This window comes from Panthera leo, chromosome E2 (assembly GCF_018350215.1).
Source record: "Panthera leo isolate Ple1 chromosome E2, P.leo_Ple1_pat1.1, whole genome shotgun sequence".
In the NCBI taxonomy this organism is placed as follows: domain Eukaryota; kingdom Metazoa; phylum Chordata; class Mammalia; order Carnivora; family Felidae; genus Panthera; species Panthera leo.
This window is the reverse complement of record NC_056693.1, coordinates 32,489,517-32,550,464: the sequence shown is the minus strand read 5'-3', so window position 1 is coordinate 32,550,464 and position 60,948 is coordinate 32,489,517. Positions and strand designations below refer to the sequence as shown.

At 49.2% G+C, this 60,948-nt stretch overlaps 1 protein-coding gene across 2 annotated transcripts; it reads right to left on the bottom strand.

The window, feature by feature from the left end:
• Positions 1-11,587: 11,587 nt before the first annotated feature.
• Positions 11,588-17,112, bottom strand: IRX6 (iroquois homeobox 6). 2 transcript variants are annotated; one of them, XM_042919629.1, is made up of 6 exons: positions 17,058-17,112; positions 15,839-16,096; positions 15,014-15,123; positions 14,504-14,811; positions 12,985-13,614; positions 11,588-12,049 (listed from the first exon to the last, which is right to left on the bottom strand). In XM_042919629.1, the coding sequence occupies exons 1-6, from the start codon at positions 17,100-17,102 to the stop codon at positions 12,042-12,044; spliced, it is 1,359 nt and encodes a 452-aa protein (XP_042775563.1). In that variant the 5' UTR covers positions 17,103-17,112; the 3' UTR covers positions 11,588-12,041. The 2 variants fall into 2 exon arrangements, with proteins under 2 accessions (XP_042775563.1, XP_042775564.1); XM_042919630.1 differs by having other exon boundaries at positions 11,588-12,046.
• Between the last annotated feature and the right edge of the window lie 43,836 nt (positions 17,113-60,948).

The following is a 60,948-nucleotide window of genomic DNA, read 5'->3' as shown; positions in this document are numbered from 1 at the left end:
AAAAAAGAAGAGTGCATTCATGTATCACTTGTGCAATTAGGTTTTCAAAGAAAGATGGAATGAGAGCAAATCCTATCTAAGAAGGACTTAGGATTCTATGTGAGTGACCTTGGATGCTTTTCTGGATCCCTTACGGCTTCAGGTAGAGTCCTGCCATGTACCAGCCAAAAAAAAAATCACTCTCCATTCTTGTAGAAGGTCATGAGTCAAGAAACCTGAATTCCAGTCCTAACTCTTGATTCCACCACCCGTGGGGCCTTGAGTAAATCACCTCCCTTCCTTGGGTCTCGGTTTCCTGGCCTGTAAAAAAGAGTGAACGTTTAGGGTGAGTTCCCCGAGAAGCAGACTCTGAGACTCTGAGGTTGACTGGGGAGTGTTCTTGACAGGTTGGAAGTGAAGGAAGCAGGACTGGGCAGAGGGAGAAGTTGGATTGTGATGTGGTTGGAAAAAACCTCAGTGGATTCCATGCAGAGCTGGGATGGACTGTTAGAGTTAACCCAAATTGGAGCAAAGTGGCCAAGCCTTTGTCATCATCTCTAATGTGGGTACCAGAATCCCAGGGAAAAATGAAACCACACAACATTAAGTCCAGAGAGGTGCCAACAGAGGCGGGTCCAAATCAACTTCATCTAGTAACTTTTCTGTGCGTATCCATGTAGTAATGACGAATGATTTACCAGTGATGAATGGCGAAGTTGTCGGGGCCCCTCTGATGGTCTGAAATTAACAGCGACCTGGCATCTGTCAGGAAGGTGAGAGCCGTGGTCATTTCAGGGTGGGGTTGAGGTAAATATACTCTGGATGCTCATCCATACTGTGATCCCCATCTGTCTGATTAGATTAAACCCGAAAAGTAAAACCACTGCTGTTTGAGTTTAAAGCCAAGACCGCAGTGCAGCTTTGGAGATGTGAAGACTTTAGCCAGGAAGCGGCAGGTGCTAGAAAAACGATGCCAGGAGGTTGTACATCGATACCTTCACAATGCTGTGCAGTGTTCCACAGATGTCGGATTTGACCCTGGAGTTCTTATTTCCAGCTCTTGGAACTTGGCGGCCCCCAGGGCAGAGGGGGGGCAGAGTGGGGCGCCCCATGTTGATTCTAGAGCTGGCTTTCTCCAAAAAGTACCCAGTGCTTTCCGAGGCGGGGGCGGGGGGGCAGTTGGATATGATCCTCTGGGATACCAGATGCACATGTTAGAGTTTCTGCTTACTTTCTATCTTTTTGAAATAATTTTTTTTTTATATATTCACATCGTATACACTCCTATCATAGTATGTACATGCAATTTAGGAACAAACAAATGCACCTATATTTGGGGTGCACCTCTGAAAAAATTTACCAATGGTAATATGCACCTTTTAATTTTTTTAATGTTTATTTAATTTTGAGAGAGAGAGAGACAGAGTGTGAGTGGAGAAGGGGCAGAGAGAGAGAGGGAGACAGAATCCAAAGCAGGCTCCAGGCTCTGAGCTGTCAGCACAGAACCTAACGTGGGGCTCGAACTCACAGGCCGCAAGATCATAACGTGAGATGAAGTCAGACGCTTAACTGACTGAGCCACTCAGGCACCCTCAACGAGATTATTTTTAACGGCTTTATTGAGGCATAATTGATATACAAAAACTGCACACAGTTAATGGATACAACTTGACGAGTTTAGACATATATGTGCAGGAGTGAAACCATAATCACGTTCAAGGTAATAGACATACCCATCACCTCCCAAAGTTTTCTTGTGTCCCTTTTTTTGTTGGCTTGTTTCTTTTTTGTTTTTGTGGTAAGAACCCTTCACGTGAGATTTATTCTCCCAACAAACTTTCAAGTGCACGGCACAGCATTGTTAACCATGGGCAGGTTTTTCTTAAATAGGAATAAGGCAGATAAATCACACTTCAGCATATATAACCAAAAATAAATAAGCCTATCCATAAACACTCAGGTGCCCAGGATCTTGAATCCAGGGCAGAATCTGGGGCTCATTTTTCTTCATATGGCTTTGGTTTATTGTCCAGCTTTCTGCAAAACATTCCCTTCCCTGGATCCTTTCCTCTCTTCCTTTTCTGACCTTCCTCTCTCCGTTCTCATTCATTCACTTTTCCACATTGGGTTTTCTGGGATGTCTACCTCGAACCAGTCACTGAGCTTGGGGCAGAGAGCACGGTGGACAAAACTGCCTGTTCCCAGCTGCGGCCACTTTCGGTGTCTCCTCCCAGGTCGATTTCATTCTGCCGTCTCTTTCTTTTCAGTGCCTGGTCGCTGTCACCACATCCTACCTGCAGGCATTCAGCTTTCTCTTGTAACTTACACCTCTAGAAACATCCCCGTAGGCGGGTGCCTTCTCTGCCGGTCAGTACTCCATGAATTGGCAGCTTCATGAGAGGCCTCTCTCGGCTGAATTTATGGCTTGGCAAAGCCATTTCATAAAAAATGATTAATGATAATTAACATTTTAACTTCGGGCCATTTAATGGCACCCGACAAAGGGGTCAAGTGAAACTCATGGGTGTCATATGTCAAATGTCACAGTTATGGGAGGGGGCTGAACAGGAGCTGAGGACGAGCCGTGGAGAGTGCGTGGGGAACCATGCAAGGAGCTTCCTTCCCCACCCACCCCGTGCTGCCTCCTCTGCCCACAGTCAAAGGGCCGCTGCCCCCACCCCGGATGTGAAGTATCTGTGCTTCAGTTTGAATGTGTGTCTGGGAAATCAGTTCCTAACAAATGTAATAACGCCAGATTCCCTTCGGCCCCCTGTGTTCAATGCCCAGCACGCTGTCCATTAAGGAAAGCCCACCGATGTTGAGCACTAAGAGACCAGCACCAAAAAAGTTAGCAGAAAGCGAGACCAAGAACCAATGCATTGCAGAACCGGAGGCCTTCCGCGAAATAAGGAGATGAATGACCAAGGCCCAGACAAGACGGCAGGTGCCACATACTGGATCTTTCTGTCCCCGAGATGGGAGCCTGGCGTGGAGACAACAGCCGGTAATGAAAAGGAACACATGCCGAGGTGAGGGAGGAGGTCGGTTCCCAAGGACAAGAAAAGTGGGGTAGCCAAACAAAGCTTTGGTCACAGAGCCACCCCGCACGCCAGAATTCTGTCTTCGGGAGCGGCTCTCTGCTGACAGAATTGGGACCTCGCAGTGGACGCCTGGGACTGTAGTCCGCGTCACGATCTCTGCGCGGACACGACTGGCAAGCTGAGGCTGTGTGACACTCCCCGGGAAGGTCACCCGCCCTGGAACGCGTTAACACAGGAATAGCCAACATTTATGGAGCGCGTGCACCAGCTTCTGAGCTAAATCGTTAACGTTCTTCAACGGAGTGAGTCCTCACCGACACCCCCTGACCCAAGTTCTTGTTGTGGATGTTGCTAAAGCAGGCGTCGTGCTCAGGGTGGAACCCGAGTCGGGGTTTGAACTCATGACCCTGAGATCAAGACCCGAGCTGAGATGGAGAGTCAGACGCTTAACTGACTGAGCCCCCCAGGCGCCCCAAGTTCTAGCTTGACCGCATTTTATTTACAAAAACGCCGAGGCTCAGAGAGCTTAAGGCATTTGGGTACCATCACCCGGGTACCAAGCCGTGGGGCCACCCCGTGAACTCAGTTTGCTCGGCCTGTTTCCACATTCTCAGTCGCCCCACCAAGCTGCCTCCTGAACAGCTGAGCGTGTCACAGTGACCTCACGGTAAGGGAAGGGTAGAAATAACGAGCCGATAGCAATCTGAGGCTTCCTTTCAAAAACATTTACTTAAAAACACGACAGCGAGTCTACTTAAAGAGAAGTATCAATGGAACACGATACAAGTTCGAAAACAGCCTGGATCTCGAAGGCGAAATGAAAAGTAGCAGAGGCTGGAAAGCTCCAATGTGTACGTAACAGGCCTCAGTTAATGGTGCTGGTAGCTTGTGCGTTTGAGGAGCGATCGGGCATGATGAGGAATTTTCCAATGTACTAAAAAAATCCCCACTGTCAGGCCCGCAGTAACAGTCCCCGTGGTCGGCAGCTTTCTGACCTTGCCTCGAATGTCAATGTCAATAGCTGTAGTCACCAGTCAATGGGCCTCCCTTTTGGTACTTAGAGATTCTCTTTATGCACTTAAAAGGCATCATTAGTACCAAGTGGCTATTAAAGCAGTCTTGCTGTTCAGAATGATTTTCTGAGGCAAATGCAGAGGAAACGTGTTGAGGGTTGAAGTCATTAGCTGTGACCACAGAAGGACCGACCGTGGGCAATGGTGCCATTAATCTTGATAAGGGGAAGTGTGCACAATTCATAAAATCTACTTGGTGAGGTTTCTCCCTAAATGGACACCCGGCTGAATGACCCCATGTCTTTGCTCTAGGTAAGAGGGACACGCGTGAGCTCCGACACGGACCGGGGATAACGGTCGACGCAGGCAGGGCTGCTGGGGGTGGGGACACCACAGTGATTCCAGGCCGCGTGGGGAGGCCAGGGAAGCTGGAGGGTAGTGGGGGAAGAGGAGTTGCGGTGGGCATTTTAGCTAATGATCACCAGGGACCAGGCACAATGCTAATGTTTACGTGGTAACTGCCTGATGCTCGTGACCATCCTGGGGTGGTTGTGAGACCTTGTGACTTCCACCCAGACCTCGTGGATTACTTGCTCTTGGAACCTAGCTGCCATGAAGTGAGGCTCCTCAAGCATCCCTTGGAGACAGTAGAAACCTCTGCAGGGGGCAGAGCCCCAGACCCTCCTTGGAAGTGGATCCTTGAGCTCCAGTCGAGCTGCCCCTTCTCCTACCGCACGGATCAGAGACAAACCATCCTCGCTTAACCCTACCCGAGAGGCAGATCCGTCAACAAAATCAACGACTGCCGATGTTTGGGATTTTAGTGGCCTGGGGTACATAGCCCAGGTTTTGGTATAAAAAACTGAAACACAGCAAAAGACCTTTCTAGCTTAGTTAATGAACCACAGAGGTTGAGGACTATTGCTCTAGACTCGTCACCATTATCACGGTTGGCATCAATGTTCTAGGCCACTCTCTAATGTCTTAAATAAAGCTACGTTGGCGTTTGGAGATGGTCCCAGGCAACGAGAGAAGATGTCAGTCTCTCGTGGTCTCGTAAGTAATAGTCACCCTCCACACGAATACGGATTAATTCACCAAAGAGTGGAATGGGCACCCACCAGCATACCACTAACGCTGGTCACAGCGTTAAATAATGCTGGATCTCAGAGTGACCCCAACTATCCACTTTTCAATTCTCTTTCAATCCTCTGATGACACAAAGGTGACAGATCATATATATATGGGGATAATACATCACACTATATATATGGGGATAATACATCATTCTATATTACACTATAATATAGGTATATACACTATATGTATACTATATATTACTATATATATTATACTAAATATAATATGTATACTATGTATAATATTTATTCTCTATATAATATGTATACTGTATACATTATATATAGTATAATATATAGTATGTATGTAGTATATATACTATATATATATACATGTATTATATATGTATAGTATATATATACAATATATATAGTATAATATATACAGTATACATATTATATTTACATACAATATAATACACTATATATTTCAATCCTCTGATTACACAAAGATAACAGATCATATACATATGGGATAATACACCATACTATATACACACTATAATATATACACACTATAATATAATATACTATATATATAGTAGTATAGTGTATATATATATATATATATATAGTAGTATAGTGTATATATATAGTATATTATATTATAGTGTATATAATATAGTATATATATGTATATATGTGTATATGTATATATGTATACATATGTATATGTATATGTATATATGTATGTATATGTGTATACATACACATATATGTATGTATATATGTATGTATATATTTATATATGTACATATATAATATAGTGTATATATGTACATATATATAGTATATATGTATATGTATACATATATATAGTGTGTATATATACATATATATATATATATATCTGCCCCTGGTTCCTGGCACAGAGCTCCTATTTTTATTTTTTTTTTAAACATTTATTTATTATTGAGAGACAGAGAGACAGAGAATGAGCATGGGAGGGGCAGAGAGAGGGGGAGACACAGTATCTGAAGCAGGCTCCAGGCTCTGAGCTGTCAGCACAAAGCCTGATGTGGTGCTCGAACTCACAAGCAGTGAGATCATGACCTGAGCCGAAGTCGGATGCTTAACTGACTGAGCCACCCAGGCGCCCCAAGGCACAGAGCTCCTAAAAGCCATGTAATTTCCTAAGTGATAAGAACACTAGGAATATCTTTTGTTCCAATATTTTGTCTTTGACCTCTCAGTTCCTGACACAGCGCTCCTAAATCCCTTAGAATTTCCTGGGTGATAGGAGTGTCTTTTATTTTAATGAGTTGATTCTTGGTGGGCTCCCGCTCGGGATCCTCTGTCCCCATCTCTGTGCCCTTCCCCCTGCTTGCACTGTCCCCAAAATAAATAAAAATTTAAAAAAGAAGAAGAAGAAGTTTCTGTGCTCTGGGCTCTCCCAGACCTCATCCCATTACCTCCTCATTTGGCTGTTCATCTGTACCCTTAATCATGCCCTTTAATGAACTGGTAAACGTAAATGTGACTGTGAGTTCTGTGAGCTGCTCCAGCAGATTAACTGGACCCGAAGATGGGTTTGTGGGAACCCCTGATTTGTAGCTCAGTCGCCAGATGTTGTGGGTAACTTGAGGACCCACCGCTTGTGACTGGCACCTACAAAGAGGGAGGTCTCGTGGGACTGAGCCCTTAACCTGCGGGATCTGATGCGGTCTCCACGTAGACAGTGTCAGACCTGAGGTAAACTGTGGGATAGCCAGCTGGCGTCACAGAATATCACTTGGTGTGGAGAAACGTCACACATGGCTGGTGACTAGAAGTGTCAGAAGTGAAGACAATGTGGAGGTGGTGAGAAATTAAAGGGGTTGGAAAATTTCCAACATGGCGCCACCTTGGCTTCAACGTCTCTCTAACTCGTGGCAGAAATCAGGGAGTTGGTGTGTCACCAACCAAAATTCAAGAAACACCGATCTAATAAGTCCTTGTTCCCACAACAACTAAGTGAGAGAACCAGAGAAATCATGAAAGAGCCACATGGTTTATGACCATCCCAGAAAGCTGAGTCTCCGAGACACTTGGTGACTTGTCCAAGGACTTGGGTCACTGTTTCTCCCCCATCTTCAACTTAACATTTAATGAAGAAAAATGACATCACTAGAGGGGTCCTCTGCCATATAACTGGTAAATAGCCATTAGACTCCATTTTTTTTTTCTTTAGAGAGAGTGAGAGAGAGAGCACATGAGCATGAGTAGGGGAGGGGCAGAGGAAGAGAGAGAATCTTAAGCATGCTCCGCATGGAGCCCCACATGGGGCTTGATCCCACAGACCCTGGGATTATGACCTGAGCTGAAATCAAGACTGAGACACTCAGGCACCCCCATTAGACTCCATCTTTACTCTGGTCTCAGAATAAGGGCCAAAGAAGCTCCAAATGAGATGGGGAGAGAGGAAGGGGAGGCACAGAGGGTAGGAGACAAATTTCAGAAGTTACGTGGAGAAGAAATTGGTTCAAAAAGGAAGAACTTTCTAATGCCAAGGCTGCAAATGGCTACGCCAAAAGACAGCGGCAGGCCAGCCAACCCCGCCCCCCCCCCCCATTGGCTCTTTTATTTGCCTGAGATAGAGTCTTCCATGCTTGGTGTTGGCTTTTCCCGAGTATGTAGGGATTCTAGACCACATGTTCACGTTTGGGGACAGAATTGTCTCCCGCACCGAGGTTACAAGCGACTCCTATGCTGCTTGCACCCTGAAATCCTAGCGGGTCTTCAGACAGCTGGGAGTGGCCTCTTCCCCCTCCAATCACTACACTCCTTGAGCTTCAGGATGGTGGGGGTGAGGGTATGGGTGTGGGTGACTGAATCGGATGAGGAGAATGAATGTGAATCCAGATTAAATCCGGGAGGAAATGTTGGCATCTGTTATTGGGATGTGATTTACTTGTGGCCAGCAGCAGGGACTCTAAGCACTCATGCTGAGCTTAGGGCTTGGCCAGTGCTACCCAGGTTAAAAGCCCACCAGACCACATAGGGTGCTTGTTACAAAGGCAGATCTCCCAGTGTGATTCTTTAGCCTTGGGCTGACTCTCATGGTAGAGATCCAGGGGCTACATTTTGCCAAACACTGACCTGGGGTGTCTCAGCTGCGTCCCGGGGACATGTGGACAGGGGGAAAGGTGATGGATGCTCTCAGCCAGGATATGCGGGCTGTGCCCAGGAAGCACCAAGAGTCCTTCCCCATTGGACATTCCTGAGACGGAAGGAGCTCCAGTGGCCTGAGATAATAGACGCACAGGCACTTAGAATCTCAGAAACACAGGCTCTTATTCATAATGGAATAAAAGCATCTTAAAATAATAGAGCTGCAGGGCCCGTGGATGGCTCAGTTGGTACAGCATGTGACTCTTGCCCTCAGGGTTGGGAGTTCAAGCCCCACGCTAGGCATGGAGCCTACTTAAAAATAAATAAATAAGTAAAAATAATAAAAAAAAAATAGGATGCATTAGCAGTCGATCTCAGCCGTTAAGAATAAGTTGTATTCAGAGTTTAACTTCTTTACTTCATTAGCTGAATAGCTGACACTGAGTTACTTCATCTTTCTGAGCTTCTGCTTCCTCCTTCATTAGATGGGCCTCCTAGGGAGTATAATATAATGCCCTCTTGCACGGTTCTGACATATACATGAGTCAGAGCGTTTAAAGGACATGGCGTTGAGGGTGCTACAGGGGAAGGGGTCCAGAAACTCTTATTATCGTTGCCAAGGTCATAGGATCTTAGGACCAAAGGTGATCACAGAGATTATCTAGTGAGTCCAGGGGCCATGCAGAGAGTGACTCCCATTGGAGATGAATCAATAACAGAAGAAGCCACTGTTGTGCGAGGCTCCCTTGGTCCAGCCTCTCCTCTCAACCTAGTGGTGGTGGGTGTTCTCCAGCCGAGGAAAGAAAGGAAGTTTGGAGGCCCATCTCCTGGAGACCGTCCCAACCTGACACCCACCGCCTTTCCTTGTTTCCTGACACCTGCCTTGCAGAGCTCGCACGCCTCCCGTCGGTGGGCACCAGCATCAGCCGAGGAGAGCGGGGCTGTGTCCTCCCTCCCCTTGCTCTAGTATTTAATCAAGACAGTATTCAAAATATGATTCTGGGAGATTATATTGGGAGATTTGCGGGAGGCTCTCAGTGGGGGCAGCGACGGTGGGAACAGATTGCCACTGGGGGCCCAAGGCTGGGATAATCGGAGGCTCAGGCGTGCCTTTCTCAGGCCTTCACCCGCACTCCTGGAGCCCACCCCCAGCCCTGGAGCGGCCAGCACACCGGGATGGAGAACTAGATCATTCCCCATATATTACAGCTGGGGAAACTGAGCGGGGGAAGGGGCTTGTCCACAGCCCCAGCCAAGAAGCCACGGCGTTGAGATGCTAAAGCTCTTTTCTGGGATTCCAGCCGCTCTTTTCTGCCCTTCCTACACCCACCGTCTCCAGCCAGGATCTAGGCCTGGATCCTGGGGCAACCCCTGGGCTGCCTGCTGGTGGCGCTCTGGGTCGGGGGAGGTGAGGAGAAACTAGGCCTCACAGACAGGAGCTGGGGAGACAACTTCCTGAGTTCCTGAGTGGGAAGGCAGGCAGATACCTGGGCCTCTCTTCCCAGGACTCAGGTTCCATAAAAGGCTGTATGGCTGGGAGAACTCCCTTCTCCCCCCTGGCCCTCCCCCCCCCCCCCCCGCCCTGGGGGCAGGGGGGGGCTCCTGCACTCTGGATCAGCCACACGACCTGGGGCTCAGGTGCCTCTCTGCTCTCTGGCCTTCACTTTTCCTGTCTCCAAGTGTCTCGGTATGATGCTAAGGGCCCCTCTACCCTCCACAAAATGGCTCGCCGGAGCCCCACTCACTCCCAGCCGAGGCCCTCAGAAGGCGCTTCTGCTGACTCCGCAGCCTCTGGAGGGGTCTACCTGGCCCCCCAGGAGGGGGTGGGGTCGAGAGCGCCTTGAAAGAAACCTCCAGCTAATGCTCTTTATTACAAGCGTTAATCCCGCAAAGCCGACTGGAAATAATGTTTATCTTTTCGCAGTTTAATTTCCCGGACCCTAAGCCGCGGGTCAGTGAGGGCGACCGGAGGTCCCCCAGGGAGGCTGGGGGTGGGAGCAGCTGGTGCCCAGAGCAAAGTGAAAGCAGGGAAGGTATCATCCGGCGGAAGCGAGGGAAAGGAGCATGAACCGGAAAGAGGCAATGGACCCTGAGTGGAAAGCTGGGGTCCCCTCTCCGCCACGGATTCCGTGTGACCCTGAGCCAGTCCCCTGCCCTGCCACTTGGCCTCAGTTTGCTCATCTGGGGAAGAGGTTTGTCCTTTGTAAGCCATGATCGCTAAAGCCCCTTCCGACCCAGGGTCATTCTATAAAAAAGAAGACAAGGTGGGGGGCTGGGAGGGGGTCTGCCGCCTGTTCCCCGGTTTTTCCAACCGCTTCTTCTCCGCAGCCTCCGGGAGGTCTGACAATCTCCCCGCCTCCGACCCCCCAGGATGCGATGATGCGGGCGGGGCGGGGGGGGGGGGGGGGGGAGGAGGGGGCTTCCCGCCCCCCGCTGCAGTGCCAGGCGCTGATTTAGCAGCCGCCACCTGGTCTCGGGGGCCCGGGCCGAGCCCAGCGGTGGAGACGCAGCTCCCCCAGGATCCGGTCCTTGGGCGCACACCCCGGCTGCCCTTCTCCTGACTTCCCGCCCGCATCAGCTCCCCGCAGCTCCCCTCTGGGGCCCCGTCCCGGGTTCACCTCCCCCTCTCCCCGTGGGCAGCGGCCAGCTCCCTGGCTGGCTCCAGCCGAGGCCAAGAGGCCCGGGACGCGAACTCAGGCCGGGCGCGGGCGGCTTTCCATCTCTCCGCCCCCCGCCCCTGCTGCAGACGCGGCTCCCCGCGGGGCACCGAGTCCGGTTCCCTGCCCACCGGCTCCCATTGGTCGGCCTGTACCGGAAGTGATTGCCGACACTTGGTTCCATAAAAGAATGTCACCTCTTGCCTCCCCGGGACACAGCAAGCTGTCACACTTGGCCGTTTTGTACGACGGGAGGAGCGCGGGGATCCCCGCTGCGTGCCAAGGGACGGCCAAGGTTATCCGCATCCCCAGTCCTCCCAAGAAACTAAAACCCAAGTACGAGCCCGAAAACAAATGCAGCTTCCAAATATGCTGACAGCTCCCCGACCTCCGACCTCACCATTTCCGCCCCGTTGCCCCAGTGCACAAGACCCCGCCGCCGCGCGTCACCCTGCTCGGCCAGTTAGGTACACGCAGCGTCAGGTAGACAGAGTTAGGCGCCCTCACGGCCTCGGCCTTAACCTCGCCAGCCTCTCTCCTTGCTGTGAGAGGGACTGAGGTCTGCAGCTCACGCCGCCCTGGCCCCGGATCCCTGGCCTCATTCCATCCTCCCCTCCGCCCTGGCCTCTCCCAGCGCCCCTGGCACAGACACGCCACACGGGTCGGGTTTGATGTGATTATTTTTGAGGACACAAGGAATAAGGGCGAGGAGAAGACGCAGGTGGTCCTTAGGGACCAGGTCGGCGCTGAAGTTACAAAGTGAAAGGGGGTAGGGTGGGGGTGAGCGAGAGAAGGAGTTGCTGCAGACCCTGAATCAAGAGGAGGGAGGCCGACTCGGTGTCCCGAGTGGGTGCACAGGACAGACTCGCCCGGCTGTCCCACCCGGCCCTCCCCCGGGTGCCCCGCGCCACCTCCTCCAGCGGGTCTGGCGAGATGCACGTCCGCCCGCCACTCCCAGCTCTGCGTGCAAGAAGGGCCGGGGTAAGGGTTTCTGTGTGTCTGTCTCTTAGGCGAAGTGAGAGCCCCCAGTCTCTGGCAAGGTCTCCCAGCTTCCGAGCGTGGAGGTGAGTTCCAAAAGTAGGCCGTATTTCCGAGATTCTTCCGCAAATCGCAGCCATTGCGCTAACCTGCTGAGAGAGGAAAGGTTGATTAAAACCCGAAGGCCGCTTGGCGCTGATTCCTAGGAAATGGAAGGTCGGTGGTGTCCCATCCGAAGGGAATCAAAGGTCTAGAGGCAATTTGCTTGCTAGAAGGAACATTCGGACCCCGTTATGTGCAAATTCAAATAACAGCGTAACCCAGTTTTCTAAGCCAGTAGCTAATCCTGAGAGAAATTACTACAAAGCAGAATCTGACTAATTGCCGGAAGCTGCCTGATGCTGGGGGGAATGTCACTTTGTGGGGTGCGATTCCCTTCCGCCAGGCACAGCCAGAGAACCAGCCAGGGCCAGTAGACAGTGATTGGCAGTCACACCCGGCTGGGGCTGAGCCCTTGGGGGTGAGCGCTCTCCAGGGACAGCCCCAACCCTGGCCACCCTCCCCAGGGGTTTCAGCCGGCCCAAGGCAGGGCTCCAGCTGGACGTAAGCGCTGGCCTTAAACCAAGTGCATGTATCTGGCCCGTCCTTTCAGGCTTCTTGGAAGGCCTTGGTTCCGGCCCAGCCCTAGCAAACTCTTGGTGCAAGCACAGCAGGGGCCAGCTGGCCTCCCCCGAGGGGCGGGCAGGGGGCAAGGGTGTCTCTGCCAGAAGGCCGTGATGGAGCCCACCTGGCACATTTGCCAGCACATTGGGCACCGGGGCGCAGAGGTCTAGGTTGACGACTTGCTCAGTGCCCCTAGGCAAGTTACTCTCTCACTCTGAGCCCATTACTATTAAGTTTCAAAAGGAGGCGGAATTAGTGCTTTGGTTCCTAAGCTGCTGTTTCAGGAAGCGCTGTGGGACAAGCCCGCTCCAGGTCCCAACGTGGCCGTGCCCCAGAGGCCGAGAGGCTGGACAGTGGCCGGGCAGCACCGTGGGCAGCCCTGTCCTTTGGACAGACACACCCAACGCCGTTGGGAACCCACTACCTTCTGCTCCAGACGGGTACTGGCACCGCACTGCAGGCTCCCTCCGCCGCGGGCAGGGCGCACAGTTCATCGGCGGCCCCTGCAGGGCGAACGGGTGGTTTCCAAAGGCTTTGGCTGCGCGGGAAGACTCTTCGCCCGCGGAGTCTCTGGGGACGGCGGCGGGTGGGCCGCCGGAGCCCGGAGGCGGTCCCGGAATCAGACGGCACTCGGGACTTCGTGGCCTGGGAGGGGGTGGCGCTGCCCCGTCGACAGCGCTGGCTGCCGCAGTGTGCGCCAGGGACCAGATGCGCGGTTTCTCGCGGCACGGGTAGTGCAGGGTCAACGTGGGGCCCCCAGGCTCCGCCCGGAGGAAATCCGCTTCTCCCGACCCGGGGGGCTCAATGAACGAGAAGGGGCGCGCCGCCAGGCCGCACTCCCGGCGCTCCAGCCGGGCCTCTCGAGCCGCCGCGGCGGCGTATGGTGCTGGCTGCGCCTGCGAGTCTTTATGGAACTCAGCCAGCCTGTCCGTAGCGGTGGCCACCGCCTCCTCTTCTTCGGCCTCCTCCTCTTCCTCCTCCTCCTCCTCCTCTTCCTCCAGGTCTTCCAGGTCACTCAGCCGGAGCCCTCGGGCCTCCTGGCTTGCAGAAGCATCTGCGGGAAATCAGGACCGAGTGAGAAAAGCCCCAGGCCCCAAGGGAAATCCGCGGGAGTGCCCCCCCCCCCCCCCCCCCCCCCCCCGAGAAGCTTTTAGCAAGATGGCTGTGACTGAGGGCATTCTCGGGGTTGCTCACCAGGCTGGCCAAACCGTCTCTTACGGTCGTCCCAGCGCACCGGCTTGCCCCCCCCCCCCCCCCCCCCCCCGGGGAAAGAATTTAGGCCCCAGCCCTGCCCCCACTCCTGGGAAGACTCCTCTCTGGTGCAAAGAAACTAACGCTTTTTCCTGCCTACGACCTGGATGTCAGTGTCTCCACCGTAAAGCACACAGACATACACCCAAGGGGACATTTTCCCCTCCAATTCCAACATCCACAGGTAGCTGGTGTGTATTATTTAATTCAGCAAATATTTATGGAGTGCCATCTATGGGCCAGACGTCATTTAGGCACTTGGGTATTAAGAATTTAGGGAATACAGCAGCGAGTAAGAGACACTCTCTGGTGGAGGTGATGTTCTGGCAGGGGGAGGCAGACACGGACAGGACCGCCTTCCCACAGTGATAGGTATGGCAGAGGAAATACAATAGGCCGATGTGATAGAGAATAACTGAGGGGCTAAGTGAGCTTGGGTGGCCAGGGAAGGCTTTGTCCAGCCCACACTATAGAAGTCAAGAAGAAGCCAGTTATGTAGGGAATTCCAGGCAGAGGGAACTGTACAGGCAAAGGCTCAGAGGTGTGTGTGTGGTGGGGGAGGAACACAAGTGCAAGGGTAAGTCAGGGAGCGCCTCCAAAGACGCTGTTGTCCAAGGCAGCTCGCAAAAGTGCCATCAGCCCGCTATCTAGCTGGGAAAGCCCAAAGGTGGGGTGGTGGACATTCTGGGTACCTTTGGCGTCACCATTCAGGCAGCCCAGGGACTCCTCTGCTCCACTCTCAGCCCTCCTCTCCTCCCCGCCTTTGCTCTTGGGCGCCCAAGTCATCTTGTTCTCCTTCTTGAGGCGCCGGCGCGCGTTGGCGAACCAGGTGGACACCTGGGTGAGGGTCATCTTGGTGATGATGGCCAGCATGATCTTCTCGCCCTTGGTGGGGTAGGGGTTCTTGCGGTGCTCGTTCAGCCAGGCCTTGAGCGTGCTGGTGGTCTCCCGGGTGGCGTTCTTCCGGCGGCCTGTGCCACTCAACTCCACCGCTCCATACCTGGGGGGGGAGAACCTGGCTCACAGTTCTGGGTCTGAGAACCTGGGGCTGCAGGCAGGAGACAGTCTGAGGCCGGGAAATGAGGTTCCGTGCTCCCCCCCTCCTCACACGCCCTCCTTCCCAGGCCGTTCCCAGATGGGCCCTATGGCGGGAGGCGGGGAAGGACCTGTAACGCCAGCTACCAAGGCACCCCATGCCTTACCGGTCGTACTGGTACTGCCCCAGAGTCGGCTCATAGGGGTAATAGGCTCCTGCTTGTGCCAGGCCAGGTGTAAAGTTCCCTGCGGCCTCTTTAAATTCATACTGTGGATTCTGGTGGGGGTAGGGGTGGGAAGAGAGAATTCAGGACGACGTTTGGGGAAGAGGCAGTATAGTTGCTAAGGGCATGACCTCTGGAGTCCAGTCGGGTCCTACCACTCCTACTGGCTATGCGACCTTGGGCACAGTTGTTTACTCTGTGCCTCAGTTTCCCCTTGGTAACTGGGAATAACAACAGTACCTCTAGGGTATGGAAGAAGCACCCTTGGCAGAATCCCTGGTGCAGAATAAGGAGTGGTTAAACGCGAGCTCTCCTTATTACTGTCACCACTTGTGACTACTCCCAATCCCCCCTCCCTACCAGCTGGGGACCTTCCCGGCCTCACTCTCCTTCCAGAGCTATTCTCTGACCCTCTGTATCTTCGTGGCTTTGGGCAAGGGGTTTGAGCCCCTTTTCATTTCAGTTTCCTCGTCTGTAAACTGAGGCTCCCTACCTCAGGAGTGAACAGAAGCACAGATGTTTTGTAATCAGGACGGAGTTCTGCAAAGGGTCAAACTGCCCCCCCACGCTTTATAATCCTACCCGTTTCCCTTCCTCGGAGTTTCGCCTCCTTCCTCGATGTCCCCCCCCCACCCCCCTCTCCCCCAGACGTCTTACTGGATTTCACCCGCTGCTGCCTTGTTCATGCCCCCTCCCCCCCCCCCCCGCCCCTCCCCCGGGCCGGATGGGTTTTGGCGAACAGACCCAGGCTCCACCCGGGGTACTCACCAGCGCCCCGTACAGCGCGGGCGGCTCTGGGCTGTAGGGCAGGTAGCCTGGGTAGCTCTGGGCAGCTGCGGCGGCCGCGTAGGGGGCTCCGTAGATGCCCAAGGCCGCGCCCAGCTCGGGCCGCGCACTGCCCAGCAGCCGACCGTCGTAGGGCGCGCAGCAGAGAGCGGCCGCCGGGGTGGAGCCTGAGGCCACGTCTGGGACCGAGCGCGGGGCGGATTCGCAGCAAGTGGCGCTGGAACTTGTAGACACCAGAAACTACGGGGGTGAGAGAGGCGCACCGGAGGTCAGAGATCGGCGCCTCAGGCTGGCGGGACCCAGCGGCAGAACAGCCCGATCGCTCCCTCATTCAACATGAACTAAATGCCACCCAGAGCTGAGCGAGCACTCTGCTGCGATGGAAATGATCTGAAGACGTAATTTAGCCAAACTGCCCTTACAGGTACTTCTAAAACGTTGCTCAGGCTCCAGAGTCCCGGGGGTCGAGGCGATGGCACGGTCTGAAACCCGAATTACAGAAGCCAAACTCCTCTTGTTCCCTCGCCCACCCCTCCTCCGCCCCCATCACAGGATCTTACAAAGGCAGAGCTAGAAGTTAGGCTTAGCGACCACCATCACCTCTTACTCCAGCTCCCTTTTTTATAGATCGGGCACGAGCACCAGGGAGACTTGTCCAAGATCCCAAAGCGGGTCAGAGGTCAAGAGGGAACTAGACCCCACAATCTAGGCAGAAACTGGAGAACAGCGGTGGGGGTCCCCAGGAAATCCTTGTCACTGCACAACACCCACCGTAATCTGGAAAATCCAAGGAGACGGAAGCAGAGAGCGTGGACCCGGTCAAAGAAGGGACAGGATAAGTACAGAAGTCAACAAGCAAACCACTGAACAATGGTGAGGTGGAGAGATCCGGGTCACCTCGGATATCTGTACAATAAGGAGGCCTGTCTGGAAGATCTCTGAGATCCCACCCACCTCACTTAGCGCGTGGTTAGTGCCCAAGTTGCGGGTCACACGATCTTCCGGCTTGCACTGGGGGAGTGGAAGGTTCTCGGCCAGAGGCTGGGGATGTCGGAGGGGTCTGTGGTACATTACCCTGGTCCCTGCTCTCTCTGTCTTCTCCGGAGACTCGTGCGAAAGGGGGGGCGCTCAGCTGCAGGCGCGTGCACTGGGCACCCCCTCCTCTGTGTCAGCCCCCATCCCCCATGGAGGCCCTTCTTACCTGGGAAGCGCTGCCGTAAGGGTGTCCAAAGTGCGGGAAGGACATGGTAGCTGTCCCTGGCCCTCCTCCTTCCCTTGCGAGTTCCCGCCTCAGCCCCGCGATTCTGCGCCTCCAGCCGTGCGCCGCCTCGGTCCCTTACACGGCTGCTGGTGCCCAGCGCCCGGTCCTCCGCCCGCTTGGCACGACTGGAGGCAGAGCCGAGGGCAGTCCGGCTGCCGAGCCCTGCGCTCCAGAAGGCGCCCCTCCGGCCCGCGGGGTCCGGAAGACAGAAGGGCCCATGGATGGGCAAGGAAAGGGAGAGGATGCGGGTTCCCAAAGTCGCGCGGTGGCGAGGCAAGGTGAGGCGCGGCGCCGGGCTGTGAGGCTTCAGAGGTGTCCCAGTCCAAGGTGGCCAGAGGCTCAATGTGACGTCACGGTAATCCCGGGCCGCCAGGCGGGCCCCCGGGCCCTGGGGCCCCGGGCCACCAAGCGTGCCAAGCGCAGCCAGCCCGTGCGCGCGCGCGCACTCTCACCCACGCTCACACTTGTTCCGGGAGGTTTGTGCAGCTGGTGAGGAACGTCAAAGACCCTGACCCTCTGTGTTTGGCGCTGGATCCTACCCCTTTTCGCCTTAAACTCACGCGCGCGCGCGCGCGCGCGCACACACACACACACACACACAACCTCTCCAAATTACCCGGGAGAAGTAGGAGAAACGCCTCCCTCTGTGCCGCGCAGGCCCCGGGCGCAGCGCGTTTACCTCCTCCCCTGCGGCCCGGAGGAGGAGAGAAGCAAGCCAGGCGGCGAGGGGGGAGAGAATACAAAAGAAGAGATAGGAGAAAAAAAGAGAGGAGAAAAGTGGGGGAGAAAGGCAAGAGGGAGAAGGAGGAGGGGAGAGGAGAGAGATGAGTCCAAGCGAACAGAGGCGCGCGGGGGAGGGGAGGGAACTGGGGTGGGCGAAGGCTGGGCGCAGGTTGAACACAGGCAGGTGGAGGAGAGCGGCGGCTCGGGGGACTAGCCTCCAGCCCGGCTCCCCCGCCCCTCCGCTGCAGGAAAGTTTGTTCTCGCCACAGGCCCGGCACTGGTTGGGGCCGCGGCCGGGGAGCGTCGGTGGTTCCCACTGGCCCGCCCGTCTTTGTGCTTCGGAATCTGGTTCCCCACCCCAGCCTCCCCAGGACTCTAGCTAGATTCAGGCTCTCGGGGCCCGGGTCTTTGCCAGGGTCTCGACCCAGGGGCTTCTCTGCAGCCTCTGGCCTCCGAACGGAGCGAATAGCGCCCCCTCGAGGCCAAGATTCAGTTCCGCTTGGACTCGGCCTGGAAACGCGGTAAAACTGACCCTTGGCATCCGCAGACAGCTGGCGAACACCCCTGGGCATCTCCTCCGAAGACGACGCTTGGTTGCTTCCTGCGCACAGACCAATGTGTCCACGGGGGAGCCGGGGAGCCCCACAGGAAGGTGCCGGGGCCGAGCTGCAGCCGCTGCGCTCCGCTGGGGGTGGCGCTGGCGAGCCGCGGTTCAGCTCTCAGGGACTGAGGCCCAAGCCCGGCGCTTCGCCGCGACGCCGGGTTGGGCCCAGAGATCTGACCACCTCCCTCTATCCCAGGGGTCCTCAAAGGGGCGCTGATGGGCGGAGGAGCTCGTTTGTGCCCGGGAGGGGGCTGCGTGCTCTAGGCCTGGCACGAGACCAGCGGCCGCCAGTTTGTGAGCACTGTAGATCCTGCGCACTCAAGGCTCAATTCCCCAGGCCTGGAGCATACCCACCGAGGGCCACCAAACCGCGACGTTGGGGAAGGGGGAGGGGCGGGGAGGGGGGAAGGACGGGGCGTCCAGTCTAATGGGGGAAGGTCTTCGGGGGATGCTGCCGATATCCCAGTGGAACTCAGGCTCTGGGGCTTGCAGGCCAGAAACCTCAGAAAGTCTCGCCTTTCACTCACAGGGTTACAAAACGCTCTCTCAGGTCCTCTCTGCACCTCCTCAGAGGAATCCAGGGGGTTGGTTCAAGGACCCAGTTTTATTTTCTAGTTGAAACGCAAGAACGTGTGGCTCAGATGTTAGGAATAACCCGGGACTCTGCCCTGGGATTTTGCGAGGCGAGGAGGAAGCCCAAAGACCATGCAAGGTCTAGGGCCCTGGCCCGGGATCCCTGGCAGCGGGCTTCCCCCTGGACTCTCGCAGAGGGAACTGGTAGGCCCAGAAGCCAGCTACCTGTTTGGAACAACATCGGCTCGCCCACCTCCCCAAACAGATTCTGCAGAACGCGCAAGGCACAGAAGAAGCCGCCAACCGCAGACCCCTCTGCCTGGGATGATTATTATGAGGACAAGCTCCATTCTTAATACTAACGAACCCAGCTGGGTTGCCTGGTCCGTTACCTTGGAGAAACCTTGCATTCAACCCCGGGAAACTCCCAGTTAGAAAAAGAATCATAGTCCTCGCCAGATTGATTTAGTGATAAAAATTCTCTGTAATAGATACATCCCTTGATTTTTTCAAAACGCACTTTGGAGCTATCCACACATTTGCAGCTTGGATACATCTAAGCTATCTTTTTTTTTTAAAGGGAGCATTGGAGAGAATTCATTCAATTAGTCCCTTGGGGAAGATTACTGCTAATTAATTAATTGCAAACATTTCCAGAGGGAAGGTATGTCAATTGTAAAGTAATAACATTAGATAGTTGAAATACTTACTCAGCAACTTTGATTGCCCCTTCGTTCCTAAGCAGATTTTTTTTATGACAGAAAGATGGGGATGGTGGTGAAGAAAAGCATTAGTTCTGTCCCCTGGCGATCTGGTTGCAAAGGAGAAGCTGCCATATAGAACGTATTGATTTTTTAGCTGATTTATAAGACCTCTGCGGGAGCAATGCCGTGTGCAGGGCCTCCAGGCCTATCTCTTGTCTTTGCGCTCTAGGATTAGAGAAAAGCAACAAGAGTTTTCAAGAGAAAAAAGAAAAAAGGAGGAAGAACACTGGTGAAGTACATTGGAGGCTAAGGCAATGAAGGTCCCTCAGCGCTTTTCTTCTTACGTAGAAAAGGACAAGCAAAAGAGCAGGTTTTATATTAAGGCACCTTTCTATTGTCTCCAAAGTTACTTGACAGTATCAGAGTGTCTTGGGGAGGGAGGCTGCCACTTCCAGACACGGGGGAACCTTGGTTTCGTATTTCCTTCTATTGCTATGCCTGCCAGGTACCCTTGTGATTTGACTGTGACCACCACCAGCATTAGGTGGGGCTCCCTAAAAAATAGTTCTTAGGAACTGTGTTCTCTTCCGGCGATTTTCAGAGCCTCGTAACAAAACACAGCCGGTGGGTTCAACCAACATCAACCTTTGTCTGGCAGAGACCTGGGGGGTGGGGGTGGGGGGGAAGACAAGGAAGTCTCTCTTCGAGGGCCTGAATGAGGGAAGCGGCCGTGGGATCTGCTCTCAACCTCCTGACTGTTGACAGACCCTCACTTTGGCAGCCGAGTGCTCTGGCTTCTCATTGCTTTGTTTAGCACTGATTAATTCAGTTTTGGGAAAAATGCCCGATTGTGCGTATGTGTGTGAATTTCATGTGTGTGATTGTGCGTATGTGTCTGAAGCTAGTAGACAAACCTATGCAATGCAGACCCTCCCTGTTCTATTCGAGGGGGACACTCCACCCAAAGTATTTTCTACAAGTGGGCCAGACTCTTTTGTTGTATTATGCAATATGCCCCCATATGTCCTTTAGCTGCTCATTAAAACAAATATGAAGAGTCAAAGGCCTATTTGGAGCAGGGCGAGTCCTCGTCCGCATTGTTTATTTGAAGTTCATGTTGCTTTGCTTTAAATTCGCTGAAGGTCCCGAGCAGACAGAGAGAAGGATGTGTCTTTGAGCAAGAAACAGACTCTTAACTAGAGAGAAGAAACTGATGGTTACCAGAGGGCGGGTGGGTGGGGGATGGGGGAAATAGGGGATGGGGATCAAGGAGGGCACTTGTCCTGACGAGCACGGGGTGACGTACGGAACTGTTAAATCACTGTATTGCACACCTGAAACTAACATCGCACAGTGTGTTACCTAACTGAAATTAAAACCAAAACTTTTAAAAAAAGGACGTGTCTTTGACAATAAACTGAAATGCAACATGCACACACACGAATCTTATTGCATTATTTGGGCTTAAATATCCATCATTTCCTAATATTTTATAAAGACGGAAGACTTTACAAGGGCTGGGGTGAGTAACAGCCCAGAAATGCCCAAATCAAGTTCAAATGCCTCAAATCACAGATGCAATGTGTGAGTGTATGGGCATAATAACATAGATGAAGACGGGTTAAAGTTATATTTTTTAAGTATGGATTTTTTTTTTTTTTTTTAGTGACTGTTTTTGCACTGAGAAGGATGAAATTTCCTCAAATCTATGCATGAATGAACAAGTGCATCTGGACAGATGCATCTATAATTTATACTGATCAGTCATCTCAGGTCTACCCGAGTAAAGCCGAAATGAACACTAATTGTTCTGACTCAAGTACCGTGCGTGGCATCTGATTGGGAAACACAGGGAACCCCTGCCTGGCCTGAATACACACTGTCAACAGCAACCTTGGCATCAGGAGGAAAAAAATAAAAAGGCAAGAATTCCCAGATGAGGGTGCTAATGCCGTTTGTCAAGAAGGTGGCAACTAGAATGAATTTCTGAATAAAGTAAAAAAAAAAAAAAAAAAGACACTCGATGCAGAGGTCCTGGTGTGTCCACAGACCGGGTACACCTGAGCTTAGTTACAAATCGTGGCGTGTAGATAATAAAATTCCCTTGCATTCGTAGCGTGCTTGGGAGCTATCCCAAACACCTCTGCTTTATCTCTTTTAAGGTTTAGGGTAAGGAAATTGGAGAAGGTGGGAAGCAAATCCAAGATCATGGAACCCAGGAGATGGCAGAGGGGGGGACCGGAATCCAGACCCCCAGACTTTGGGTCTTTCCACAAACCCGTATTTCAAACACACATAAAGGCAGACACAGCCAGGAGATGTGGTCTAACTCCAACTGGACCCAGAGAATTCACATGTCGTGTCCACACACAGTGTGATTTAGCAGAGACAATATCAAAAGAGGGACCAGTATGCACAAACAAATTCTCGATCTTTACCACATGCTTTTCTATCAGCCTGTATTATGAAAGCACTTACACAATATTTGGGGAGTTTTAGAAATTTGACGTGGATCATTAACTAAAATAGAGAACAGCAAGCAGCCCCAGCTGTGACTGATAAATATATGAATCAAAATAACAACAACAAAAACACTCCAGAAAATCTAGCCAAGTTCGGGTCTGTATACCTACACTGGTTTAAAAAAAAAAAAAAAAAAAAAAAAGCAATGAATGGAATTTAGTTACTGACTACTGTCAGGGTAGGATATATATACACTTTTTAAGCTTTGCTTAAATAATATATATACATTAAATAATTATATTAAATAATATATGTGTATATATATAAAATATATATATTTTTTAAGGTTTGGCCTCAGTGGGGGGGGGGTGCAGTTCGGTGCATTAACTTCTTGCTTGTAAAGCAGTTTTTGTATATAGAAAGTCTTGATGATTTTTATCCTGTGGATGGTAACATCTTCCTCATGATAAGCTTAAGGCATCTAGTGTTTTCAAGGAATTAAAATGGAAAGTAAACAACAGACGTGTGGATTAGAAAACCAGAGAACAACTTAAAAAAAATTTTTTTTTAAATGCTTTTATTTATTTGGGGGAGGGGAGGGTGGGGCAGAGAGAGACGGGCACAGAGGATCCTAAGCGGGCTCCGTGCTCATAGCGGAGAGCCCGATGCGGAGCTCGAATCCACGAACCACAAGGTCATGACCTGAGCTGGAGTCGGAAGCTTAACTCACTGAGCCGCCCAGGCGCCCCAGAGGACAGCTTCTGAAGACAAAGTCTAACGGAGAGAAACGCATGTAAGAAATAAGCACCTGAAAAGGACTGCATGTTAGGATCCGCTGGGCTAAGATGCCATGGCCTTTCCCCCTTCGTGACAGGGCCTAGGGGCGGTCCTGAGTGTGCAGTTCGGGAACAGACTCGTGGCCTGGACCGATGGGGAAGGTTGCTGCCGAAGCGCTGACTCGGACGAGAGCCAGGGACGGTGCAGAGTTGGCCTACAGCTCTCTGACTAGGACACTGTGACCAGGCAGGCGATAAGGTGGGTCCTTGGTTATCCTTCCTGCTCTAGGATTTCGTTGCCGGAGGACTTTTAAGGCTTCGGTTAAAACGTGCAGCTCCAAGCTGTAGCCATATTTGTCCCACTGGTGACATTCCCCGGTTTTCTCTGTCACCGTGGCTTCTCCTACTTGTAACGCCGAGCATTAGAACGGGCCAGGAGCCTTCTTTTTTGTGCCACCCGGGGCCCACTACTTGAGGGAAGCCGAGACCATTTGTGATGTCACGTGCTGGCCCCAGTAATTTACGGCAAATCGTCGCAAATCAATAAAAATATGGGAAGTATATCATTTTTAAAGGGGAAAAAAAAGAGAAACACATGAGACATGCCCATTAAGGGCAAAACCATTCTAATACCTGCTTGTCTGCTTGGGTCTGCAATTAAAAACATTCTGATAATAAATCTCCTTGCAGGCTCTTTCAATGCTTTTAACTTTCCTGAAGGTTCAAATTGGTATCCCAAAAATGTGCCAGGACTTTCACAAGGTATTTTATAGACTCATAAATAAATACGGCAATTAATCCGTGCTATATTTCTTTCATATCTGATGACAATTTATTATGGCGTTCACCGATTCGGTGCACAAAAACTCTAATGCACTTAAAATCGGATTTCAAACCAAACATTTTATGGGAAAATATAGTATTGATCATCCATTTAAAGATATCATGAAGATGATTCATAACCTGCCGTAAAAAAAGATCTCATGAGGGTCTTACAAATGAGTGGGGTTCTGGAACAGTCTATTCATAAAACCAGAGCTATTGAATCTGTGCCTCTTGTTTTCTTCATCTATCTTCGAGTCTTCCAGCACTGATTACTTTTGCATGTTGCTGTTTTGTAAGAAAAATCTCCTTCCGTGGCATTTTTCATAGTGACAGAAGTCGTGGAATTTGGGAGTGAATATTTTCTATTGCAGTGGTCTCTTGAAATTCTGTCCGCAGGAAGAGTTTCAAGGGCAATCGAGGTGATTCTGGTATCTTGGAGTCAAAGCTATGGTATGGCCCCCATCACACTGGGGGTTCCTGACAGATCACCGTGGTCCTGAGCAGTCTCGTGCCCCTGATAGTCCATAGTCCTAACGTACTATGAATGGTAGAATATCTTCGGTGCACACACAGGACAGGGTGCCAGTGAGGACAGAAGAAAATCCGAGGGTGCTGGCCCTTCCATTCAAGTGGCACACAGGCCTGTCTAGGAAAAGCAACATATATGATTTGCTCAACAGACACACACTGTGTGTACTGAACGTTGGGCATGATGGTTAGGAGGCAAGGGTTGAGCACTGAACTAAAGACTTTCCTGCCCTCATGCAGGCTACATTCTAAGAAGTTAAATACTTTCAAGACATCCTGAAATCATTTATCGCTAGCGAAATGTGCATTTAGTGGCAACGCCATTAAAATCTCTGAACCCACGGGGCTTAGAGTTTCGCTATAATGTCTGCCCCAAATTGGATAGCACTTGTTTCATTTTATAGAATCTAGAGCCTATGAGAGTTTACCTTGCCTAGTGTAATGGAGCTCGTACTGGACTCAAGCTGCCGGCCACAAAGTGGTGGGAGAACAACGCATTCAGATTGCCACATTGAATTGTCGAGACGATGCAGTTTCAGGAAATAACCACCTCACCCAACATGTAGCGGATCCGAGCGGCTTTGTTTCTGGTCTATTTGTGTGGGTTGGGTCCCCTTACCCTTTGATGTCTACACAATACCGCGTATCGGCATAGAAATGAAAAAAAAAAAAATCAGGGCACTCAGATAGACGTCTTGGTCTCTTCGATGCCAACACCTAGAATTCTCATCTGGTATATTTCACAGTTGAGACTAGGGTCATATTGTCTGAACAACAGGGGAATGCGTCTCAGAGATACTGGTTGATGGGGACAGGGGATGGGACACAGCTGGGTTGGAAATTTAGGACCTCAGTGACTCAGTTGGTTCAAATCTACCCACATTACCAGCTAATGTATTGTACATTCATAACTTTCTCTCTTTCACTTTCCCAACTACACGGAGGGTTAAATAGGTGCGTTTTCTTACCCTCTTTCCACAGATGAGCAGCTGAGTTTCAGAGGGATTAACCCACTGGCTCAGGTGACATAGCCGATTAGCATTTGAGACAACTCCCAAGAGCCACCGGGTCTTTGAATGGTTGTGTGGTCCACTTCCGGGCCCCAGGACCTTTTGCGAGAAAGCATCAAGTCTGACCTTGGTGCTCTATACGGGCGGGCGTTGGGAGGTACAGCCTGGCGGGTCTTCCCATCTCTGGGATGGTGACACCTTGTTCTTCCATTTTGGTTTTGTGATTGGATCTCCCCCGGCAGTTTTAAAGCCCCACGCGCCTCTGCTTTGTGGTGGTCCAGGTTGGCTCTGACCATGAGCTCAGAAGAGAAAGTTTGCCGTGTCCACAGCAATCACACAGGCCAGATGCTGAGAACGACGCACGTCATCAACAATAATAAATCCATCAACAGGACCTTGGTGTGAGTCTTCTCGCCCTCATTTCTGAAACTGTCTGTCCCAAAATGGGCTCATAAGATCTTTCAGAGGGGTGCCTAGGTTTGCTCCAGGCACAAACTGCTTTGAGTCTGTGGAGATGGGAGCACTGGACCCAGCGTCTAACTTGTGGTGGAGGGAAAATGGACTTGACAGAGACAGCATGAAATACATGAGCAGGATTAGACTGTCAGTGTAGACCAGAGAACATAAACCATTTCCTGTGCCACTCTCCAGCTCAAGGGCAGGGGCAGAGCAGAGGGGAAGCCTGCAACTATAATTACGAAATATAAATTTATACATATATAAAGGGAAAGGCTGAGGGTAGATGTTAACCACTAAAACTCCTTTTACGTTATAAACACCACAGGGATATGGAAAAGCAGCATGGGGATTAAGGACATCTTTTTGCCTTGGGACTAATTTATTACTCTAGATTATGCAGTTAACAGAGAAAGGAAAAATTGACAGGTGGCTGTTTTTCTGTAAAAGTTAAATGTGAGTAATGGGAGGGTCCTGCCCCTGGCTTTAAACACCTGATGATGGAGACTAAGGTGGCCAAGAGCTGAAGAGAGCAAGATGCTCGTTTGAGAGACAAGGCTGGGACCTAGCCTGAATCTACCACCGTTTGCCTGGGAGGCTTTGGACAAGACTCTCCCTCTGCCTCTGGGAGCCTCAGTGTACCCATCTGAAAAATGGAGAGCTTGAGCTCAGTGATCTAGGACTCCTGGGCTCACATCTTTATGGGAATCAGGTCACATTTCCTTTCCCAGGACTCTAAAATCTCCCTGATGCCTGGGAAGACTCTCTGAAAGTTCTTTTTTTTCAATCATGGATGGTGCATCGAAATCTTTGGAGCATCTTTAAAAACCCACACACCCCCAGCCTCACGCCATGAGATTCTCAGCAGGCCTGGACGTTTGTATTTCAAGAAAAACATATAATAAAAGGAGAACATGCACCTGGTAAAAAGTCAAACTACCTGTGGGAGAAATGACGGATTGTCTGATACCCATGCTGCTTCTTCCCGCCTAAGCACATCCGGATGTTGTCTGGGATGGCCATGCAGAGTCATGGCCACTTGCTGCTGGCTTTCTAGCATCTTTTACTTGGGGGGGGGGGGCGGGTGATGGGGGAGAGGAGTATACCATGTGAACCAATTTTGGTTAATAAGGCTTAGAGGAAATCTGCATGGAGGATTCTGGGAAAACATTTATTTTCAGGATAAAAGAGGTCCGAGGCAGGGCTGCCCCGCCTCGTCTTTTGAGTCCGTGAACGTGGATGTGATGACTGACGCCGCAACGTTTTTTCATTCATTGGTTCAACACACATTTATTGAGTATTTACTCTGCACCAAGTAGGATTCGGAGATGCTGGGATACAGCCCCATCCTCATCGAGCTGACGTTGTAGAGCCGAAGACGGACAGTGTGCAAGGCACGCAGGTAAAATACAGAAATGTCCGATGAGGATACAAGTAAGTAAGTCAGTAAGTAAATAGATAAATAAATAAATGAAGCAAGGGAGAGGAGTTTCCATGAGCACAGGGTCAAGACGATCGCGCAAAAGTAGCCGTCATATCAGGGAGCCAATAAACCCCTGGCTCTGGGCTTCTAGTTTGCGTCAGACAAATAAACTGGTTTTGTTTAAGTCTCTGTTAATTGAGTTTTCTATTACTTACAGCTGAATGAATTCCTAAGACAGTGTAGTGGGGGTGAAAGAGACACATAAGTCATCTGATTATTTCATCCCCACTCTCCAGCGGCGTGGACTCCTAACAGTTTCTTGGCTGCCTTCCAGAAACGTTCTATGTTAATACAAGCCATATAAACATAAGCTCTATATACAATCTCTCCCTCTGGCTCTCCCTCTGTCTCTGTCTCTCTCTCTCCGTCATATACACGTACACACCCACCCACACGTAATTCATGACAACACAGCAGGGTGGCTGAGGGCCCGTGTGCCCACAGCTCCGTAGTATAGCATGACACAGAGTCCGGCTGCATAGTGGCTCGAACCCCGTGCAACGAACACCACTGTGCTCGCTTAACCATCGACGGCACGTCTTTCAAATGCCCGGAGATGTTTCTCCTTTTTTTGACACCTGGGTAGTATTTCTCAGCGTGGAGGAGATCTGTAGCATTTTTTTTTTCCCCTCTTACTATCCATGGGACATGCCGATGAGCACCCTTGATGGAGGACCATGTTCTAAAAAGATCTGTGCGCCCTCAGAGCTGGCTCACGGCAAAAGGAGAATCTGCCGAGATTGGCCTTCTTTCCTTCTTTGTTCGCTTTCTTTCCCTTTACACAGCTTGCTGTCTCCTGCGCACTCAGCTCCCCCCACATCCGTACAGTTTCCCCTTTAGTTCTATACGGGGCCATCATGCACGCTCAGGGGGCAGCATTTATGATACATCCTACTTCAACATTTAAGAGCTAGATCTTTGTAGACTTTTCTCCCGTGAGGCTCTTTAGGAAGGACTTAAAAAAAAAAAAAGGAAACAAACCCCCAAAGTCCACTTTGTACAGAAGCAATGATAGCTAATTTGGCGGCATTCATCCTATGAACGAGGGGGTAAATACCAAGTAGTCCGATGGGGGGCACAGACGTGAAATAAACCAGATAATAATAATACAGCATGTTAAGTGCAATGAGAGAGAATAAGTGTAACGGGCAATGGGGGTAACTAATCTTAACTAATCGTGCCTTGTGGCTGTGTGCAGAAGATCAAGCCATAATCTGGCTGTGACAGACAAGCTGGGTTTTTAATGAGAGGAGGAGGGGGGGGTTCCAGGTGAGAGAGGAAATGGCACATGCAGAAACATGGAAGGAGCTATTTGGGGATCATAATACAAGCGATGGGAGGGCATGAATGGGAGGGGGCCAGAGAAAGCAGTCAGGGGCAGACTAAGAAGGAGGGTGGGTCCCACTGAGTCTGTGATTGGTGCCTCTGGGTCCTGGCAGGGTCAGGCAGAGCAATGCTGATGAGACGTAGAAACTTCTAGAGATCTAACTCTTGCCCAGGCCCGTACCCTCAGCTGCTTCTCTGTTTCACCCACCCAGCTGTACCGTTCCGTAGGGTTCCAAAAGAAAGTAGGTGAAGTTGCTGGGTTTTGGGGAGAAATACAGAAAAAATAGCTAATGGGAAGGCTGAAGAGGAGGTGCCTCTGTCTTGAGGGTGGATGGGCTAACAAGTTAGTCAAGATTCTTTTGTTATTGGAACAGATGGACACTGGCTCAGTTAAGTGGGACAGAAGGGTAAAAGGGAGGTGGGATATAGACATCTAAACTTGGGGAGACACATTCAGAGATTGAGAACAAGAGGCTGGGGGGAATTTCTTTCCAGGGGCTGCCAGTAAAGAGTCTTGGCCTCCAACACTGTCTCTTTTAGTAAGTGTCATATTTCTAAGAAAGAGAGACAGAGAAAGAGGTGCGGGGGAGGGAGAGAATTTAATTGGTCCATTTCTGGTCTAGTATCTTTGTGACCGGACCAATCAGCTCTGGGTCAGGGGGACCTATTGTGAGCCAAGCAGTCCCGCTAAAAGCTTCAATCCAAAATGGTGGATGGAAGAGCAAATCAGGGCAACCCCACAAATGAAGCAAAGCTGTGTTCCATTCCGTGCTTGGAGCGGGGCAGTTAGAGCTACCCCTCCTGGATCCAGGCCCTAAGAAACTTGGACTTCATAATTTACGAAGGCAACAGGGAGCCAACAAATCCATTCAGCGCACATGAAATATTTCAAGCGAGGCACAAGGGACCCGGAGCAGGTCTTAGAGAAGATGGATTTACATCTGGCAATAAAATCCCAACTCCAGTAACCTTTGCACTTAGGTCTGGATTTTGTCTGGATCTTAAAGCTTTTATAAGTGTTTAAGAGCATGAACTCTGCAGGGGTTGGAATTTCTCTTGCCTTCTCTCCCTCCAGGGATTGGGCTGCCAAGATGAGGCTGGGGGCCCTATCACCTTTCATTCTCGTTGGCTTGGAACTCTTTGCCTCGAGGGTGTTTCATCTCTGCCCATGGATGGAGTTGGCTCCATGGCCTCTTGAGTGATGTACTTAAACTTGCTGAGCTCTAGTGTCGTCCCCTGTTGAAATGGAGGTGTTCCTACCAACCTCGTAGGACCGTCATGAATGCAAAGTCCAGACCACATTCGAGTGGATTTTGTAAAGTAACAAATGAGTGAATGCAGCTATGTTGTGATCTTGTTGGATGGAGTTCGGTTTTGGAGGTGGAAAAACATTACTTTGGGTCCCAGCTCTGGCTTGGGAAAGTTGCCTTGCCTCTCGGAACCAGGGTTTCCTCATCTATAAACCACGTGTTGTTGTTGTGGAGGTTAAATGATAACGCGTGCAAATGGTCTTGTAAGGGTCTGAGCACAGGTCAAGGCACAGCGCATGATAATTGTCCTTGTCTCCCACAAAAGTGTTCAAGAAGCCAAAATAACATTCATGGGGGACGCAGTTCTCTCCAGGGACTAAGATGGCTTTGGAGTCCCTATTTGTGGTAGAATTTTCTCGTGCTCACCTACATACACTTCTCCTTTCCTTCCTGGGCATGCTGGCTAGAAAGAACACTTCCAAGCCTCCTTAGAGTTAGACTGGGCCACAGGGATAGGAGTCAGGTGAATCACTCGTGGGCCGAGGAAATGAGAAATCCCTATAGGAGATGCCCGGTTTTCTCTCCCTTGCCTCTGCAAACATGCAGAACTCATGCTGACGTGGGAAAGCCCCCGGGCGTCGGAGTCACCGCCTGGCGAACGGTTGGTCCCAAGATCCTCAGCCCTGCAGCAAACTTTGCAAAAGTGAAGCCTTCGAGGTTTGGGAGATGTTTGTCATTGAAGCATACCGTAACCTCTCCTAACGAATGTGCTATTATTGCTTCTCATCTATGTGGTCTTGGGCAAGTAGCGTGAGTCTTCATTGGTTTAGCTGTAACATAGAATCGTACTAGCACTGACTTCCAAGGTGGTTAAAGGAGAGGACTCATGCAAAGTGCTTAGCCCTGGCTTTGGCACACAGAAGATGTTCGACGGACAGTGGCAGTAGCGATGACGAGGGTGTAGTGGGATGATGGTGACGGCGATCGCTGCTGGCGATTCGGAAGCTGGGGGGTGGTGGCTGGATTCATATCCTTCTATTTAAGTAGAAGAACCCGCACAATCTCCAACCCTGGGGAGTGGGTGAGAACTTGCTCTGGCCCAGGCTGGTGTGCGGTGAATTGCATTTCGAGATGCTAATATGGTGCCGGGATCTGCGTCTGTCTCCGCAACTTCCCGGCCTCTGTGCAAAAGGATAAATACAGTAACATTTGCCTTCTTGGGAAAGCTCTTCGGTAGAGAGCACGGCCAGCAAAGCACACTTCTATTCCCAGGGCTGTTAGTTACTTTTCTTCTTTGCCAAGACTGTGAAGCCGGGCATCGTGCTGAACATCGCCTCTGTAGGGATGAATGAGAACGGGTGTGTGGCCTCAAGGAGCTCGCAGTCCTTCCGGTGCTTATCATGATGCCGCTGAGCTACTGTACCACAATACGTCTCATGTCTCCACCCCCCACTTTGCCTCAATGCCAGCTTGTAGGGTAGCGTGATGCCGTGGAGGGAGCTTGGGCTTTGTGGACAGAGGGATGAGTCTGAACACGGTCTCTGCCATTTTCTAGCCGTGCCCTTGGATAAAATTCTTGACCTGTTAGCCTTGGCTTCTTTATCTTTAAAAAGGGGGAAATGGGGCGCCTGGGTGGCTCAGTCGGTTAAGCATCTGACTTCGGCTCGGGTCATGATCTAGCGGTCCATGAGTTCGAGCCCCGCATCGGGCTCTGTGCTGACAGCTCAGAGCCTGGAGCCTGTTTCAGATTCTGTCTCCCTGTCTCTCTGCCCCTCCCCCATTCATGCTCTGTCTCTCTCTGTCTCAAAAAGAAATAAACGTTAAGAAAAAAAAATTAAAAAAAAATAAAAAGGGGGAAATGATTGCTATCATGTTATGAGAATTAACTATGATACGTGTAACACCCCTTGGACAGAGCTTAGCATGTAATAGGTGCTTGATAAATATTAGCCCTTCCTGGAGATTCTACGTTATTCTGTACTCCCAACATCTGGACCATAAAGAGTGCTCTTTATGTATTTATGGGATGGCAGGCAGAGAAAATTATTGTCCACAGGGAAGTACTTTTGGGAGGAAATACTTGTGATGATAGTTGAAGTATTTGTATATTTCAAATCCACTTTAGCTTATGCAGAAAATTTTTTTAATATTTCTTTATTTTTGAAAGAGAGAGAGACCGAGCCGGGGAGGGGCAGAGAAAGACGGGGACACAGAATCCGAAGCAGGCTCCAGGCTCTGAGCTGTCAGCACAGAGCCCGCCGCGGGGATCGAACTCCCAAGCCGTGAATGAACTGAGCTGAAGTTGGACGCTTAACCGACTGAGCCACCCAGGCGCCCTGTAGTTTATACAGAAATTTTAATTAATTAATTTTTAAAAGATTTTTTCAAATGTTTACTTACTTTTGAGAGCGGGAGCGACAGAGTGTGAGCAGGGGAGGGGAAAAAAGAGAGAGGGAGACACAGAATCCGAAGCAGGCTCCAGGCTCTGAGCTGTCCGCACAGAGCCCGACGCAGGGCTTGAACCCATGGACAGGCAGATTATGACCTGAGCCGAAGTCAGACGCTTAACTGACTGAGCCACCCAGGTGCCCCAATTAATTTATTTTTAATTAATAAAATTTGGACCTCTGTCATGGATTATATTACTCACTTTTTTGACTTCTCAGCCAATTGCCATCATTGTTTGAGTCAAGCCCCTTCCTGCTAACTTTATTTTTTCCTCTTTTGGTGATTTCCCTCTCCACTCCCCTTCCCCCGATAAGCATAATGTCAAAGGTGTAGTGTGGCTCTGTGTGTGTGTTTTTAACTTACATGAATTGGACTGTACTGAAAATCTGATCTTCTTTTCTTCTTCTTTTTTTTTTTTTTTGAGAGAGACTATGCAAGCGAGAGGGGGAAGGGCAGAGAGAGAGAGAGAGAGAGAGGAAGGGAAAGAATCCTAAGCAGGCTCCACGCCTCCGCATGGAGCCTAACGTGGGGCTCAGATCTCACAACCCTGGGATTATGACCTGAGCTGAAATCAAGAGTCAGATGCTTAACCGACTGAGCCACCCAGGTGTCTCACTTTTCTTCTTTCTTCACGAAGCATTCTGTTTTTGTGACCTGTTGACATTCTTGTAAGTACTTCTAATTTATCGTTCCTCACTACTATATAATATTCCAGGGAGTCACTTTTTATTAACCAGAAAATTGGATTTGCCAGAACATCTTTATCCCCCAGCCAAGACTGCTATACGAGAAATATTATCTTCATTTTGCACCGAGTAAATCACTCACTAAATTGCGACCTTATGATGCTATTACAGCGATAACAATGGCACATGCCTGCTTGCCCACACCAAGAATTATGGCAGGAAATTACGGTAGGAAAGAGCTAAAAGCAAGTCGTTTGATTTTTTTATGGCTCTATGCTGTGCGTACACGTGAACATGTGCATGCGTGCTTTGGGCTATATTGTCCTTTTCTGTGTTTTAAATAAATATTCCAATTTGCATAATTGAAGTGAATTTCTGTGGTGCATGAAAATATAAACTCGGGGCTATGATGTCAATTAGGACAATTCGTATCCCACGGTAAAAGCCTTGGGTTTAGAGGCAGGCGATCCGCATTCGAGTTTGGGTTCTGCCTCTTGCTAACTGAGTGATGTCAGCCAAGCCGTCCAAACTCTGCTGTCAGGCAGAAAATAATAAAACAGGTTGTCGTGGGAGTAAGATGAGCTAACAGTTAGACATACTAGAGGAATGTAGTATGGTGTCATTTTTGTCTGTTTCACAGAGGAAGTTTCAAAACTGAATGACATTCGCGGACATCTGAGTCCCTGCTCTGGAAGGTGTCCCTTTCCCATCTAGTGCACGATAAGACCTTACTAATTGAAGTGACACCATTTTCAGCTTATGCCCTAGTAAGACTACCAACTGGCTAGGGCCAACTGGCACCCCACATTTTTATTTTTGCCATTCCTGATTTGGGCCCACTGAGTAAGAACAGAGGTGAACACGTCCCCAGATTTGCCTTCAGAAAGCCTACAGTCATGCGGGAGAGACAGACATAACTCCAAAACAGTGCAAAGTGTGATCTGATGATAAATCATCAGAGTGCTAAGGGTACACAGAAAAATGAGAGACTGGTTTTATTGATGGTCATTATTGAAAGTTTTTTGGAGCTTGTAGCATTTCAGCTAAGGATTCAAGGTCAGAGATGATTCGTGGGGGGAGGGGTGTAAATGCAGTAAAGAACATTCCAGGGAAGGGGAAGGGCATAATCAAGTTTAAGATGTGAGATGTGCAGAGTATGTATGGAAAACACCTCAGTGTGGCTTAAATCCAGGCATAGCATACTGTAAGGTAAACAGGATACACTGAACATTTTAAGAGTTTCGAGTATTTTCCTCAGCTGATGCTATTACAATTAGTATGATTACTAGTACTAATTGGTGTTTCTTGAGTACTTACACGGTTCTAGACACCATCGGTGCCTTATCTCACTTGAGAACTATGAAAGTCTATGAAATAGTGTATCGGTCAGTTATCGCTGTGTAACAAACTATTCCAAAAGTTGGGGCCTTAAAATAACAATCATTTATTATTAATCGGGAGTCTAGAAAGGTTTGCAGATCTAATCTAAGAAGGCCTAAGCTGGACAGGTTCTGCTGAATGCTTTCATATCCCTTCAGCAGGCTAGTTTGGGCTTGTTCACAGGCAAGAGACAGGATTCTGAGGTGTTAACAGGAAAATGCAAAGCCTCTGAGGCCTAGGTTTGGAGTTGGCACACAGTCCCTATCTCGTTTGGCCAGCCCAGATTCAAGGAATGCAGAAATAGATTCCCCTCTGAATGGAAGCTGTTGCGAAGTCACATCGTAATCAATCTACCACAAGTAGTTGCTAACATTATTATCCGTATATTATAAACGGTGAAACTGCGGCTACGGGAGGTCGAGGCCTTGCCCAAGTTCACGTAGCTGGTACGCGAAGAGCCCGAACTTGTACTTGGCTCAGTAGACAGTGGAGAGCCTGGAAAGATCCTGAGCAGGAGAACGATGCTGTCAGCAGAGATAGAAGGAGCCGGTATTTCTCTGGCTACATGCTGGCAGCACGGAGAATGCAAATCTTGATGATTCCAACATCAGTTCATCCCATTTTCAACTCAGGCGTACCGCCTTGGGACATCACGTTCTCTGCAGTGGTGGTATCGACTTTGAAAGACACCCTTGCTGGGGTTGCTCTCGCTCCAGCCTTTGAGAAAACCAAGCCCTGTCCCTTCAGGGCGCCTCCCGAGCACGGCCTGTGGCTGTTAGCCAAAGGGGCGTGTCACCGCAGGTGACGGCTGCAAGGGCTCACGCAAGTAGTTACGTAAGAGCGCCGCATGGAGCCGCCATTGGCTGAGTGCTTTGGAGAATGGACAATTAGCATGGACCCAGTATCCCAGCTGCCTTACTTGTCATTGGCTGGAGGTCGAGGCAGGGCAGCATGGGACCCCTCCTGGAGCCAGACGCAAGCCAGAAATCCAACGTTGATCGGACCTGGGCTCCCGAACCGGAGACCTGCTAATTCTGGTGACTGGACGCATAAAGCCAAACAGTGGCTTGATTTTCTCCCAGGTCAAGGACAACGGACCTTTTCTAAGTAAGATTGCTCTCAGATCACAGATTCTGAGCCATGTTTACCGTTAATTACAAGGTGGCCCCTGGCCTAGGAGAGAGTCTGTGAAGCTTGGTGGAAGGTTAGGAGAACGTGCTTTGAAAAAGAGGTTAAGAACGTATATACACCCCGTTTCCTTTCTGTGTGTATCTTAGACATGGGCCTTGACCTCTCGGGGCCTTGGTTTCCTCTTCATACATGAAGATGGTAACATCTACTTTTTAGAGTCGTCAGCAGAATTCAGCGATCGGGGGTGTGGAAGTCCTACCGACGGCCATTGTGATCAGGAGTGGCCCTGCATCATCAGAAGAGGGAAATCGGCACCTGGCCACGCCGCCCAGGACAGAGCCAAGCGTATGCAAGGAATCAGACCACCCCTCACTGCTTTCAGCGTTAATATTTGACCATTAAAGTTCTGCTCACTGTGCCCTGCTTGGGGACACCTGCCGCATCGGTGGGTTCTCGAGACTGGCCGCGTGTTACAATCGTTTGGGGAACTTTAAAAGATCTCGCTACCCAGGCCCATCGATGCCATCAGAACCTCTGGGGTGTGGCCCAGCGACGGGTGTTTGTAAAAGCTCCCCGATAGGGTTGGGACCAGGGGAAGGCGAACGGGCCGCCTCGTGTGCACAGTGTAAGGGGGAACCCCACAGTCAGGTGCCGACAGCTTGCAGGGCCCTGAGAGTGCCCCCTGGGTACCTCGCTCTGCTCGCCCTGGCCCTTAGATCTGTTCCCCGGGTGATTCCAATGGTCAGTGAAGGTGCTAGTAATTGGGTTTTTTGTTTGTTTCTTTCTTTGTTTTAAAATTTATTTATTTTGAGAGAGAGAAAGTACAAGCAGGGGAGGGCAGAGAGAGGGAGAGAGAAAATCCCAAGCAAGCTTTATTTACACTGTCAGTGCAGAGCCCCTTGCGGGGCTCAATCTCATGGACTGTGAGATCTTGAGCTCAGCTGAGCTGAGCTGAAATCCAGGGCCGGATGCCTAATGGACCGAACCACCCAGGCACCCCAAGTGTATGTTTTTAAGTCATCTCCACACCCACTGTGGGGCTCAAACTCACAACCTCACATCACGAGTGGCTCTTCTGATGATTCAGCCAGTCAGGCACCCCAGGAGGACTTACTCTTCAATGCGTCTCATGGCACGTTTTTTCTCGACCTTTCTCAGAGGGACCCCCTGCACCCTGGTGACCAAAATTGCCTTGCAAATAGCACTGGGCTTTCCACCAGAAGGGTCTACTTAAACAAACAAACAGACCAACCAACCCAAAACCAAGCCCTCTTTATCTCATAGCCCCTGATGGTTACGTGTATCGTGTACGACTCCATTAGGTCCTTCCCGCGAAAGTAGGCATCACGTTCGCTCGCTGTTATGATATCCCATCGTGTAGAAAAGGGTGTGACACGTAGAGGCATTTTCAAAAACAAGAATAGGGGCGCCTGGGTGGCCCAGTAGGTTAAGCGTCCGACTTGGGCTCAGGTCATGATCGCACTGCTCGTGAGGTTAAGCCCCGCATGAGCCTCTACGCTATCAGCACAGAGCCGGGCTTTGGATCCTCTGTCCCCCTCCTCTCTCTCTGTCCCTCCCCCGCTCTCACTCTCTCCTCCCCCCTCTCTCTCAAAAATAAATAAAAATATTAAAAAAAAAAAAAAACCCAAGTATATGAATGAATGAATGGATCTAGACTCTATTTTGACTTCTCCCTTTGGACCTCGTGGTCTGACTTCGCCGGCCTCGCATCCACACCTTGCACGCAGTAGGAGCACAGAAAACACTGAATGGAATCCAGGGCAAAGCACCCAGCGCCCCCCGTCTCAGCCTGCGAGTCACTCAGAGATGCTCTGGAGAAAAGGTGCTGAGAAGCTCACAAGCCCTTGTGCAGAAAAGCCTGGTGCCGAAAACAGGAGCCTGCTACCCACAGGTGGCCGGCAAGGCTGGACCAGGCTGCGCTGGAGACTGGCGGGGAGAGGGGGCCCGGGGAAGCTCCCAGGCTCATGTGGCCCGGAGGGGGGCAGAGAGGAGGCTTCCTCTTTGCTCTCCACTTGGCCTCCTAGGGCCCGAGGTGGAGTTTTGGGAGGAAAAAGGTTGGCGGAGGGGCCCGAGGCTCAAGTTAACAACAGATAGGTTGCCGGCTGCCTGTCTTTGAGGACCTTTATCTATGAAAGAGGCCCCGTGATTCAGACCCGTACGGCAGCCAAAATCTTTTCTTTATTAAAATGCTTTGTGCTCCAGGATACCAGGGTGTTAAGCTGATCTGTCTCTGAGAGTGTGTTTGCCGAGAGCGCACTATTAGATACTTTGTCTCCTTTAAAATAATACTAAGAGACGGCTTTGCATCCCTCGGCTCCTGCCCTGTGTGGCTGCCTGCAGAACGGCGCCGGGACAACACATGGCCCTTCGGAAAGGGCCTTGAGGGACCACGAAATGAGGTCTTCCTGACTGCCTCGGTCCCCGGCAGTTTGCAAGCTGGAGAAAAACCAACCGCTTTGATCCTGAACGTGTCATTTGTGAAGACAGCGTTATCCCCCAGAATGAAGATGATGCCCGGGTGTCGGCATCTCTCGTTGAAGATGCTACCGAGTGGCTCACGGTAGCACTCCTCGTGGATAAAATATTGCATCGAGATCATTTATTTATAAAGAAAATAGTGTCTATCCTGGCATCATGACCTCCTCCATCTCTCTCCCCGTGTTCAAACCCATTCGTATTTGGAAGCTAAAACGTATACATCTGATTATCCCTCGGCACCTCGTGATTTAAAAAAGGAAGAAGAAGGGGGGGGGGGGAGAAAAAACCCCGACAGCAAATCCTTTAAAGGGATTGCTTTTTATGGGCTCCGTGCACAGAGTTTTGTGTTTCTCTGAGCATGTAAAGGCATCTCATAACACATACAGTGCCGATATCCTCGGCAGGCTGGAGTCGTAAATAACCACCCTCTTAAGCGGCGCGATATGTATTATTTTTCTCCTGTGAACTTGGGGCCTCCCACACACGATTCTTCCATTGCAAATAATAAAATGTGGGCAAGATCAGGATTCCTAATTCAAGAATAAACCAGAAGAAATGTTGTATTTAAAACTGCATGAACGCTGGGGTTTTCAGAGCGACACCAGCGAGCAGCGAGCGACGTCTCTTTCTGCCCAAATCTGAACCGCCTAAGCCCTGCACTTCGCCATTTAAATATCTCTTGCTTGGGTTACCACAAAGAGCCTTTGTACAATATTCTGCAAAGCCGTAGGCATAGGATTATGTGTTCTTACATGTCTTATTTTAGGCATCAGCAGCAAAGTATACCAAAGGCAAATTTATGTTTAGAACTATCAATAAAACATAACAGAGAGTCTGCTAAATTAGTAATCATGGAAAACCCGCCCGGTTCTCTCTCACGCGCGTTCTCGCTCTCTCTTCTCTTTTAATATTACAAAGCAACTTTTAAAGTATTTGCCTTTGGTGTGAGGGTGGTCTCGGAAGACGACGTGTACTTAAATATCTCAGAGGTACCTGAAGGCCTTATTTTTGGATGGGGAGAGTGTCAAGGGACAGCTAAACAAAAATCTAATAATGGTTTTAAGTTAAATGCCTTCAAGTTAAATACCGTCAAGAGCTTTTGCAATCAAATGTCCGTCACGAAAGGCGTAATGTATCAGCAAGATGGGAAAGATACTGTTTGTCAGCAGTTGTGATTAACGCAAATGAAAAGATAGTCTTGCCCAGGCCTCCACGAGCTGCGTTTCAATCTCACGGACACCAAGAGACGGCACATGAAACTATTTAGCCAAGAGGGAAAACCATGCCCCGTCTTACCGCAAGGCCGCTGGATTTTCTAAGGGGAACGTGAACAGGAAAGGCCAAAGGGAAGATGCTCTCTCTGAGGCAGTGGAGGGTGAGGTCCTGGCAAAGAAGAAAGCCCTTTCTTTGTGATGGGTCTCACACTCGGAGGGAGAGCTTTTCCCATCAGGGGGGTGGGTGGTGGAGGGGACAGCCATCTGGTCCCCCCAGCAGGCAGCATGCAGACAGGCGTCTGGGTGTGGTTTCTCTTTGGTGCCGGAATCATTTGCAAGAGGCCGAAGGACTAGGAAACACAGACCATCATCTCCCCGGGCTGCTGGGATGTGAGCGCTGGAAGGCCTCCGAGATCAGTTGGCAAAGTGGTTTTCATTTTCCTTTGAGCCTCAGAACTGTGTCTTCCCTCAAAATATTATGCAGAACCCTGATTATAAAAGAGATAAAAGCAGGATGGTCTGGTTAAGGTGGGGCTCGGGGGGCTCGGAATCCCACCCACCGAGCCCCCGACCCTCCCACCGAGCCCCCGACCCTCCTCCTACTAGGGCTTCTGAAGGGCGCCTAAGGGCTCAGCAGAACCTAATTTTAAAACCACTGCCCGTTAACTTCCCTTGCCCCCAGTCACGGAGGAAGGAGGGAAGGCTCAGTGAGGGGGAGCGACTTGTGCAAAGTCACACAGCTCACTAAGGGCAGAGGGGGACTGGCAATGCCCCCAAGGGCTTTGCATGCGCTAGTTATTAAGATTCAGAGCAGACAACCTGTTCTGGTGGCCGGTGCCTTGCCCGCGACCATGCTTTGCCACCTGCAGAAGCCGTGCATATATATCCATGCCGTTCTGTCTTTACCGTCTCTTGCTTTATTCTTCCTGGCAGCGAGCAGGACCACTTATTACTAAGCAGATTTAAAGATGAAAAATAGCCCTAGTGACTATTTGCACCTATCACTTTTTTTTTTTAAACATTGGATGCTTGCCATGTCTGTTTCATCCTTTTGGTTTCCCTTAAGGATAGAGAAGCTGGGGCTTTGGCTACCGTTCGGACTTCCGTGGTGCTCTCGGCTCAACGCCTCCCCACAGTTCTTTCACCCCACTCGAGCCGTGTGGCTCAGGCCGCCCAGCTCTTGCAGAACGCCAGCCCGCTGACCTCAGTCGACCAGCCTTCACACCGGATAGAACCACAGATACGAAATGCAGAAAGTGTGGCTCAGCCGTATCCCACCCCAAGGGGGACTGACTCACTTTGCTGTGAGAGAATGAATTCTACCTGCTGAGGAGGAGTCCGAGGAGGAGAGAGTAAGCCCCGGGATCCAGCTGTTCAGCTTTTACTGCGGACAAGCTCCACCGGCAACCAGAACCCTCACTTGTCCATCCGTCTTACCCTTCCTTCCGTGGTGCGCAATCAACAGGGCACCGTGGCTTGGAAGTGGAGGGTTTGGGGTCTGGAATCATGTAGACAGGGTCACCACCAACTCTTGACTTAGAACAAGTCAGTCCGTTGCCCCTTATGTCTCAGTTTTTCCATCGATCGAGGGAGGGCAATAACGGTACTTGTCTCAGAGAGCTTGAGGAGAGCTGAGTTTCTAGCACTTGGTCCTGGAAAATCATCCTTCATGTTTCACTCCGTCTCTCAATTCAGGAATGTGATGCTGTGTGTTAGCAGGGAGGGGGCCAGAGGCTACGGGAGAGTCAGGGCAGACGAGGGCCAGGAGGGTATTCGCCTTGACCCCAGTTCATTCCGTGTGGAAATGCCAAATGGAGCTCCCTCTACCTGGTCAGTACTCTGTCTGTGCAGGTGGATTCCTGTCCGGGGCTGGGGACTCTGGGGGCCCTAGTGAATGCACCCCTGTTATCTTCTGCTCGGCCTAGCGTCTCTACACATTCGTGAGTCCCTTGGTATTACGAAATCTTAACAGTCTCTGAACCTGTGAGCATCTTTTTATCCAGAATACCACCTTCTGGGACGTCCGGGTGGCTCAGTCGGTTAAGCGTCCAACTCGTGGTTTATGGCTCAGGTTATGATCTCACGACTTTGTGGGTTTGAGCCCCGCGTCGGGCTCCGTGCTAGAAGCATGGAGCCTGCCCGGGATGCTCTCTCTTTCCCTCTTTCTCTGTTCCTCCCCAACTTGCACTGTCTGTCTCTCTCAAAATAAATAAACTTAAAAAAAAAATACCACTTTCCCATTGTGACAAGCATGCTATTATTTTCTTTCCGTACCCCCTGCTAACTAGTTTGAGTTGGGGTTTTAGCCTTTGTAACCAAGGGAGCCCTACATTTAGAAACATCTGCTCCCTAATTCCAACACCAGAGATGGATCCCTTCCCTGTTGCCCCGCCGCCCCCGCCCCCCCCACAATGTTTTACTGAAATACCACGTTGGATCGGGTTGATCTGTAGGCAGAAAAGAACTCATTGTCTCAAACATTTCCTGAGTGCCTCTAGCAAAGTAAGAGGCAAACAGCAATACAGCCTAACGAGGGCTCCTAAAGAGAGGGCAGAGAAAGATCTGGGGGATTGTAAAGGAAAGGGGATTGCTTCCAGCTCGGGGTCTTAGGAAAGGGTTCACAGGGAAGGTGGCTTTGCTCTGGGTCTCGAGGAGAAGGGCACATCGGTGACAGAGGTTCTGGTCAGGACAGTGCCGGGTAGACTGGAGGCAGTGACATCCCTGTATGAGCATGTTCAACGTGCAACATCACTGAGGGACAGATTGGGGTCTGTCCCTACTGATAGTAATAACACGTAACATTATTTGAGTTCTTATTTGCCAGATTTCTCTTACTTGATTTACAGATACTCCTTCGTTGGATGCTCCCGGCACTCTGCAGACAGATCCTGAATTCGTTCCCCTTTCACATGAGAGTTCACGTGTGTAAGTGGCAGAGCTGGGATTCCGACTTTTGCCAAGTCATCTGATGCTCATTACCGCGACGTCGTGGCTCCCAACGCACAGGGCCATGCCCTGGGGAGAGGCTGGGACAAAAGTGACCCTTGCCCTTCCGAAGCTCACACTCCAGTGTGTGTTGATAAGAATGTAGATTTCACTCTTTCTCGTGCCATTGTTTTTATGAATACCAGTTAGGTGAGAACACCAGTTTTATGAATACCAGTTACCTGGAGCGGTGAAGACACAGGAAGCCGTCCAAGCTGCTGAAAGTCCTTTTGGGACTGGGAGAGGAAATGTTTGCTGACGTTAGAGTCATCACCAGGCACATGGAGCGGAAAAGCGAAGAGAGAAGCCGGATCCTGGTGACCTCACTGGGCTCCTGGATCATGCCTCACCTGAAGCAGATCCAGCCCTGGATTTTACAGTCACAAAAGTCAGTTTGAGTCAGGCGTCCATTGGAAGACGGAGCTTATAGTTCAGGAGGCTGCGGGGGCCACTGGTGGTTTGGGAAAGTCTCTTCTGAGTCCCAGTTCGCCAGGTCTTTTCGTGACCTCTCTTCTCCAGGTCTCAGTTTCTTTACCTGTAACATGAGACATTCAGATAGAAATGGCAGTAATGATGAGGATGACGGTCACGATTACCACTTATCAGGCATGTTCTGCTTGCCACCTGCTCATCTGCTCTGCTGAGGGTTTGTATATGCAACATCTCATTGAGTTGGGGCAGCAGCCTCAGGAAGTGGTAACACGAGGCAGCTGATGCCCAGAGAGATTGAATCACTTGTTTAAGGCCACGCAGCACAACTGGTAAATAACAGAGCTGAGATTTACTTCAGGCATCTAACACGATGGACCCTGATTTTTTTTTTTTTCTTTTTTAGAGACCAGCTTCTTCATGGTAAAACCCCTCTCATGGTCTAGGAGGGCTGGGGCCACCGCCGTCATTCATACTTTATTCTCCCAGCACCAAGCGTAATAGTCGGCAAAACGTAGACATCTAATACATATTGTTTGAATGAATGAATGAATGAATGAATGAGTGGCGAGATGAATTTCGGGAGCCCACGCGGCCCTAAAGTTCTTTGAAACCTGCCTTATGCTCTTAGCCTAATGAGGGCTCCCAGAAGATTTCTTGGGTGAAGGGCAAACCCCTTTCTCTTCCTCTGAACTAGTGTTTGCTTTACTGGCTGTCCCCCACTAATGAGGGGACACAACCCAAGGGGACTGTGTCTCCAGGCTAATTATTTTGTGGTTGCTCTGACCACACCATTCAAAATATTCAGGCTATTGTTGGTGTTTTACATCTTGCCACAGTTGCCCTTGTCAACTTCCAAGGGCATGAAGCCATGGCCCGATGGGCTAGCCCTTTCAAGGTCAGCTTCACAGCAAACACAAAGTTAATTGAGCTGGAATAATAATTTTTTCCCCCTTTACTTGATGTGCAGGTGACAATACTTAAAATATCGACATGCCTTAATACTTTTAAATTCAGTTGTTTGCTGATCAGCAGCTCTGCTCTACTTAAATTGACCAATCTATCTTGCCCGGCTGGAGATCAAGGGATCAGCACTTAATTTCATTCCCTGAATAAAGAATTTTTTTTTTTATATCCACACGGAAATATCAGAACATGAAAGGTTAAATCAATATGGAGTTTTACATTGCTTAAAGGGCATTTGCATCAAAGCAGCCCTGAATGCAATTCACTTGTTTAATGAATTTTTTATGCTTATTTAATGAATTTCACAAAGGTTTGGTGTTTTTCATAAAATGGATAAGGACTTCCAGTTTTATGAAATAATAAAAATGGAACTGAAGTTATGAAATGAGCAATCTCATTAGTTAGGCATGATATATTCATATGAAAATGTACATGCCTTCCTGTTATTGCCGGGGCACCATTATGCGCACGGTGGCTTGTTATAATAGCACGGCAAATATTCTTCTAGTTAAGATATCAAGAAGTGACAGAAGGAAATTGCATTTTCTCCCCATTTCTAATAATGACATAATTAATGCTCATTTAAAATAATTACCTGGGCGTTGTTTCCCAAGAGGGCTGAGGCCTAACTCAACGGTAAACGCTCCCTGGGATACTTTTGCACCCCGGCAACCCAAAGGACGTCCCATGTTTTTTAATTTGTTATTTGTGGAAGTCATAGTGATTGCCTACCCGACAGTGATTTAACTGTCCTGGCGTCCCTGCAGAAAGCGCCGGACTCGATGTATCAAATTGTCCCCATACAGAAGACATAGAAGAAATACTTGTGTCTGAAGGAGAAAGAGATTGTGTGCGCGTGTGTGCACGTGCGTGTGTGTGTGTGTGTGAGAGAGAGAGAGAGACCGTTTGATTGACTGATTGTGGTATCAGTTCTCCCTCCCTTGACTTTTTTTTTTTTTTTAAGGGGTCGCATATTGCTTTACATCGTGGGCTTCCTGTTGTGCTGCCAGAATTTGGAGAACTGGTCAGGTACCGTGCGCTGACTCGCCCTTGACGTTCAGAGGTCAGAAAGCGTCCCGAACAACGATTTAGGCTTTGAAACGCAGCCCTGTGCCTGACAACTGTTGGACCACGGGCAAGTTACTTGACCTCTCTGAACCGCAGCTGTCAAATGAGGATCGGACTTGGTAGTTCCTGTCTCCCAGGGCGGTGGGCGAGACTCAGGAAGCCCGTGCGTGAGAAATGCTTAGCACGGCGTCTGGCATCCGGTAGACGCCCCGTAGCGTCGGCTGTTGCCATAGATGCTGTTGGTGGGAAACCGCGCCTGGCGTCTGCCGCCCGCTCCGGTACGGAGTCTGAACAGAAGTCATGAATCAGAGCTGCGCGGGGCCTCACTGGGGAAACTTGAAACTTTCATCTCTCTCTCTCTCTGCCTATTCAAGAGGACAGGCAGCTGGAATGCTTCTCTGGCATTCAACACTGATATCAATCTCAGCAACATTAATAATACAGTGCAACCAAATTAATTGTGGCTTCTCTGATTTCACAGAGCAGACAATTCAGATGAACAGTTCAGCGAGCATGTGCGGGGGCGCCCGGTGGGTGCTGGGCTCCAGCAGTGGGGCCCTTAAAAAAAAAAAAAAAAAAAGACGAGGAAGAGCAGAGCTCTTCGTTCTCAAGGAGTCTGTCACGTTGTAGGGCAATTTGGAACAGGCAGGATACAATTTTATTACCAATAAAACTTCTTCTATCTGTATAGCACTTTGTAGTTTACAGAAACTTTTCAAGTTGTGGGACCCACTGATCCCTTAGGACTCTTTTGACAGTAGATTGAAATAATTTCATTGGACACAGAGAGGTATTTAGTGCTGTGGTTAGCAAATTGGTTCCTGCAGTTAGAACTGAATTTCAGCATTGGCTTTGCATAGTTCCAGCTGTGTGGCCTCCTGTAAATCACGTAACCTCTCCGAGCATCACTTTCCTGGTCTTTCCAATGGAGATGATAAAAAGACCCACTAAATGTCCTGGCATGGAAGATACGTCTGCCCCCCTTTCCGCCACGCTCTTAAAACCCTGCGTCCAGGGGCGCCTGGGTGGCGCAGTCGGTTAAGCGTCCGACTTCAGCCAGGTCACGATCTCGCGGTCCGTGAGTTCGAGCCCCGCGTCAGGCTCTGGGCTGATGGCTCGGAGCCTGGAGCCTGTTTCCGATTCTGTGTTTCCCTCTCTCTCTGCCCCTCCCCCGTTCATGCTCTGTCTCTCTCTGTCCCAAAAATAAATTAAAAAAAAAAAAAAAAAAAACAAACCCTGCGTCCAATGTGCCCATAATCCAGGTAGAAATGAGAGTTGAAGAAAGTAATGGAAGATGCTACCCCCTAGTGGTGGAGTTAGGTAATTCAGAACTTCACAGCAAAGATAAGACAGTGCGCCATTGCCTTTTGACAGCGGTAGTGGTTGGTAAATTTTTACTTCATAAATTTAAAAAACAAAAAACAAAACAGAACAACGTAACAAAGAAAAAAACCCACCGCAGGCCATATGGCTGACTGGAGTTCGAATTACTTCTGCTATTTTTTGGATTCGCTGAGGTGTGTGTATGTATATTACGTATATGTATATATGTTATATATGTGTATGTAATATTTATGTGTGTACACACATATGTATATGTAATATATACAAATGCATATATGTGTGTGTATACGTGTATATGTAATTCTTAAAGCTGTGCCATTTCATACTTTTGAAAGAGCTGACCATTGCTGACTATCCAGACATTACGATTTTCTACTGATTCCAATACGCGGTCTACTGTGTAATAATAACACACAAAACAGTGAAATTATAAAAATATTCCTTCCCTTGTAGAGTCACTTTAGTATTTATTTTTGAGAGAGGGAGAGAGAGTGCAAGGCAGGGAGGGGCAGGGGACAGGGGGGAGACAGAGGATCGGTCAGCACGGAGCCCGATGCGGGACTTGAACTCAACAAACTGGGACAGCGTGACCTGAGCTGAAGTCAGACACTTAACCAACCGAGCCACCCAAGAGCCCCTTAATTTCACTTTTAATATAGAAACAGTAAAAGTACTCAATTTCTTCATCTTCCTCCAAATTTTCTTCTCTGGAGAATTAGGGTAACTCTCACTTAGTAAGTTACGCTAATGATAATAAACATAATAATATTTCTTTCGGCTCAGGTCTCAACCCCCGAGGTCAGAGATCCTTCTAAGACAGGACACTGCCTCTCCTCTCCGTCTCTTACCTTCACACCTCTGCATGCTTCCTTCCACACCTCCTGTTCTGGATCAGAGCATGCCTGAGATGTACCTGGAGACTTTTGTGACCAACGCAAGCTCCCTGCTCTAGGCGGGGGACTCCCCTGCACAACTGAGGGCCGCACCCTGGCATCTGTGTCACGAAAACGCTCCCCTTGTAATTCTGATTGTCCCCCCACTCCCTGCCGAGATTCTAAAACTAGGATTCTAAAACAATCGGGCAAGAAATCCTGAAAGAATGTGGCACAGACTCTCAACAAAAATGATGAAGGGATAAACTGCTACGTTTTAAATCTGCCTCTACCCACGTCTGTTTATTCAACAAGCAGCCCCTCAAGGTCAAGAATAGCCTCATTATTTTATAAGGGAAGCTGCCTCGAATCACAGGTGAGCTCCCCTGTCCCGCCCCACACCTCCACGTCCCGCACTGGGTCTCCAGGTGCTTGCGCCCCAACCTGGCCATCATCCTGGACTCTGTCTCTCCCCCTGCACCCTCCCAGCATGCACCCACCCCCGCACCCACACTCACACATCAACAAATCCTGCTGGCCCTACCGCGGGAGTCTGTCTGGAAGCTGACCACTTCCCACCCCGTCCAAGCCTCCAGTTTGCCACCTCATGCAGCCTGGATCTTGCGGTAGCCTCCCCCCTGCCTTGCCCTTCTCACTCTGTTCCCCTTGGTCCCTCCAGTCCCCGGAGCAGAAGCCAGAGTGGTGTTTTTAGATGCAAATCAGATCACATTATGCCTCTGCACAAAACCCATCTCATTCAGAGCGAACTCCTAAGTCCTTAGGGCAGCCTGGCTAGGGTCCGGGTCTCCTTCAAACTCGCATGCACTCGCCCACTGTCCACGCGCCTTTCCCTCCCTGCCTGGGGCTCTCTTCCCCTTCTCTTCCACTTTCAGTCCCATCCCGGGGAATGCCTCTCCCTACCCTGTGCCCCGAAGCTGTTTTATTTTTCTTCGGAGCACTTAGAGTCACTTGGCAGAGTACATGTTTAGAATTTCCTTGTTTATTGTCTGCCTGACTTCTTCACTAGGATATGGGGGCTCCGTGCTCACTGCCTAGAGAGGTATACACTGTAAGGGTTGGATGACCACTATTGAAGGAAGGAAGGAAGGAAGGAAGGAAGGGAGGAAGGGAGGAAGGGAGGAAGGGAGGAAGGAAGGAAGGAAGGAAGGAAGGCAGGAAGGGAGGAAGGAAGGAAGGAAGGAAGGGAAGGAAGGAAGGAAGGCAGGAAAGAAGGGAGGAAGGGAGGAAGGGAGGAAGGAAGGAAGGCAGGCAGGAAGGGAGGAAGGAAGGAAGGAAGGAAGGGAGGAAGGGAGGAAGGAAGGGAGGAAGGGAGGAAGGAAGGGAGGAAGGGAGGAAGGAAGGGAGGAAGGAAGGAAGGGAGGAAGGGAGGAAGGAAGGGAGGAAGGGAGGAAGGAAGGGAGGAAGGGAGGAAGGAAGGGAGGAAGGAAGGAAGAGAGGAAGGGAGGAAGGAAGGAAGGGAGGAAGGAAGGGAGGAAGGGAGGGAGGAAGGAAGGAAGGAAGGAAGGCAGGCAGGGACGCACGAACGAATGCTTGGGCCCCAGGATAACATTTGTTCAACGTCTGCAACTATTTCCCTGTCTCTGCCCGTCATGATTCAGGATGAATCTCCATCCCGGAGACTGGAGACCCGTTTCGATCGGGCCTTCTTTCTGACTTACTCTCCAGGCCTGGGGCGGGGAAGTCCGAAGCGTGGAGAGGGAGTTGAATGAGAGCAGACCCCAGGCCAGCCCTTTCACACGCCTCAGAGACACAGGCCGAAACGGAAGAGAAAGCGTCTCGTCCTCGGGCTCTTTCCCTCTCACTCGCCTTGTCCTCCTTCGCGTAGAGAGTCGTTTGTAAAATTCAGCCCAACAAGGTTTCCAGCTAATTGAGGCTTTCCTGACTATCCTATGTGATGCATTGATTAAGCGCCCCTATATGCTCTGCACCGCGACGGAGGGCTGGGAGGTAAAAAAAGTGAGCAGGAGGAGGCCTGTGCCCTGCGGGTGCTGACAACTCCAGCGGGGAGAGAGACAGACGCACAAGGACTTCTAACCCAGGGCAGAAAGAAGACAGAGCTAAGTAGGCCTGACAGCCCTGTGCTCGGGGTCAAGAGGATCCATTACATCAACTCTTGTTTGGTCCAATTTATTACCACCACTATTACTAATCTAATAATCATTCTAGTAGGCCTGCCTTCTTTGATATCAAAGGCGTATTTTTCTACTGCCAAAATTAATGATAAAGGAAAACAATCCATTGGAATTAAAAGCAGTTGTGCCGGCTGGTTGTTGAGAGGGTCATGGGCTTCTCCTGGGCGGATGGGGGGGGGGGGGGAGGAGGCTCGTGAATATCCCGCGAAGGACCCGCTTCCCCAAGGACCCCTTCCAGCAGAGCATCCGGGCGCTTGCAAAAAATCAAAGTCACCCTGCGTCCGTCTCCATCAGCTCTGCCATTTAATGTTTAACATCTGGGAGGGAAAATATCCTGAAGCTTTTCCAAATACGCGAGGCCCTGCCCTCCAGGTTTGCGGGGAGAATCCTAGGCAGGGGCGGCATCTCACGTGCCACGGAGGCCCGTGCCGGCCAAGGCGGGGTCCAGGAAGCCCCCCGCCACTCACGGGAGGATCTGGGCGGATGGATTTCTTGGAGGCTGGTTTGCCTCTCTCTCCTTGGTTCCTAGATCGCCAATCGGCCGAACAGCGGCCGGCATTTTCCACTCGCGCCTTCTGTTCCATTAGCCCTGGAGCCACATCACCGGACTCGTCAAACAAGTCCCGCATCGCGGGAGGAACGGATCCGCCGCGAGGTAGCGGGGCCAACGCTGAAAACAACTATGATACAGGAGAAAGCCGGCGTTTCTCCTTTCCTGTGACTCATTAATGACGTTGGCATGTTACGTTTCAGGTGTCTCTGGTGAAAACGCCCACGGGGCCATCGAGTAATGGGGGTGAAGTGGGCCCGGCTTCAGGACCTGCAGGCGTTTCGTGGGAGGCGGGGCCTTGGCCAAGCAGGAGGCCCTGCCTCCCCATCGGAGAACAAACCATTGCCGAGCTCGGTCAGCGGCCCCCCAGGCAGGAATGTGCTGGGCCCAGGCAGGAATTAGGAGCTTTCCCGTCATGCCACAGCCGCAGGAAACATGCCCAGAGACCACTAGAGGCGCAGTTTGCAAACGCTCTTCCCGATCATCAAAGCGATCTCCAAAACTTGATACCTATTTGGCATTTACATCTGTAAACGGTCTGCCCCCTTAGGTGGGGTGTGAGGCCCGGTGACACAAATACGCCTTCCCGGTCGCGTGGGAGGCGCAGGGAACACGAGAGGCGCAGGGAACACTTTCGTTTTACAGGCGAGGATGAGCTTATTTAGCGACTACCTGTGTGGTCAAAAGAGGCGGGGCGGGAATCCCAAGCCTAAATTCTTTCTCCAAGCGTAACATGCTTTGGTTTCTTCTCTGCCGTTTGGATATGCAACCGCGGGGCACTGGGGATGGCTGGAAATCTGGGGACGCCTTTCCCATCAGCGATAGGTCCCTCTCCCCCTCGCCCCGCATCTGGGTCGGTCTGGAACTACTCCGACCCACAGGGCGCAGTGAGACTGACGCCAGGCTAGCTCTGGGGCGGGGAGGGGGGGGGGGGGTTACAAGTGTGGACTGGTGGTTTCTGCTTCCTCTTTCTTGGAGTCTTGGGCTGCTTTGTGACACGTCTGACCAGCCAGCTGGAGACAGGACATGGGGAGAAGCTGGACTTTGCATGCAGAGGGGCAGGTCGGGCTGCACCAGCCTCGCAACCACCCTGCGAAGGGGCCAGACCTGTGAGTGTTCACTCACACTCCACAGTCACGCTCCTCGGTCCCTCCAGACCATCCAGCTGCCAGCTGAGTGCCATGGACGGGCCCCATTCGATGGTACATGGAACAGAAACCTCTCCCGCCTGAGCTCTGCCTGAATTGCTGACATATAAAACCACACGCAGTAATAACTTGGATGTTGTTTTAAGTCCTTAAATTCCAGGGAAATGTGCCATGCAGATAACCAAAACTCAACTGCATAGCACCTCTGGATACTATGTTCTTTCTCCCTTCCTTCCTCCCTCCCTCCCTTCCTTCCCTCTTTCCTTCCTTCCCTCTTTCCTTCCTTCCTTCCTTCCTTCCTTCCCTCTTTCCTTCCTTCCTTCCTTCCTTCCCTCTTTCCTTTCTTCTTTCCTTCCCTCTTTCCTTCCTTCCTTCCCTTCTTCCTTCCTTCCCTCCTTCCTTCCTTCCTTCCTTCCTTCCTTCCCTCCTTCCTTCCCTCTTTCTTTCTGATTTATACCAGTATATCAATATCAACATAGTGAATTTGAAGGATGCAAAAAAGCACAAAAAAGAAATGGTCTTCTACCTAAAGCTTACCACTATATTTTTTATTTGTCTCTCCAGATCTTTCCCCGTTTCTTTTTCTTAACAAACCTGAGATCATCCTGGGCTTCCTGCTGTGTCATTTGTCCTTCTCACTGAGTACGTCGTGAACCTTTTCCATGTGATAAAACATTTTTTCAACGGGACTTCTAGTGGTTGCACCGAAAATTCGTGTTATGGATAGACTATGATTTAGGCAACCAATTTCATATTGAATATTTAGTTTGGCTTCCAAATTTTCTGCGCTATAAATATTGTTATTATTCATATCCATGTCATAGCCACTAGTGTGCATCAGTGATGGGATTTTAGGACCCATGTTTGCACTGTCAGGCTAACAACTCAAGGACGTCCATTTAATCACTGGGTCTACTTTACTTATTTTTTAGGTTTTATTTTGAAGTTTATTTATTTGTTTTGAGAGACAGGGCGAGCGAGCAGGGGCGGAACAGAGAGGGACGGAGAGAGAGGATCCCAAGCAGGCTCCACGCCGCCCGTGCAGAGGCCCCTGAGGCACTGGAACCCATAAACCGTGAGATCATAACCTGAGTCGAAACCGAGAGTCCGATGCTTGACTGATGGAGCCACCCAGACCCCCCCTCCCCCCCCCCCCCATCGGGTCTATTTCTTCAAAAAGGAAACTTTGGGCGCCTGGCTGGCTCAGTCGTGGAGCACACAACTCGATCTCAGGGTCGTGAGCTCGAGCCCCATGTTGGGCATGGAGATTACTTAAAATAAAATCTAAAAAATAAATAAATAAATAAATAAATAAATAAATAAATAAAAAGAAGGAAACCAGACTTCAAGAAGATTAAATTATATGTCTGAAGTCACACACTGATTTGAATCCAGCCTTGTCTGATTCTACACTCTCAACTCCTCTAACATGCTGCCGTTTAGTAGTTAAAAAATTATTAAAAAAAAATTGTTTCTCTGTTGTATAGTGAAGCCAAACATTTTTCTGTATCTTTAAGCCATTTGCATGGCTCCTTTGGTTAGTTACCTGTTCGTGTCTTTTGACAATGATTTTATGTTATGTTCATGCTTTTCTCATTTATTTGTAGGTGTTCTTTACATATTAAGGGCATTACTCTGTTGCCCAGTCTTCTCTCAGTGTTTCGTTTTACTTTTTTACTTCAGTGTGCTGCTTCTCTACTCATAAATTTTAAAATTTAAAGATGTTTTCTAGCAAAGTGACAAAGCAACAACATTCTCAAAGTCTGCAAAACTTCAGAGCCGGGAAGAACTTTTGAGGTTATTTAATGTTTACTTAATGTTCACATGTGAAAACAGAGACCTGGGTAATGAGGTGACTGCTCTCTAGGAAAGCACTCAGAGAAAACTGCTTCAGGAAAAACTGCATGTTTTCTTATGTACCTTTGTGTATCAGAGGGGAGAAGAAACTTGTGCAATCTAACAAACCAAAATTTCAGAAACAGAATCTTATGCCTCTGGTTTTTCAATTCCTTGGTCAAGGGGTGAATTCATTTAATGACTCAATTAGAGCATCTCACACAACATCAACATTATCTGGTACAGGGAACCCTTTTAAAATTAAGTCTTACAGGGAAGTTCAATACCAACTCATAGTTGCCCAGGCTTATGGGCAAATCTCCAACCGGTTCAGATCAGGGCCACTTGGGTGTGGGGTGAAGCTTTCCCTTCATGTCCCGGGGCCCACAGGGGCTGAGTTCTCCACCCTCAGTTTGGGATTCTGCATGGGTGGCAGATATTGGGGGTATTAGGGGTGGAAGTGTCTACACTGGGCTGTCTGCACAGAGCCCGACGCAGGGCTCGAACTCATCAACGGCGAGATCATGACCTGAGCCAAAGTCAGACGCTCAACCGACTGAACCACCCAGACACCCCAAGTGAACACCTTCTACCTGAATCACCATCTGGCTTCTCCTTTCCTTCCCCCACCCCCTTCTTTAGTCTTTAGAGTGGAAAAATGTACCCCCAAACCAGGAATCTTTTTCTGCTTTAGTTATCAACTGGGGGAGTGAAAAGTAGCCCGTGAGAAGGGTCTGACAGAAGGAAATCAAACAAAAGACAATACTTTGAGAGGCACCCCTGCAGGAGAACAAAGCAGATAAAAGCAGAGTTGTTGTGGGGGGCGCTTTTATGCTTCCAGGTCAATCCTCATTCCCTTCCCTAAACTGCACTAGCAGTTTCTACAAGAACAACCTCATGGGAGCAAAAGACTGCACAGGAAAATGGAAAACCCTGTGGCATAGTCCCCTGTCTCCTTTTAATTCAGGATGCTGAAGCCCAGAGAGGGGAATGCACTTGCCTGAGGTCACACAGCAAGTTAATAGTTTGGCTAGGTCTTAAATTCAGCTGACCATTCCAGTGCTCTGTTGCGGGTAATACTTTGCCAGCCAAATAGAAATCAAAAGACGCCAAGTGAAAAATAGTCATTTTGGGGGCACCTGGGTGGCTCTGCTGGTTGAGCGTCCGGCTCTTGATTTTGGCTTAGGTCCTGATCTCGTGGTTTGTGGGTTCAAGTCCCACTTCAAGCTCCGTGCTGACAGTGCAGAGCCCGTTTGGGATTCTCTCCCTCTCCAAATAATCAAAAAAAACCCCCAAAAAACACAAAAAACAAAAAAATTTGTAAACATTTTATTAAGAAAAACTTCACAAAAGCATACATGTAGAGAAACGATATCACGAATCCCCACGTATCTATCTTACAGCATCAGCAATTACTAACTCACATGTACAAAGTCAGTCTAAAGCTTCCAGATGCTCTGTAGCAACATGCCCGGAGTCTAGCTGGACAGGAGGCTGGGGTACAGAGACTTAAGCGGTTTCTTTTAATTAAGTGGCTTCTTAGCACTCTGGCAGAGGAGGGCTGTGAATCAAGACAATTTTACTTCTTCCTCTCCAACATGTACACGTTTTAGTTTGTTTTCTTGTCCTAGTACCCAGGTTAGGACCTCTAGTACCCTGTTGAATGAAAGTGAGAATTTGTCTAGTTCCCGATCTTGTAGGAAATAGGTTTAGCTTTTTGCCATTAAGTATAAACTTAGCTATAGATTTTTGCACAGATGCCCTGTCATACATGCCCTTAAAATTTTTCTTCTGTTCCTAGTGTGTGGAGAGTTTTTACTACGAATGGGTACTGAATTTTCTCAAACATGTTCTCTGAATCTATTGAAGTGAACATACGACTTTTTCCTTTACTCTGTTAATGTACTGAATTAGGTTGATTTTCAAATGTCAAACCAGTTTTGCAATCCTAGAATAAATTCTACTTGGTCGTATTGTATTATGCCTTTTTATTTATCGCTGGGTTTGATTGCTAACATTTGGTTAAGAATTTCTGTGTTCGTGTTCCTTAGGAGGGTTGTTACCTAATTTTTTTGAATTGCCTTAGCATCAGGTTAATGCTGACTTCATAAAATGAGTGAGAAAGTAACTCCTCTTTACTTCCTGAAAGAGTTTGTGTGGAATTGTATTATTTCCTCCTTAAATGTTTGGGAGAATCATTAAAGTTACTGGGTCTAGCATTCTTCTGTGGGACACTTTTAGTTTCTTAATGTTTATTTACTTTTGAGAGAGAGAGAGAGTGAGAGAGAGCAGGGAAGGGGCAGAGAGAGAGGGAGACAGAGAATCCTAAGAAGGCTCCCCACTGCCAGCATGGAGCCCAATGCAGGGCTCAAACTCATGAACTGTGGGATCATGACCTGAACCAAAATCAAGAGGTAGATGCTTAATCAACTGAACCCCTTTGTGGGACCATTTTAAATTATAAATTCAATTTCCTCAATAGATATAAGGCCCTTTAAATATTATTTCTTTTTTTTATTTATTAAGTGATATGTTCAAGGAATTTGTCCATTTCATCTAAATTGTCAAAAGTGTTAGCATGAAGTTATTAAAAATTTTCATTATCGTATTTTAATGTCTGTAGAAACTGTAGTGATGTACCCTTTCTCAGTAATTTGTTTTGCTTACTCTCTCTCTCTTTCTCTCTTTTCCTTCTAACCCTTTCTCTTTGAATAGCTTAACTTGAAATTTATCACTTTTATTGATCTTTTCAAAGAAGCAACTTTTGATTTCATTAATTTCCATTTTTGTTTGTGTATTTCTGATGTTCACTCTTTATTTCCTGCCATTTCCTTTGGGATTAATGTCTTATTTATTCCTCTTTCTTCTTACCATAAGCTTTAGACCTTTATGCTTTTCTTTTTTTTTTTTTTTAAGTTTATTTATTTATTTTGAGAGAGAGAGACAGACAGAGACCATGTACACGTGCATGTGAGTGGGGAGGGACAGAGAGAGAGGAAGAGAGAGAATCCCAAGCAGGCCTTGCCCTGCCAACACAGAGCCTGCTGTGGGGCTCGAACCTTTGAACCATGCGATCATGACCTAAACTGAAATCAAGAGTCAGACTCTCACCTGACTGAGCCACCCAGGTACCCTTCTGCTTTCCTAATATAAGCAGATAAAGCTTAATATTTCCCTCTAAATTCTGCTTTAACTGAAGGCCACAGATTTTCTATGTTGTATGTTCATTGTCACTTAGTTCAAAACACTTTCTTTAAAAAAATTTTTTTTAATGTCTATTTATTTTTAAGAGAGAGAGAGAGAAAGACAGAGTGTGCACAGGGGAGGGGCAGAAAAAGGGAGACATAGAATCCAAAGCAGGCTCCAGGCTCTGAGCTGTCAGCACAGAGCCTGACACAGGGCTGGAACTCACAAACCACAAGATCATGACCTGAGCTGAAGTCAGACACTTAACCGACTGAGCCACCCAGGCACTTCTAATTCAAAACATTTTCTAAGTTTACTCCTAATATTTTCCTTGACTAATAGGTTATTTAGAGTGTGTTCCTTAATTTACATGTAGTTGGATATTTTCCGTATGTGTTTTATTATTAATTTGTTCCCCCTTCCTGCTTTGTGGCCAGAAAGTGCCAGGTAGAAAGCTAGGGTGAGCTCACCTCCTATATCTTTCTCCTCTCAGAGGTAGAGTTGCCAGATAAAGTACAGAATACCCAGTTAAATTCAAATTTCATATAAACAGTGAATTTTTTTAACATAAATATGTCTCAAATATCAGATGGGAAATATTCATACTAAAAATTATTCATTGTTTATCTAATATTCATATTTAGCAGAGCATCATGTATTTCTTTTACTAAAACTGGTAACACTACCCAAAGATCACACAGTTCTACTTTGCCATTGGTTCAATGTCTGAAGACAGTTGATTCAGGTCTTTTTTTTCCTCTCAGTTTTCTAGTTGTTTATCATGGGAGGGAAAGTCTGGTACTAGTTACTGTCTTGGTGAGGATCAAAAGTCTCACGTCTCCTTTTTAATTTTTATTTCATTAATTTTTTTTTAATGTTTATCATTTTTGAGAGAAAGAGAGAGAGAGAGAGAGAGAGAGAGAGAGAGATACAGTGCAAGCAGGGGGCAGCCAGAGAGAGAGGGAAACAGAATCTGAAGCAGGCTCCCGGCTCTGAGCTGTCAGCACAGACCCTGATGCGGGGCTCAAACTCAGTGAATGCCAAGATCATGACCTGAGCCAAAGTTGGATGCTTAACCGACTGAGCCACCAAGGCGCCCCAGTTCCATGTACTTTTAATACAAGCCCCTTATACTACTCTTGTCTATTTTTCTCTTGTTCTTATCTGGTCTGGTACATAGCTGTTACTTGTGTTTTGTTTGTTTGTTTGGTTCATTTTTTTGGAACTTGCAGAGATTTTTGTTATTTAATCAAATTTGTCAATCTTTTCTTTTATGACATCTTAGCTTCGAGTCACAATTAGATCTTTGCCCTTCCGAGGTGATAAAAAAATATTCTATCCTTTTCTTCCGGAACGCTTATGACTTGATCCTAAAAAATGTAAGTATTTGGTCAAGTTTCAATGGTTCAGGTGTGAGGTAGGCAGCAGCTTGATAACTTTTCTTCTCCACATGGATTGTGAGCTTCATGTGTTGGGCAGACCATTGCTTCTCTGTTGCTTCGAGATGTGGTGGAGACAGTCAATTTAGGGTAAATTCAGCCAATTCGTATTTTCCCCCAGGAAACAATAAATGGTTTGCTGCCTCCCTTGTCTCCCCCGGAGGGGTCCCCTCCCCTCTCTGGAGGTCCTCTTACTCCTTTAGATCTTGACTTGCATTGGGCTGATCTTGTTTGCTATTAAGCCTCTTGTTCATGACATTTAGGGCTGCACCTTTTAATTATTTTTTTTTTGTTTTTTTGTTTTTTTGTTTAATATGAAATTTATTGTCCAGTTGGTTTCCATACAACACCTAGTGCTCATCCCAACAGGTGCCCTCCTCAATGCCCATCGCCCACTTTCCCCTCCCTCCCACTCCCCCCATCAACCCTCAGTTTATTCTCAGTTTTTAAGAGTCTCTTATGGTTTGGCTCTCTCCCTCTCTAACTTTTTTTCCCCTCCCCCTCCCCCATGGTCTTCTGTGAAGTTTCTCAGGATCCACATAAGAGTGAAAACATGTGGTATCTGTCTTTCTCTCTCTGACTTATTTCACTCAGCATCACACTCTCCAGTTCCATCCACGTTGCTACAAAAGGCCAGATTTCATTCTTTCTCATTACCACGTAGTATTCCATTGTGTATATAAACCACAAGTTCTTTATCCATTCGTCAGTTGATGGACATTGAGGCTCTTTCCATAATTTGGTTATTGTCGAAAGTGCTGCTATAAACATTGGGGTACGAGTGCCCCTATGCCTCAAGGGCTGCACATTTTAATATTCCAACCTCAAAACCTCGGGTTTCGGGAGCTTAAGAAGTCTGCTCTCAAATGATGGCTTTTGCCTTGAGTGTGCAATGTCTGTTTCGAAACCGAAACGAGACTGTTCTCTTTCTCTCTCCCTTCTGCACCCTGAGGGCAGTCACCTAGGATGCTGGCCCCTGTGGTCGGTGTTGGGGGGGTGGGAAGATGGGAGGCAGGGGTGCATGAAATAGAGATCACGGAGACCCCAGGCCAGTATTTCAAAATAGGCCTCCGTGACGCCACATCAGTTAACACGGTTCTCTGGCAGGTTGGAGGCTTAAGACCTTTCCTTCATTTGAACGCTATGAAGCAGAGCCCTGAAGGCCTCTGCTAGCCCTGACTCTAGCCCCGCTCCCACCAGATCACCACGGGAAAAGTGTGCCACTGAGCCTCAGTTTCCACATCTGCACTGCCTCTTTCCCAGGCTCCCTGTGAGAATCCAAATACGTCAACCAAGGCTAAAAGCACGACACACATGTGAGGCATTACGATGATCTTCATTCTCATCAAAAACATTTATCCAGCCCCCCGCCCCCCGTGTTCAAAACACCATTCCAACGCATCTGTTCTAACACATAACAAATACCTCTTTGAGATGTTTTTAATTGCACGTTACTTCCTTTCAGACCTGATTCATTTCTGATCCGAAGAGCAACAAAGAGAGCTTTTATCGCCGAGGTTCATTTCTGGAAATTAAATTTCCATTTTCAACACTAATGCTACTGTAATGCGTGCGGGTTTCTGTCTCTTATTGTGTCTGACGGCGACCGGCCTGGCAGCGTAAGTGACTGAATGCGAGTATGTAAATGGACAACATAAAAAGACATTTTTGAAAAGCGGGCGAAAGAAAAACATTTAAAGTAGGAAATTAGAGCAGTTATTGGATCCCACACCATGGTTAATGAGTGCGCGGAAAGCAAACAGTTTCTGGCTCTGGGACCCCAAGCGTTACGGCCAGGGCAACACGTCTCCTGTTTTTGGAAGGAAATCAGTAATAGCCTCCACACATGGGAAGCCTTCAGTTTGCATTTTTTAATGCCTCCAGGGAGGACAGGGTTTCTGGTTTCAAATCTGTTAAATTTTTCTTTAAAAGACGGGTTTTGTTCAGAAACCCAAACAGAAATTAGCATATTACGAATATACGCGGGTCACGGGTTTGCCCCTGCGCTCAAAGATTTCATCAAGCATGGCTTGCAAAACATGAGTGAGTTCTCGAGAAGCAGGATGGGACTCGACCACTTTGGCCTAATTAGGTAAAATCCCTTAAAAGCCCCACACCCTGTTTTTTATTAAGTCTTATGTGTATAAAAACTGGCCAAATGCCCATCAGTATGGTAAAAGCGGCTGGGGAGTTATGAGCTATTTTAATTTTCTTCTTCTTGTTTATCCATGTTTTCTAACTTTTTTTTTTTAATAATAGAAGAACGTGGCATTAGAAACAAGGAAAAAAATAGGAGGTACTTAAGACAAAGCAAAATGAAAACTCACCAATAGTTCTGCTTTTTTTTTTTTTTAACATGAAATTTATCGTCAAATTGGTTTCCACACAGCACCCAGTGCTCATCCCAACAGGTGCCCTCCTCAATGCCCGTCAGCCACCCTCCCACCCCCCATCAACCCTCAGTTTATTCTCAGTAATAGTTCTGCTTTTGAATTCTGCCCCTGGAGCACTGATCTTAAAACAGGTGCCACCTTACCTCCGTCCAAATTAATAAAAGCTCTTTTACTGAGCACCTACTAACTGTGACTGTGCTTTTCTCCTGTTCTGATACTCATCTTTGTTTTTACTTTTACAAATGGGTCTTGCGCGGTCCGAAGACCGGATGGCACCTGGTGTGAAAGTGACATAGGGATTCGTGAAGAAAAGAAAAGCCGTTCCTGCCTCCCGTAAATACAGGCCGAGCGTGTCTTATCTATAATACTCTAAGTGTTGGAGTTGAACGCCTAAAAACGTGCCTGTTCTGTTAAACTCTGGAGCACAGTGGTTCTGGAGTCACGACTTAGTCCCATCTTGCTGTACGAACTTGGTCCAATCATTCGCTTAGATGTGGACACTGACTTAGCGGTTGAGATTAGGTTCTGAGACGTAGAACCTGGAATGGGGGTGTCCAACTATGGGGGGGGAGAAGGAAAACGAGAGAGGAGAGAGTCACATTGAGTTGTTAGGGATTGGCCGAGACTCTGGGAGAGATGGCTCCCTGCTCACCAAAAACCCGCTGTCCTCCTTCCCCTCCTCCCCCTCCTCTCCCTCCTTCACTCCCTCCTCCTCCTCTTCCCTCTCTTCTTCCTTCTTGGTTGCTGCCATCATCATCATCATCATATCACAGATTCCATTCCTCAGTACCCCCCCCCCCCCCACACACACACACACACTTAGGTTTGGCCACGGGACCGAATCCCAAGCCAACAGAATGTCAGCAGATTTGATATCTGCTGGGGCGCCTGGGTGGCTCAGTCATTTGAGCCTCCAACTCTTTGGTTTTTGGCTCAGGTCATGATCTCACGGTCCCTGAGTTGGAGCTCCGCATTGGGCTTTGACAGCCTGGAGCCTGCCTGGGATTCTCTCTCTCTCCCTCTCTCTGCCCCTTCCCTGCTCTCTCTCACGTGCGCTCCCTCTCCCCAGATAAATAAACAAACCTAAAAACATAGAAATGATATGCGCCGTTTTGGGCCAGGGATGTGTGGAAGCCTCACGTTCCCCCACCCTCCCATCTTCTGTCTCCCCTTCCTCTGGTGGCACACTGATTGTGGCAGGACTGTTCCCTGCCCAGGAGCTGCTAGAGGCACACAACGAAAACAGGTGAGGTCCCCGAATCCCAGCAGGGAGGAAAGTGCCCCCTGATGGGGGAACATCCGCCTAAGGCTCTTACTTAAGGACTAGTAAAGGTTCTTGAGGCATCATGGTTTGGGCTCTGTCACCCCAGCCTGGCTGCCTAA

What these genes read in the sequence shown, in the direction of transcription:
- IRX6 (XM_042919629.1), bottom strand. Translation starts at nt 17,102, where the DNA reads ATGTCCTTCCCGCACTTTGGACACCCTTACGGCAGCGCTTCCCAG. An exon ending in GGGCAGTACCAGTACGACCG is followed by an intron (nt 14,812 to 15,013) that starts GTAAGGCATGGG and finishes CTCCCCCCCCAG; the next exon opens with GTATGGAGCGGTGGAGTTGA. An exon ending in CCTGAATGGTGACGCCAAAG is followed by an intron (nt 13,615 to 14,503) that starts GTACCCAGAATG and finishes GATTTCCCGCAG; the next exon opens with ATGCTTCTGCAAGCCAGGAG.